The sequence below is a fragment of the Sorex araneus genome, chromosome 1 (genome assembly GCF_027595985.1).
Source record: "Sorex araneus isolate mSorAra2 chromosome 1, mSorAra2.pri, whole genome shotgun sequence".
Classification (NCBI taxonomy): domain Eukaryota; kingdom Metazoa; phylum Chordata; class Mammalia; order Eulipotyphla; family Soricidae; genus Sorex; species Sorex araneus.
In genome coordinates, this window is record NC_073302.1 from 376,003,189 (window position 1) to 376,075,277 (window position 72,089).

The window sequence follows — 72,089 nt, forward strand, 5'->3', positions numbered from 1 at the left end:
CAGGCCACTGTATGCAAGCCGTTCACCCTAATCTCTAAACTATCTCTACAGGCGCTTGAAATAGAATTTTAGAGTTACTTTCAGTAGATATTCTGTGTTTTATTATTTTCAGTTTTGTTTGGGGCCATATCCAATGATGCTTAGGAGTTACTCCTGACTCTGCACTCAGGAATTACTCCCGGTATTGCTTGGTGGAAGTGTATGGGACTCTGGGGACCAAACTCGGGTCAGCAGCAAGCAAGGTGAGTGCGCTACCCCTTATACTATCGCTCCTGCCCCAGGTGTTAGGTTTACACAGCTGGTTTAGCAAGTTTTTCACATATTTTAGAAATATGTGTATTTCTGAATGCCTCTCCATTCCCCTGAAACAAGACTATTCACTGCTAACAGGGATGCTTTGTAACAAGCTTTGAAATTGTTATCACCTGGAATCTGGGGGAGGTGGCAGGGGAGTAAAAAACAAGGAGACAGAGTGTAAAGTGGTTGCTATTCTGCTATTCCTGCAGTGCTAGAAGTGTTACACAAGTCTGACTGCAGTAAATATTAGTAGATATCACTGATGAGTGTGCTTTTGAGTATCTTTTTGTGATGGGCTTTTGATAACGACTTTTGCCTAGCATATGACATTTGAATGTCAAACAACTATTACAAATTTTTAAAGAAGTTTCAGAATTAGATTAGTATTTAAAATTAACAAATGTACCATGAAAAAAATCTATTTTGAAAAATGGATCTAGGTACAATCATATGTGCATATCTAATCCATTTAATCTGCCTAAATTCGTATTATTGATCCTAACTAGAAACTATGTTTAAATCTTATTTCTTTCATCACAAAGTGCAAAACCTTAAAAGGTAAAATATGTTATTTCTCTCTATTCCTTTATGGAAAGAAAGGTAAGTTAAATCACTTTATATATTGATCTTTGGATATTCCTTTATGAAATCCATTATTACTTCCTATAATCTAAAATCAGATACTGGTTTAAAAAGAGAGAAATGGATATTATTTTTCTTCTATTGTGGGTAATGCAATTGTCTAATCAGGCCTGAGAAGCAAAAATTATTTTTTGGCCCGGGGGCCAGCTGTGGATAGATATATGGCTTAGAATTATATCAGGTGTTATTCCTTTTATAGCTACTATGTATATTTGATGGATTAATAATTCCATCTGGCACTAAATTCTCCTTTATAAAGGGAGAGTAATTGTTTTGTCTAATAGAATAATTTTAAAAATTAATAAAATCCTTCATGAATTTTAATGGACTATGCTATTTACGGTTTGCTACTATTTTACTATATGTTTTCATGGTGTACAAGGTAGCTAGTATTTGATATTATGTTTCTTAATATATTTCTGAAATAATCCTTTTGAATTGTGTTATCATTTTCAACCATAGAATACCAATTATGGCAAAAATATTTCATGGTGGTTTGTGAATTCAGAAACTCTGATAGCATGTGATGGTAGCTAGAGCAACTGGACTAGATGATTATTTGCAACTGGAATAAATGATTATTTGCAAGATGAATTCCTTGCTAACAGGGCTGGTTTCTTGACATACCTTGACATTTCTCTCCATCTGGTATCACATCCTCTTTGACCTCTCTGTGTGACTGTGGTATATCTTGCATCATGATGAGTCCAAAGCAGATATTCAAACTACTGGCTTCCAAAAGAGAAGAACTGTCAACCCCAGTTAGGATTGTGCCCTTCTATGGCTCAGCATAATTTTTATATGTCAAAATAATCATAACTACCACACACATTGGAAACCTATCTTTTAGATGTGGTTCTGGACTGCTGGGTATGTGGGAAGGGTACTGGTGTGGTCCCCAAGGGGGAGTAGTCATGGGAGACAGGAGGGAGGCTGTCTATAAGGGAAATGCGGGCAAATGATGCTCTTCCTTTCTAGAGAGTCACCAATATAAGCTAGGGTTTAAATCATTTTTGACCCATTATCTTATTTATTTATTTATATTTTTTTGCTTTTTGGGTCACACCTGGCGATGCACAGGGGTCACTCCTGGCTCTGCACTCAGGAATTACCCCTGGCGGTGCTCAGGGGACCATATGAGAGAGATGCTGGGAATTGAACCCAGATCGGCCGCATGCAAGGCAAACATCCTACCACTGTGCTATCATTCCAGCCCCTATCTTGTTTATTTTTATATGCATTTAAAAATAAAGTTACAGCTTTTTATTTCATTTACCTATTGAAGGTTAGGGTCTCCCACTTGCAAAGTAAGTGATCTTCCACTGAGCTAAATTCCCACCCAGTTATTGTTTTTTTTTTTTTTTTTTGGTGATGTAAAACAACAGGTTGTTTATTGCAATGTAGAAATTGCTGTTCTGTGTTGGGCCAGCCACATCATTTTATATTTTTTTTCTTTTGTTTTATTTTTATTTTTTTTATAATTTATTTATTTTTAATTAGAGAATCACTGTGAGGGTACAGTTACAGATTTATACACTTTTGTGCTTATACTTCCCTCATACAAAGTTTGGGAACCCATCCCTTCACCAGTGCCTATTCTCCACCACCCGTAAACCCAGCATCCCTCCCACCCTCCCCAATCCCATCTCCCCCCCACCCCACCCTGCCACTGTGGCAGGGCATTCCCTTCTGTTCTCTCTCTCTAATTAGCTGCCAGTTAGTGTTTTTTGTTGGGGTTGTTTTTGAAATTACACCTATGTCCTATGTCCTTGTCATCAACTATTTTATCAACTAGAAATATACATTCATTTTACATTTTCATTTGCTTTTGTTGCATTAGCCATTGGAGTTGTCCAATCACCCACAGGTGACTATCAAGGTAGAATATTTATTTAGTTTTCGCTAAGCTACTCAAACTCTAAGGAATAATGGAAGTTTGATGCTTAAGAAAACCTGGATGAAAATATTTTAAGACATGGTGTTATGGAGGCAGCTGCCTCCTCTGCATAAAACCAGTCATGCTTTTCATAAATTGGAATGTGAAATACATTTGGGGAGTATATATGGTATATCAATGTGGGTGATAGAGCTGCTTCATTCCTTAGAATAGTTGACTAACCAGAACACTACATTCCTTTATTATGTGAAAACTGAGAGAATTTCATTTTCTAGAACTGTCATGAACATTTTATTAGAGCTTAGAGCTCTAATAGCATGAACTCTACAATGAGATGACAAAGCTTACTGCAGCTGTGCTTAAGTATACTAAAGTGGAGGGGCTGGAGAAATAGCACAACGGGTAGGGCATTTGCTTTGCACACGGCCAACCCGGGTTTGATTCCTAGCATCCCATATGGTTCCCTGGGCACCACCAGGGCTAATTCCTGAGTGCAGAGCCAGGAGTGACCCCTGTGCATCGTCCAAAAAAGCAAATATATATACATATATATATATATGTGTGTGTGTGTGTGTGTGTATGTATACACACACTAAAGTGGACATGGAGGGGGCCTTCTCTCTCTCCCTCCCCTCTCTCCCCCTCTCTCTCCCTCGTCTCTGTCTCTGTCTCTGTCTCTGTCTCTGTCTCTCTCTCTCTCTCTCTCTCTCTTTCTCCTCTTTCTCTCTTGTGTTCTAATTCTGGAAGAAATCACATTATCGGTTTTCTTCTGCTATCCTTTGCCTTATCTTCCTATTCTCCATGTCTCCATCTTCCTTTTATTTTATGTTTAATACTTCCTAGTAAGGAGGGAATGAACATTTTTACTCACAGTACTAAAATATACCTCAGGAATATTAATATCCTTTGAAAATATGAGACATTAAAGTCTATTATATGACCTTCTTCCATATCTCTACATTCCCATTACTTTCTATGATTTTATATTTAATTTACACAGGGGAATTAAAACCTATAAATATTTCACAAGAAACAGTTAATAAGTTGAAAAATATAATTTGGATACAAGTAAAACTGGGTTTGTAGATAGACTATTTTCTACTTCTTTAATTCAAATATAGATTAACAAATAAATATTCATACTACCACAAGAAAATCATTCATGGCAATTGAGGCTTTGCATCCTATCAAAGACAGATTAGGAGTGGAGAAGAGCAAGATAAATGGATAAAGATAAGTCCCATAGAAGAAGCATAACTTACCTCTGGAAATTGGACTGTCACAGCCCAGAGCCATTATTATCAATATTAATTTTCAAAAATTTATTGTTTATTTTTAAATGTTTATGATGATTTAAAAACATAATTAATGAGATGGAGTGATGGGATGGGAATTATGTTGCTTGCTTCACACATAGGCAGCCCGGCTTTGATCTCCAGCACTACCACATATGGTCACTGAATGCTGGTGGGAGTGACCCCAGAACACAGACCTGAGCACTGAGCAGTGTGGCCAAATAACAAAAATTAAAATTAAAGAAATAATTTCTCTATCAGTCTTTAAAACATATCCATTAGTCAATTTGGTCTATAAGTCATTAGTTTATAATTACTGTGATTATATACTCATCCTCCTACTGAGATCTAGATACAAATCTAAATGCTCCAAATAAGACACCTCCATGAATATATAAAATTAATCATGCTTAATGCATCCAAATTAGAATTGTGATCTTTTATTTTAAGCTTCGTTATCTCAAAAATGACAATGTTCTTAGCTTAGCAATCAGAATTTAATATGTCTCTTCTTGTTCACAATCCCATTCAACAAGCTATGCCAGTCCTAACCTCCAAAATGTAGCTGTAACAATCTACTTCTTCTAGTCTTTGTTAAATCATTCCCATCCTCTTTGCTTCATTTTCACTGTCCTGTATTAGTGAAATAATATTTCTGTTATTTCTCCTTTATAAAAATTCAGATTCTTATGATTTCTCACTGGATTTGCAATGGTAACCATACACTTTTCCCATCCCCAAGGTTTCTGATTCATTGCACAGACTCATTCCTATCAGGACACATTTGTCTTCCCTGTGTCATTAGAGAGGCTGAGTCTAGTTCTTCTCAGAATCAGTGTCTGCTTTCTCTAGGCTCTTTAAATGGGTGGTTCCCCCACTTGGATGTCTAAATTGAAATGTTGCCTCATTGACTGCCCAATTATATAATCAAAAGTAGCTTCTTCTACTGGTGCCCTCTTGAATAAATCAATGAACAACAGGATGACAGTGATTCAGTGAAAGTAAAATAACTAAAATTAAAAAATGCTAAATGCTTTTAGATGGGTAGACTCAAATATTTTTTGTAAGAAATCACTGTCACTTTCATTACTGTCATCCTGTTACTCATCGATTTGCTCGAGCAGGCACCAGTAACATCTCCATTGTGAGACTTATTGTTACTGTTTTTGGCATATTGAATATGCCACGGGTACTTGCCAGGCTCTGCCGTGTGGGAGAGATACTCTCGATAGCTTGCTGGGCTCTCCAAGAGGGATGGAGGAATGGAACCCCGGTCAGCTGCGTGCAGGCAAACACCCTACTCGCTGTGCTATTGCTCCAGTCCATCACACCATCTAATTCATCTAATTCATTATTAGTCTACTTTTTTTTAGTTGTACAAATTTCTTAACTAAATGTGGTTTTCCCTGTCGAAATGTAAGCTCTACTAAGTCAAAAAAGTTATCTGTATTGGTTACTAGGATAATTCTTGCATCTAGTCTGGCATATGATATCCCAGACCACTATAATAACCAAGATAATATATGTTATGTTACTATAATCTATTGTTTCATGAATATGTGTAGCAATCTGTCATTGTACTATTCTCATTTTAGATTTGTAAAATTATAATAATATAATATATTTCATTATGTGAAACCATTTGTATCCATTGAGCACTATAATTGTATCCATTGAGCACTTATGTCCAAAGCAGTTTTGGATATCTGAAGAGATACATCTAGCATCAGGATATCACTATTTTCTATAAATACCTCAAATTTATCTATTTTTCTTATTCTGAGGTGATACTTTTTTGGCCAGGGGAGGCTACATTTGATGGTGTTCTGCGTTCTGTGGGGGCCCAAGATTTAAGGCTGAACCCCTGTTTACATAGCATGCACTATAGTCCCCAGATCAACAAAATTTTTGTTTGATTTTTTGAATTGTAGTTTAGGCAACAAAATTATGATAGTTTTGATTTGGATGGGCTGGGTGTTGGGTCACAGCAGGTTGTGCTCAGAGCTTACACCCAGTTCTGGGCTCAAGGTTCCCTCCTGTCAAAATTAAAGGAATGCTGTGTGGTGCCAGGGATAAAGCCTAAGTCAGCTGCGTGCAAAGCGAGCTACCTACCTGCTGTATCTCAACCAAGACCCTAGTAATGTAACTTTTTTGTTTTGATATACAAAGTTACTGACTAACCACCATCACCAAAGTGACCAAAACTTTCCACCACCACTGTCCTGATGTCACTCCTAATCTACTTCCTTCCCCTGTGACAACTTCTTCCCACTGCTTGGCAATCTCAGTTCCATCGTGGTCAAGGGTTTGTGATCATTGATATCATTCCCATGTTTTGTATTTCTACATAACATAAATGAGTGAGTGGAACTGGTGTTTATTCATGTTCTCAAGATTTATTTCACCTTATCTGGATACTCTCTAGTTCCACTCAAATCGAAGCAAAGAGTCAAAGATTATTTTGTTGTTATTTAGTTGCTTTGTTTCTGAATCACACACAGCAGTGCTTTGGCTGTCTCCTGACTCTTAAATGGGGTCACTTTTGGAGAACCAGACTCAGCTATGTGCAGGACAAGCAGCACCTTAATTTCTGTACTGTCTCTCCAGTTTAAACCTTGGATCTTTGACACAGCCTGTTTTACATCAGACTACCTTCAGTGATCCTGTAGTCATTATCACTGTCTCTTCCTCTCTGTAAATCAGCCACCTGCTCCCTCAGTTAGTATTGTCACAGATGTTTTCTCTTTTGCTCAAAATGATCTTTCAAGTTCATATTCTTTAACTAGCTCTTTTCTGATTGTGCTACCCCACATCACACCTTCTGATACTTGCCTAGGTTCCCTCACAAATAGGTATTTTCTTGTAGATTTCATTTATGTACCTTACTCCAGGACTGGAACAGTAGAATGCACGTGGCCAACCTGGGTTCGAATCCTCCATCCACACCGAGAGTATCCCAACCCCAAGCAGAGCCTGGCAAGCTACCCATGGCGTATTCAATATGCCAAAAATAGTAGCAACAAGTTTCACAGTGGAGATGTTACTGGTGCCCGCTCAAGCAAATGGATGAGCAACGGGATGACAGTGACAGCGACAGTGACCTGACCCCAATTGTAGTTAACCTTGTTTCTTATTAAGTTTGTATTAACCTTGTTTACTACCTGAAAGCCCAATTCTGCCTTGTTTCTATAAGACTACTAGCTTCTTATAAACCTCCTGGGGTGAAACTGAGATTAAGTAAATATGCATTCACAAATACATGTACAGGAGAGGCAAGGAAAAAATGTTGATCTCACCTTTCATGGTATCCCTGTTCCTCCCGGAGTACAAATTTGCCTGAATAGATATTAACTACCGTGTCATGCTAAATGTACTAATACAGGACCATTATTCCTAAGAAAAGGACCCCCTCTATTGTTAGTGGGAAATATTGAGGAATCTGCCGGTATGTGCAGTCACTCCTGCTGCTAGCCAGCATAAAGCCTGCTGCTTCATCTCTGGCCCAGTGCTTCACTAACCTGTGACCTGGAGGCCAGATGAAGAAGCTCTGCACTACTGACCCTCAAAGGATACTTCTCTGTGTTACCTATAAGTAGCACTTCTTCTATCTTCTGCACCACCTCTGCTATGACTGGTCTGGAAGTGTTGAGCACTTCCAGACATTCTGGGGATGGGAGGCTCACCCCAAGGAATAATCATTGTGAAAAGCAAAATGATTCTTGGCTCACTCTCTCTCTTGAATTGCTCTTCATGACTAGACTGACAATATGTATTCCAGGGCCCCGTCGAATTTTCAGAGAAGAGTATCTTTGGTTATTGCTCTTAGCATTTAAAAGTTATGATCCAGGTAGAAAATCCAGGAGGCCCCGAGGCAGGCAGAAAATCAGTGCCTGTTTCCTACTTTTCTCAGAATCACTTTATCCTTCCTGTAACTGAGGCTCCAGCACACCTTTCTCCCAGGAGGGTTAGCTCACATTGTAGTGCACACAGATCGCTGGAAAGAATGACTCATTCACTTCCCAGACTTGCAATACAATTAAGGATCATCATACCCACCCCTCCAAATTTTGTTTCAATAAGAATGCAATTTTATGACAGCTGGGTACATTTGGATCACTGATGAGGTCTAATGGAAAATGTCTTGCAATTCTGGTCTCATGCACCACTTTGTATTGTTATGTATTTTGACACTCTCCAAAAATAAAATAATTAATATGATTTCACACCACATTACTTTTAATGGACCTAGAGGAAATCCACTCTATTCATCAGGGAGCTCAGCCAAAGTCCCTGCTTTCTCCCTTTTTCCATACCACTACTGATGAGTGCAAGGAATTCCATATGCTTATAAAAGGGGTAAATGCGGATGTGAAATCAAAGACTAGGAATGGTGTGGGGCCTGCTCTTTTGCAGGGAATGTTTTTTCAATGATCGTGACTGAGCCTTTCCAGAGGAAAAAATCCCACTCAGATAAATCTGCCACACTTTATGACCAAATGCAAAACAAAATGATAGACACTGAGCAGTCTCCAGACAGCCTGATCTGCCTTTTACTGCCTTCTAGGAGCCAATTTGAGCTGTGAACAGTGACATGTGTCAGTGCTGGGAAGAAACAGAAATACCAGGTGAGAAATCAGAAGAGGTTTTTGTTAAGAGGCAAGAACTAAGCCAAATAAAAATCTTCCTTTCAGAAAATTAGTTGAGATGCAACAACCTGGGAGAATAAAAATCAGGAAGCCAACAAAAGTAGACTGGAATACTTTACGATTTATTAGGCTCTCTTCATTAAATAGATACCAAAGCTTGAATCTAGAAAAAAAATCAGAAATTTAAGCATATTATTTTAGTATAGATTATGTATAGTTGTATAGGTACAGCCTTTGAAGTATTTAAATCTCACATTCTTTATTAATGGATCAGTAGTGTGATTGAAATTGCTTGCTTTATGATATCTTTATTCATTTCTGTACTTATAAAAAAGTATAGAAGCAAATATACCAAGGAAATTATGAATTTTAAGAAAGCAGGATTTAAGAAAGCAGGATTCTGGGGCTGAAGAGATAGTATAGCACTTGGGGGGGCTTGCCTTGCAAGCTGCTGACTTGGGTTCAATTCCCTGGGACCCAATATGATTCCCTGAGCACTACCAGGAGTGATCCCCTGAGCAAAGAGCCAGAATAATCCTGAGCACTGCTACCTGTGGCCAAAAAACACAAGAAAACAAAAGGAGCCTTGGGTTTTCAGTACTCACATATGGAGGCACTCAGGTTTTGTTGTAATAGAAGTAAATAACCACCAGGGGGAGCGAAGGAGTAAAACTCAAAGCCCAAATCCAGGCGCTCTTCTAGCTGAAAGTACACTAGATTCTAGTAGGAACTGCTCAGTGTGTGTGTGTGTGTGTGTGTGTGTGTGTGTGTGTGTGTGTGTGTGTGTGTGTGTGTGTGTGTGTATGTATATATATATATGTATATATATATATTCTGAATCATTTTCAGACTGCCTTTCACTGTGAGAACTCTCAGATTTATTCTCTCTCTCGTTTAGCTACTTTCTTTATTTTAAGCTGTAAATCAATGCTATGGTTGAGCAGCAAAGTGATATTCCAGCAAACTTTGGCAAAGAAATATTTTCCTAGAGGCTTTCTAAAACCTTGCATTGTCAGTTACAACAGGCTTTCCCCAGTGCCATGCTAACTGAGCACTATGGTAACTGAGCCAGTGTACTGAAGAGGGGTCACAATTAGAGGAAGAGAACTCATTGCTTATGGAAGCTTTAGGAAGGGCTGAATGACTCAGAGCAATGAACTTGGGAAGGCAGGCAGGTCAGCACAATAGATGCAATTAGCAAATGCAATTATCATCTGTGTTAAAATCCCTCCCTTCTTCTTCATATTGCCAAGGCAACCCAAACTGCCTCCTCCTTCCCCACCTCCTCATTCCAACCACCCCACCTCCCTCCATTACTGCCTTTGCCCTTGGATGGATTTTTAAAGAAGTTGCACCTCTGTGTGTGTGTGTGTGTGTGTGTGTGTGTGTTTAAGTGTGTGTTTAAAATGAACAGGGAGAGGGAGGTTTTTGCGTAGAATTTTGTAGGATTTGCTCTTTTGCAAAAGAGTTTTGTAGGATTTCTATCTCTTTCCTTCCTTCTTTCTTTCCTTTCTTTCTTTCTTTCTTTCTTTCTTTCTTTCTTTCTTTCTTTCTTTCTTTCTTTCTTTCTTTCTTTCCTCTCCTTTCTTCCTTTCTTTCTTTTGTTCACAGTCTTTTCAAAGTATAACCTGTGCAGATTTGAAAATATTTAATTTTGTTTAGGACCATGACTACATGTGCCTTTCTTTCTATCTCAAGCTGGAAAGCCCCTCACTGTAATGTCTTGAGTGTGCCTTCTACATCTGACCAATAACAGAATATGTCATTAGTGCTACTTTGTTGAGATAAGCAGTGTTTCAAGTTTATTTTCACAGTCTCTGTTTCACAGTCAGAAATTGTAAAGAATAAGGTAGCAATTCAGGGAAAGTAATAGAGACTACAGCTTATACACAGACATACTCTGTATAAGAGACATACATCTTATACATACTCCTGACTTCTGTTTATATACATGTAAATATATAATTTAATTTAATTTATATATACTTATGTAAGTTGTAACAATATGTCTGTGAGATATATAGATATATATTAAACAGCAATGAGGGGTTAAGAAGTAACATTGAAGGAGAAGAATGGGAACTTAAATTTACTGAGTTTTTTGGTTTAAAGTTTTTTTTTATTATTATGCTAAGCAATATATTAAAGTTACAAGACTCACCCCAAGTTAAAATAAATTACAAAAAGACACTCTCACACTTGGGAAACATAGTTAAATTGGAAAGGAAGCAAGTAATGCCAACAATAGAGAAACATTAAATGCTTTTTGCAAGCCAGGCAGCATTTTCTAGAACTTAACTCATTTTCACAACAACCCAAAGATTTTTTTTTCAGATGAGGGGATGAAGAATAATTAAACTTGCCTAAGAGTACTTAGCACTATTATTTAGCACTTTCATGCTTTGTTATTTTTCATATTCAAAATTACCTGTCATTTCTGTTATGACATTATGATCCTTACCAGCAAAATAAGCATAGCTATAAAACAGCACACTTCATTAAAGCTTTTATCAATCTGACATCAGTAAATAATCTTAAAATACTTCAAGTAAACCAGTACTGCAAATGTCTTATACTTATAATATTATATATATATATTTATTTATATTTTTTTATTTGAAAATATTTGTAACTGTTTACTTTGCTGTTGCTTAGGAAGCAATTATCAGTGACAGGTTGTATTTTTATCTTCTAGAAAAGGAAATGAGTTCCACTGTGTCCTGCATCTTTGGAAATTTTTCCATTTCTGAAATGACAGTCACATCTAGCTTCAAATATTATTTAGTTTATACCTAACTTTCAAATGACCATTCTGTGAAATAGGCATGTTAATAATGGGCCAAAGTAGATATTGCATGGTGAGTGGGATTTTTTCTTTGACTTAGTGTTAAACTATACTTAGTCCCCAAAATTACTGTTTTAGAGAAAATTTATTATTGTAGGGGCAAAAAAACCTTGGGGCTGTTTAAGAAAAAGTATTTGCTTTAGGAATTATTAAATAGTTACATAGGCAAATAGTTTCTGGATAGTCTCTGGATCTTGGCCATTGATGGGATTACATGGACTGTAAAACAGATCCAGAGACTATAAAACAAAGCTCCCAGAAGCCTGCAACCTCTTATAGCCTAGTTCTCCCTCTTGGAGAACCTGGCAAGGTACCGAGAGCATCCTGCCCACAGAGCACAGCCTGTCAAGCTTTCTGTGGCGTATTCGGTATGCCAAATACAGTAACAATGATGGGTCTCATTCCCCTTACCCTGAAAGAACCTTCAATTCGGCAACACTGGGAAGAATGAGAGGCTGCTAAAATCTCAGGACTAGGACAGATGGAGACATTACTGGTGTCCCCTTGAGCAAATAGATGATCAATGGGATGACAGTGATACAGTATACATATATATATATATATATATATATATATATATATACATACATACATACACACACACACAAAGAGAAAGAGAGAAGCTTCCCCTCTAAGGAAATTGCCTCAGCATGAACCTAATTATAGTCTATCTATTTTCCTTAAGCAGCACACCCAGATCCTACCATCTTTGTTCCAAATTGTTTTCAGATATACTCTTATTCCTTCCATAAAGAATTAAAGATCTGATAATCTCATTCAGAAATAATCTCATACGACTTTATTTCTGTAGTAACTTTCCTAAGGGTATTGTCATGTTAAATGAAGGATCCAGTTAGAAATGAAGATGTTTGCATTGAGGGCATGGAGTTTAATTATGCAATATTGTGGAGATGAGATGCTAATAGCAACTATACCCTCATTTGAACTCTTCTGTCATGTGTATTTTCTAAGGCTTAATTAATTTTTTTTCACATTAGTTTTAGATATCACACAAACAGAGGAGACCTCACAGTTTCTTCATCTTATGCTGTTTGGTCAATTATGAGTGATACAACCCAAAATTAGTTTTCTTAAATTTTTCAACTGATTTGTTTACCCTCCAGAGATCCTTTTTCTTTTCTTTCCCTGTGTTTTTTTTGTTTGTTTTGTTTTAGGGGTCACAAAAGGCAGTACTCAGGACTTATGCCTAGCTCCGCAGTCAGGTAACATATCTAGTTGAACGTGGGGAACCATAGGGGATATCAGGGATCAAACCCACGTAGTTCACAAGCAAGTCAAGCTTCCTGCTCACTGCACTGTCACTCTGACCCATTTTGTTTGTTTGTTTTCCCAGAGACTCCTTTATGAAAAAATACTGTTCATTTATTTTTCCATATTTACCAGGAGATAGATATGGACAACCCTGGGGATTTTCATATGAGCGAAGTCCCGCAGAACCCAGGTAACGCAAAACTATATGATCTTGGACTCTGGGCTCAATGGGACCCGGAAGCAGAGATCTTCTGCCTGTTTCCCCCAATCTCCGGCGACCCAGAGGTCACACCTATAAGCCACCTCCTACCAGCGCCAGATATTCTCCTCATCAGCCACCCTCCAGAACTCCCGGCTGCTTCTCCCAGAAGAGAACATAAAATGAGGCCCCGTAACCGTGCCACCAGGCTCCGCACCAGGGGCGCCCAAGAGGGGGGTGGGTGAGAGCCCTCCCGCCCCAAGGGACCCAGCCTGAAAGCTGACCTCCACTACCCCACTGCCACCGCACTCCAGGCCACTTTCCACATGCTCAGGCCGAGCCTCACGCATGAGTAAATATATTCCTGGAACCAAAATTGCCGCGTGACAAATCATTATAAATACTATATATATGTGATATATAAATACTATATATATAGTATATATACTGTGCATATACTATATATATAGTATATACCTCTCAGAGAGCCTGGCAAGCTACCGAGACTATCCCGCCCACAGAGAAGAGCCTGGCAAACTCCCTATGGCATATTTGATATGCCAAAAACAGTAACAATAACAGGTTACTGTCTCATTCTGACCCCGAAAAATGCCTCCAATCATTGGGAAAAACAAGTAAGGAGAGGCTGCTAAAATCTCAGTTTTGGGATGAATGGAGACGTTACTGGTGCCCACTCGAGTAAATTGGTGAACAATGAGATGACAGTAATACAGTGATACCAGGAGATAATTAGCATAAGTATGCAAGTTTAAGGTGAACATTTTGATTTAACACATATATTTCCATAATGATTACCACCAAAACTTTAGCTAACACCTGCATCATATAATCTAATTCCCATTTCATTTTTTAACTTTTAATATTCACACAGAGCAGCTTCAGTGTAAACAATATGGTATTATTGTTATAATCACCATGGTGTATGTTAGACCCCTAGAAATTATTCATCATATAACTGGGAAATTGTATTCAAATAATATCTTGTCCACATTCTGGGAACCCTGCTTACTTCCCTTCTAGCTAGTCCATGTATGTGCTAGCATAGAATTCTTATCCCTGCTGGCTTATTTTACTTAGCAGAATACCCTCAAAGACTTTCCTTGATTTTTCTGGGTTTTTCTTTTTTTTTAAAGTTTTTGGGTCACACCCAGGGGTGCTCAGGAGTTACTCCTGGCTCTGCACTCAGGTATTACTCCTGGATTTCTCAGTGGGCCATATGGCATGTTGAGGATTAATCCCAGGTTTGGCATGTGCAAGGCAAGTGCCTAACCGGCTGTATTTTCTCTTCAGCGCATTTTCTGTTTAGTTTTTCTTCCTGTTCTTTTTTTCTTTTTGAGAAATAATTATTTCTATTGTCAGAAACCAAAATAAAATTTTAAAAGTAAACAATTCACTATGTGTAGTGGAAGGCGTTAGATTGGTAGTTATTAGAAGGGGGGAAGAATACCCAACCCAACCCAACAAAGACCTACTCTGTTAATACAAGCAGCAGGGTTTCTCTCCTTCTTATGACTGAATACTATTCTATCACACACATACACACCCCATATCACACACCCAAACACACATGTATTTGGCACATATGATATATAATTGTTATATATGGATACATTTCATGTGATCTGCATTTCTGTATTTGTTGATACATATGACACTTATTTAGATTGTTTCTAAGTCATGTTTACTGGGAACTATAGTGCCATATCTGAAGAACACAAACCTGTCATCAAGGTCCTTTTAATTTCCTTTGTACATATAGCCAGAGGTTGGAATGATGGATTACTAGTTTTACTTTATTTTTAAGTTTTAGAATTTTTCCTAGTGCTTTTCATAGTGTTGCATCAATTTCTATGGTTATACAAAGTGTTTTCCCCATATCATCACAAACATATATATTTTTTTTGTTTTTTGGGTAGTAGATATTTTCCTAGGGTGAAAAAAATAATCTCCCTATGATTTCAATTTGCATTTTCCCGATGAAAGTGATGCTCAGAAAATTTTTATAGGGAATTTGTATTTCTTCTTTGGGGAGCCAGATGTTAAATTCCTCTCCCTAGCTCTTAATCAGAATTTTTCCACTGAGCTCTTCATGTATTTTAAGTATCAATTTTTAATAGATATACAATTTGCAAGTCCACCTCTACAGTTTGACCTCTGGTTAATTTTATAATGCCCTTGAATGTTTACTTAAGTGGTTTACCTTACAAATTATCTGCTACCCACATTGTAGATTATGCCTTTAAAAGGTAAATAAGTATTATTTCGAAAGCTATCTATGACTATTCACTGGCTTTAATGTCTTTTTCAGGTCCCCAACATGCTGAAATTTTCCTTTAATTCTATTAAGGCTAAATTGTAAGCACTAGGGAAAAAAAAAACACTAATGGCGCTTTTCTCATTTGCTCCTACATAATTAAGTTGATCTTATACCCCAACAACTCTGCTATGAGCCTAGGATTAGGCACCTACATAAGTACAATAAGAATCTGAGGACAGAGGTTTGAATTTGGCAGTTTCTCACAACACAGAAGTTGGGGGCTATGGGGATTTTCTATTAGTGCAAGTGATTTTGACATAGCCTAAAATAAATGTCCGACTATCCTACTTCAGAAAGACTGGAACAGTAGTACAGTGATAGGACTCTTATCTTATATGTGGCATACCCACATATCCCATTTGGATACCTGTAAATAATCCCTGAGGACAGAGCCAGAAATATGTCTTGAGAAACGTCCAGTGTGGCCCCCAAAACAACAAACCATACTTCAAACTATTACTAGGGTTATTTTTAAAACTTTTTCAGAGCCAGCCACCCTGACATCCAGGGCATGCTTCTAGCTATGTGCTCAAGAAGAACTTCTGGTGGTGCTTAGGAGCATATGTAGGATGCCAGGGATAGAATCCTGGTTGGCACTGTGCAAGGCAAACACCCTACCCACTGTATTATTGCTCCAGTACCAACACTTTATATCGTTTTTTTTTCTTTTCCTTATCTATTAGCACATCGTTAGGGCCTTTGACTTGCGCGAGGCCAACCCGGGTTCGATTCCTCCGCCCCTCTCAGGGAGCCCAGCAAGCCACCAAGAGTATCTAGGCCACACGGCAGAGCCTGGCAAGCTACCCGTGGCATATTTGATGTGCCAAAAACAGTGACAACAAGTCTCATGATGGAGATGCTACTGGTGCCCGCTGGAGCAAATCGATGAGCAATGGGATGGCAGTGACAATGACAGTGACAGTGACCTGATGAACTGAATAATTCACTCTTCATACAAATTTGAAAAGAATTGTAGGTATATTTCACAAAAGATTTTTCAACTATTTTCTGTCAAAATTAGTTTAGAAAGCATTTTTTTCAAAAATGAAAATAGGATTTGTTTAAAGCATTACTTGCTCGTAACTTAGAGAATCCTAAAGGTCTAAATACTGAACTGCAGAAATAAGTGTTTAAAGGTAAGATAATATCAATATTGTTATTTAAAAGTTCGAATGAATAGCAATTTTTGCTTTCCTCAAAGGAAGATACTCCTTTTGATCTTATTAGCTTAATTGTAATACATCTAGATGAAATCCAATAAAACTCCAAGGTGGTATTTTTTTTCTGTAGGAGTACTATAAAGAAAATACCACACCAAATAGGTCACCAGTTTGCATTATTCATCAAGTTTTTCATCCATAATATTGGTTTGTATTTATTCAAATATTTAAAATTTCTGAAGACAAAGATTTATTGTATGGTCAAAATCTGTTTTTAGTGAGTCATTTCCAAATAGTAACCTGCTTTTATCCCCCAGCTCAAATAATGTAATTATACATGTACTTAGAAAATTGTATTTTGGGGGCTGGAGCGATAGCACAGAGGGTAGGGCTTTTGCTTTGCCTGAGATCAACCCAGGTTCAATTCCCAGCATCCTATATGGTCTCTCGAGCACCACCAAGAGTAATTCCTGAGCACATGAGCCAGGAGGTAACCCCTGTGCATCGCCAGGTGTAACCCAAAAGCAAAGAAAAAAAGAGAGAGAGAATTGTATTTTTTCTGGCAAGGTTTGGGGGTACATTCGTGGTTACTCCTGACTCTGAACTCTAGGACTACTCCTGGCGGGCTAGAGGACTATATGAAGTGATGGGGACTGAACTCAGGTCAGCATCATAAGGCAAGCACTGTACTATAGCTCTCTCCCACGAAATTCTTAAACAACAGTTAATGCCTCGTTTTGACATCTGATTATTTCATTATATGTGCAATTATTCATTCTTTGAGTGTTAGTAGCTTAGTTTAGCAATACTCAGCTGAAGGTTTTAATTATTTTTCAGAGACAAAGGATTTTTCAACCAAATGAATGTGTTCACATGTGTGTTTCATAAAGAGAGGCACTATGTTTTGTAGTGGAAAAAAATGGATTTTGAATCAAAGGCTTAAGCTCTTGTCCTGCTAAATACTCAAGAAATTAGTTAATCTGAATTTAGACCTCATAAGCAGAATAGAGCCTGACAAATATTCCTTCCAAAGGTTTCTTAGGTTTCTATAGAAATGAACTGGTATATGCTATTATTTCAAACTCAGAGGGTCATCCTACTATGTCAACATCTAAGTCACCAATTTCAGTTTGAAAAATAATAACTAGGCCAGAAAAATAGCTAAGACAGTTGCCTTAAGCCAAATTAGATCCCCATCACCATAGCTGGTCCTTTGGGCAATGCTGAAGGGATCCCTGAGTACACAGACAGGCGTAAGCTCTGAGCAGAACCCGTTGTAGCCTCAAACAAAACAAACCGAATTGGTGTTTAAGTTTGTTGCGAACAGTAAAAATAATTCAGTCAGCAGGGAGACTCAGCCAAGGTGATCAGAAGAACATGGTGACCCCACCAGTAATTTGCAACTAACAGACCAGCAGTTTAGTACAAGGGCATAGGGATACCAGAAATTATCTGGACCAGCCAAGCAGTCCGTGGGGGCCTTCAGGGCTACACATAATGATGCTTGGAAGACCATGTGATACTAAGAATCAAACCCAAATCTCTCGATTAGCTCTTGAATAATTTATGATAGTTTTTTTTCCTAAATTTCTAGTCATTTAGCAAATATATGAGGTAAAGCAAATATATAAAGTAAAGAAGGTCTTGAAAAATGTACCATTTCATTGCTATTTTCTATAAATTAGTACTAGCAGATTACACTAGCCCTAGTGAAAAAGAAAACTTGCGTACTTCTGTTTTCCTAAGAAGAGGATGAACAAGAAAAAAATCATTAAAAACAAGAATTTTCTGTACCACTAATAGCACAAATGACTCATGAACACATTTTTTTCCTCATTTTTAGCATCCGTGGTTTTACTAAGGTTGTAAAGGTGATCCACAGATGCTATTGGTTAACTCATAAGACTTTGTTAGGCTCAGTGAGATCATAAAATCAACAACCCAACAAGATATATTAGAATTTTAGTTAAAAATGGAAACAGCATCAAACTAAATTTTAAACCTGCATATAAGTTAAAATGATATTTATACTGTCCACAATTAATATAAAAACTGCAATGGGCTACTATAACTAATAGCAGTGTCTGGTGTGCAAAAAAGTATCAGTTATCTATAAAGTGCATGTTATTCATGAAAAGCAGAACAAGTCACCACTTTTAGCAGAATGCTAGTTTCATGTTTTCCCATCTATGTCTTCTAGAACATTTTAGTGATGGTGCCATAATAAAAAAAATAGTTTTATTTATATAATATACCTAAGTATTTCAAAGGTAGTATATTGTCTTTGCCTTTGCTTTCTTCCTCTTAAATGGCATAAGAAGTCAAGGTCATATCACCAAAATTGGTAGTTGTAAATTAAAAATTAATAGAATTACTGAAACAAACATAACAAGATAGCATTTTTATTACTTTATTTGTAACTTAGTCATGCAATCCACATTAAATACCAAATAATTGTATTTATATGTTTATATAATGAAGTACTAGGTATAGTCTTTAAGTAAAATTAGAAAGTAAATAGACTTACAAAAGTCTTTAGATAAACACAGTAAAGAAATTGAGTTTAAAAATTATATAAATGTCAGAAATGGTTGTTTTACATAGTTATTTAAATAAATTAACCAAGGAATTTAGAATATGGATTAGTGGTAGAGCTCATGCCGTGTATGTGTAAAGTTCTGGGTACAATTCCCAACCCCCACACACAACAATAATGTTAAAAACTCAATCAAGTGGTAATAGTTTTGTGTAGCACTGTTCTAGCACTGTTGTCCCATTGTTCATCAATTTGCTGGAGCGGGCACCAGTAACATCTCCATTGTGAGACTTGCTACTGTTTTTGGCATATTGAATACTCCACCGGTAGCTTGCCAGGCTCTGCTGTGTGGGGTAGATACTTTCGGTAGCTTGCCGGGCTCTTCAAGAGAGACGGAGGAATTGAACCCAGGTTGGCCATGTGCAAGGCAAATGCCCTGCCTGCTGTGCTATCACTCCAGTCCAGCAGTTTTATAGGTAAAGTAAATGCATCTGAGGAAAGCTGCAGCACATATATTGGTATGTATTGTATACCTCACAAAAACACTTTTAAAACAGTTTATTACTTCTATGCAATAGCAATTAAATACTCAATGGAAATACTTTGATAAGTATGCTACAATTGGTGGATCACTTGTCCCATGCCTTTTCGATAAACTTTAGAAAACGGAACAATAGAACCAAAGTGTCATGCCATTGACAAATAATAAGTCGGAACCCAAAAATATGGTGAGAGAACAAACTGAAGATATTCATCCCCACCAACCAAAATCCTAGTTTAATATGTCAAAGACTTTACATAAGCAAGAGAAATGAGATGAAAATGAATCTAAAATCATAGCATGATAGTACAAACTGGGGGATATTTAGTTTAAAGAAAGCATTCATGATAGTTTTAATAATACAGAGTCATTAAAATGTAACTAAATAAATATTGCTGTTAACTGAGTAATTAAACCAATTTCAAATTAATCATACTAAATATTTACTGAAGTTAAACAAAGATCAAAGAGTGGATAATCAAATAGTACGTAGGAAAACACAAAGTAGAAAAGTTGTTCCCAGTAGCATAAACTCAGGAAAAATGTATAAATTCCCATTTTGGAGCAGGGTATAGATATCCCTGACTGTGAGGAAAGTAGAGTAGTTCATAGCTAAGCCTCTCTGCAGTGATTGCTTTCTGCCAAAGGAAGGTATTTCTCCATTGATAGGCAGAGGAGTGAAACACTACAAAGCCTGAGAAACCTGACCTCAGTTTTGGACACCAGTGAAGAGAATACCAACTCCAGCTATGTCTAATTGCAGTTTTTCTTCTCCGTATGGTCTCAATTCTGTGTTAGGTTCAGAAGAGTTCTGTTCCATAGTAGGCCTCCTAGCTAACTTTGGCATTGGCTGCCTTCCTAACAAATTGTATTTGGAAGCTGCAGACGCTATAAACAGGAAGTTGAACATGTTCTGTATCTTCTCATTACTTTAACATTATTTCATTAAAGTGCTTTACTTGTCTCAAAAATTTGTATAATGCTTCCCTACACCAAGTTCTAGATCCAATTTTGATCGCATTAAGAAATGGAACAACGACTGTCTTTTCTAGAAGCAAGATTTAATAAGAACAGAGAAATTTGAAAGGTCATTGCATCCAGCTTTAGTTATGGTTTTGAAAAGGCAGTAGATTATGAACATCCTCTTCATTTCTCCAAATTAGCATTAGTCATCCTTATTCAAGACATCCCTGTCTGACAGTTTATTCAGATTTAAGTTCCCAAACATGGGTGACTCTGAAAATTAAGCTTAAAAGAAATAAACCATGAGTTATGTCAAGAATACTGCCATTGTATTATGTAAAATGTATATTTTTTACAAAACACTTTAAATCTATAAATAAAATAATAGCCAAATATTTACTAATGCTTAATATATATCACAGATTTTTCATTTATATCTCTAAAAACTAACATGTTATAGAATAACTATTATTGGCATTATACAAAGTGTTTTTCAAAATTATTGAGTAACCTAGCCTAAGCTGTATTCAGTTAATGATTATTTTGCAGTCAATGGTCAAAGGCTATCACAAACACACTGAGTAATACAATGTCAAGTTTACTTACTTGGTGTAGTAAGGAAGAATATGTCAAAAACATGCCTTAGGAATTACTCAGTCTAAGAAAGTTATGGTAAGGGTTTTATAAGATATGGGGGATTGGTTTGAGTTGTATTAGAATGCGTAATTTAGAATAGTGTCTGCTAAGATTGGTATCACTTCACTTGTATCACTTGTCATCCCATTATTCATCGATTTGCTCATGCGGGCTCCAGTAACATCTCCATTCGTCCCTGTCCTGTGCTAGTATGGCCCAATGATGTCTGCTCTCTCCAAGAACATAAAAAACCTCAAAATGTTCATTCAGGGTCTTGACGAAAAAGTCTGACCATCTTGTAGGTGGGCGGCCACACGTTCTATTGACATCTTGTGGAATCCAGTCAGTAACAGCTCTAGTCCAGATGTCATCTCTAAATCGTATTTTGTGTCTCGCCCAACTGATTTTCGATGCCTTGCTAAAGAAGACAGCGTCCCTGATTCTTGGTCATCAATGGAGGTTGGAACTCCAGATTCTTTCTCTCACTTGAGTGAAACGTGATATTCCAAGCATAGCTCTCTCGATTCCTCTTTGGGAGACCCGAATCGCGTTCTCATCCTGTTTTCATAGGGCCCAAGTCTCTGACGTGTATGTTAGTGCAAGAAGAATGGTGGAGTCAAAAAGATGTGCCCAGAGCCAGAGGTATTTCGTCCTCTTAACCACTTCTTTGATGCTCTTGAAGGTGTTCCACGATGCTCTCTTCCTCCTGCACAGCTCAGGTGCAAGTCATTTGTCATGTTGAGTTCTCGACCTAGGTACACATAACTGTTGCATTTGGAGATGTTTATTCCACTCTGTGCAAATGGAACATCAGGAACTAGTCCATTTCTCATGAATCTCCCTTAGTGAGATTCAGCTGCAGTCCGACCTTTCTACACTCACAGTCAAAGTCAGCCATCATTCATGCTGCTTGGCTGATATTTGGTGTTATGAGAACGACGTCATCAGCGAAGTGGAGGTGGTGTAGTTGCTGACTGTCTATCTTCACTCCCATTCCTTCTCATTCCAGTCATTGCATGATGTTTTCGAGGGTGGCACTGAAGAGTTTTGGTGAAAGGTATCACCCTGCCGAACGCTTCTCTTTACATCAATGATCACTTCCTTGTAGAATGGTGAGATCCTGGTGGTGAATCTGTAATACAGCTCATGAAGATCCTGATGTACTGAGTTTGAACACCCTGTTTGGCTAGGGCCTCAATGACAGCTTCAGTCTCAACAGAATCGAAGGCCTTCTTTAAATCAATGAACGTTAGACAGAGCGGCATCTTGAACTCTCAGGAAAAATCAATGAGCTTGGTCACTGTGTGGATATGGTCGATCGTGCTGAATTCTTTTCAGAACCCGGCTTGCTGGCATGGTTGTGCTTTGTCTAGTGTTCTGCCAATCCTATTCAGGATGGCTCGAATGAATAACTTGCAGATGACGGACAACAGGCAGATCGGGTGATAGTTGCTGATTTCTAAGATTGGTAGATTATGATCAAAGGAGAATATACAATAGTTGATTAAGGCTCCTAGAGGTATTTTAATCTAGGGGAAATATTTCCTGTCATTTTTCCTGATCCTAAAGTATAATTATGGGATAAATGTTAACTCCCTTAAGAATATTTTTCAAATTGTTTCCAGCTTGGCTTAAATCCATTGTCATGATGCCAATAATGTTGTTACTTATGTTACTTTCAAACTGGGCAAAATGCTAGAGCATGAATGAATTAAAATGACTTTCCATTTAAAAGTTCATTTGTAATAAGTTTAATGTCTCTTAGAAAAAGGCTTACTACCACCATTCTCCTTAGCCAAATAAGAATATATATACATATTTACATATGTATATATATGTGTGTATATATATATAGTATCTCTTTTGAGGATTACATATTATTGTGCATATTTAGATCTACTGGCTAGCATTATGTTTATTTTATTGTTTTTTGTTTGTTACTTTTTGGGCCATGCTCACTGGTTCTTAGGTGTAATCCTGGCTCTATGCCCAGGGATCATTAAAGCAATTTCCAGGAGACTATAAACAGTACTGGGGGGACAGAACCTCTGACGGACTACTGCAGGGCAAGCACCCTGCCCACTGTACCATCTCTCTGAACCCTGGCCAGCACTTTTCTTTACTAAAGCAAATTTGTGAGTTTACTAGAGAAAACCCTACACAATTATGACAGGACTTGAAAACTGGATGGACCTTTAATTCTTCATGTCATATATAATTAGGAATCATTGAAATGTGAAAAATATTATTAGCTTATTAGTGGACTGTATTTGGGAACTATATGAAAGTTAATGAAGATAACAAATCAGAAAAGAAGGGTAGGGCAAAATATTTCAGTGAAAATTTAAATGCCTCTTGCTACAGATCTCTGGTATTCATTTATTCAAGAAATAGTTGAACATGGTTCTTTCTTGAATATAAATGACAGAGCACCTAGCACTTTCCTAAAAGAGGAAAAGAAAATCGATTTTCTTCAGACTAAATGATTTGAAGGACATACTCGCTGACAGATTTGCCCTTCTCGCTTCCTTTCAGACCTTGTAAAGAGAGCATGAGTGATTTTGCATGCTCATTAGAGCATTACATAGTTCTGATTTACTGTTTACCTTTGAGTCTCTGTCTCCATAATTTAGCATTGTGACCACTCAAGAAGGAAGGAGGCAGCAGGTAATATAAAGATATGACATCTTTTAGAACTGAATCCTATGACATGAACTAACAGATTCCTTTGAAACTACTATAATTATACTAAACTCAAGATGAGCTGTTTCATTGACATTTTGGTATCTGTACCCAATAAATATCCTGAAAGTAGGTGACTATAAAACATCCACTACTTACATGGCTCACATGATATGGGTGTCAGAAATTCAAGCAGGCCTCCATTGTGCAATTCTGCACAAGTAGAATTTGCTCACCATAGGAACTAAGACTACCACAAAGGTGTACTTATAAAATATCATTCTGAAGTCTTCAGTCTCTTTCTTGAAAATATATAATTTGATTTTATCATGGAAAAAGATGCTTGTAAATAATTTTGAGTATTGCTATTTATCAATTGTGAAAGCAGGTTGAGTTAAACTTATCTTAGTAAATTATTATTTTCTGTTCAATATTATTTACTTAAACATATTTTTAATCCATAATCCTATTATTGAGCCACATGCACATTCTTGTTGTTCTTGCAATAATTGTTCTTTTGAGACCATACCCTGCAATGCTCAGGCAATATGCCTAGTTCTACATGTAGGAATTACTCCTGGTCATCCTCAGGGCATATATGGGATGCCAGGGATTGAATCCAGGTTGGCTACATGCCACACAAACTTCCTACCACTGTATTATATCTCCATACCATTATGTGCATATTTAAAGAAAACAATGTGTGGAATGCCTAACAAATTAAAATAAAAAATCCTCTAATCTTATTTTCAATTAAAAACTTAGTTATAATGATATAATTCTTAAAAATCATAAAGTAAGAGTCATTGGTATATAAACATGTCAACAGTTTAAATTGCCAATTATAACATGTGTAATTAGAACTAAAATACAGTTGTAATATATTTTTATTTAAATATACTAAAAATATAATTTGATCTTAATATGTGTATGCTTTTAGAAATTATATTAACTAAGCATAAATTAAGTGCCACAAAATAAATTGTTTACTCTGACTGAAATTTAAATGCTCCTCTATTTTTCATAGTTATTAAAGGTCTAATATATATAAAATATATGTGAAATATATATTAAATATATTTATTGAAATATATGCTTTCCATGTTATATTTTCATAATAATATTCTAAAAGATCATTTGACACCTTTAACAAATTATAATATTATGTATGTATCTTTAAATAAAGTATTAACACTATCTTATCACATTTTATATATGAACTAGATTGTTTTCACTTTATTTATCCTTTGGCAAAGATGTAGTTTTAAGAAATGCATGTGGTTGGAGCCATTGCTGATAGGGTGCTTGCCTTGCACTTTATATGGCCCTCTGAAACCTCCTGGATCCTTGAGCAGAGAGTCAGGAGTAATCGCAGAGCATTGTTGCATGTGTTACAACCTACCACCCCAAATAAAATACAAGAAAAATGATTATTTCTAATAGAGTCCACCCTATCATCACTGAGTTTTACCTACAATCTTTGAGTATATGATGTATGTACTAATATTAAACAACTGTGTATCACTGTCTTTTAAAGGGATATAGAAATCTATAACCCCTAGTAAATACAATCAAAATTAATTAAAGTACTTTTAAAAACTTTTTTTTTTTGCTTTTTGAATCACACCCAGCGATGCACAGGGGTTATTCCTGGCTCATGCACTCTGGAATTACTCCTGGTGATGCTCAGGGGACCATATGGGATGCTGGGAATTGAACCCGGATTGCCCGGGTGCAAGGGAAATGGCCTACCTGCTATGCTATCGCTCCAGCCCCCTACATTTAAAAAATTTTGTAGGCATATAATGATAAGGAAAACAGTTCCCATCATGCTGGTGCTTACATTGCATTAGAGAGAGCAAATATTAAAATAATAAGTAGAATGTGAAAAGCAATTAGTGACTTAAAATTTTAAGTTAACGAAAAATAATTATGGGTAGTATGGGAAGGGATCTTTTTCTTTTAATTGTGATCAAATTCTATGTAAAAGATATTTGGCTTGCTAAAATAGAGTGAACTATAAATGCATTATCCTGCCTCCATTGTTTTTTATTCCAGAATAAATTATTTTATGACACTAATTCTAATACTAATATGTATATTCCTGTGTAGGATTACATATGTTAATTTCATGAATGTGTATGTTAGCTACATATGTAAACTCGTTTTCTGCAATCTTCAATGGAATGTAAACTTAAGTACTAATATATGAGGATAAATCAGTTTTGTTGATCATTATATCACTAGAGAAAGTGATTTAAACATATATAATTTTTACAGAAAATGAAGCAAAGTCCCCCTTATAATTCCATATTTTAGCCAAAATCATAGAAGTAGAGAATGTAAATTAGGATGTAGAGAATGTACATTATCTAAATTAATTTTAGATAATTGTTAGGATTAGGTCAAGGCTAGGTTAAGTATTAGGATTAGGGTTAGGGTTACGTATGGCAAAATAATATTAATAACTACTAGTTTAAAAAAAAATTAAAGTTTGCATATGTAATCTAATTTAGGATCTTGAGATGCAACTATCCTTAGTTATCAAGCTTGGGAAAATGAACTATTTTGATAATAAAAGATTAAAGTGAGAGATGGAGAAGTTTGTACCATTAAACAAAAATGTTCTCTAGAAGATAGAATAAAACAAGACATGAATAATCTCTTAGAGAAGAGGTTCCACAATTTTTTGGCGTACCATTGCCATTTCAGGAAAACTACATGTTTTCAGAGCCTCCCTATAAATAATTCTTTGAACAAAGTATCTCTAAGTTATACTCAATGTAACTGCCTTCCACTTGCTTCATCCAGAATCCAGAGGTACAGTATCACCCACTTTGGCAAACAGTGTACTTCCTAGAGTATCTATTTGTAAGAAATCAGTCCTGGTTTAAAACACCTGACTTCCAAAACTCTAAGAGAATAAGTTTGTGCTCTTTCAAGTTCCTATTTCAAGTAATTGTTTTATACATTGTAGAGATCTTTCCCAACCCTCCAAATAAATGTCACACATATCCCTTATGAAAGCAGCTATGTATGATTACTATCATGTAAAGATAACAAAAGCAAGATTATAAAAAGGGAGAAATAATTTCTGTACCCTTTTCTCTAGTTTCGCTTTGTCTCTTCAGTCCAAGAGGAAGCAAGAAAAGGATGTGAAAGATGAAGAAAAGTAGGAGAAAAAAAGGTTCAAGTGCCCTTTCTTACAAGAAGGTTGGGCCATAGGTCAGTCCTGAATCATATAAAGAAGTTTTGACTGGAATTCGAGTTTGGAGTTTTGATTTAGAATAGATTGAATTTTAAGATAAATTGAGTGAGTCATAGTGATTGAAAGGATATAGAAGTGACTCGAATACTGAGATTTGCATAATGTGCTATCAGGAGCTGGAGGGTTGATCCAAAAGTAATCTTAAGAGTTATAGTTCATTGAAAATTAAAGAGTCTTCCAGAACACATTTCCAACAAGGTTAATGAGCTCACTAAACCAACTAACTTTGTAAATGGTAGGATGAAGCAGTTTTATATTAGACTTCCTTAATTACTTCAAACAATTGTTGTACCTAGTCTCAAATATCTTTGGGAATCACCTTAATGTTGAAATTATTCTCATATTTCTTTTATTTCCAGTAACAGTGCCTTTATAATAATGTTGCATAATGTATTGATTTTAGTAGTATTAAATCAATTCTTTTCCTGACTTATAACATCAGACTAATTTTAGACTTCTTTATTGGGATTTCTCAATTTAAAATTTAAGTTCTCTTAATTTGCCACACTATCTTTTTGCTTAGAATTTTGTAAGATGTCATGTCACAGTCACATCAAAAAGATAGGTGAGAGGAGCGAAAAAAAAAAAGATAGGTGAGAAACTTAAAAGATATTTTTCTAGGAGCAAGTATATGTGATCATCTAGACACTTGATGTGAATTTTAGGGTTTGCAATTAGAATCAAAGGAGAAAAGGAAGAAAGTTATAAAATAAAAAAGAGCTAGAAGGAAAGAAGTGAAAATTAAAGATCAAAGGGTAATTGAAAGGATATTTCTAGAATAACCAAAAGGCTTTTCTGAGCAGTCATAAAGACTGCTTTGTACAGATATACATAAAATTAATAGATTATTAATAATGTTCCATATCAATTTTGATGCTCTATTAATTTCAGTGCTAATCAGCCATATAAGGCACATCTATTAGAGGTTTCTTTATTAAGTTTTTAAGTCACATTACTAATCAAAAGTTGGAAAATCTCTTTTTTTTCTTTCTGGTGTGACCTGCTTAATTAATCTATTTGACAATCTCTAGCCAGTAGGTTTATTGCAAATATAGCACTTTGGGAAATTTAGTAAGTCTCTCAAGGATTCAAAATAGCACTCATGTTGAAAATTTTAAAATGTTGACATCATTTCTCTATTGACAATTTTATAGTAATTTTAGAAAATTCTGGAATGAAACTTATTAAATGAACTGATTTATGCTCATAAAAAAGTAACTAAGAAAATTGTGTGCATAATTTAATGCTCATTTTTGTGCTAAGAAATGGGGGTTGGAGGGATTACACCAAGTTCTTTTTAATCATTAAATATGTCATTTTTAATGAAAACTCTAGATACCTATGAATTGCACTGTAACACTATCGTCCTTTTGTTCATCAATTTCCTGGAGCAGGCACCAGTAACATCTCCATTGTGAGACTTGATAATGGTTTTGGCATTTCCAGGCTCCGCTGTGTGGGCAGGATACTCTCAGTAGCTTGTGGGGCTCTCGAGAGGGACAGAGGAATCAACCCTGGGTCGGCTGCATGCAAGGCAACCACCCTCCCCGCTGTGCTATTGCTCCAGTCCGCCTATGAATTCTGAGGTGATATTATTTATTTAGTGCCATTCTTTCACCTCTATAGTCTGGCTGCTGAAGGATCTAAATACAATAGGTACATTGCTAAAATCCACATTTTTTACCCTCCACATCTGACCGAAGCAGCTTCATCTAGCTATGACACAACATGGGGTACAGTTTGCTCTGGTACCCTGTCTCTCTGACTGACATCTTATTTTAGAAGCTCATCATCATCATCATATCATCATCATCATCATCATCATCATCATCATCATCATCATCATCATCATCATCATCCCATTGATTGTAGAATTTCTGAATTTCTCGAGCAGTATCAGTAATGTCTCAATTCTACCTAGCCCTGAGATTTTAGAAGTCTCTCTTTACACATCCTTTCCAATGGAGGCTCTTTCAGTGTCAGGGGATTGAGATCCATCGTTGTTACTGGTTTTGGCATAGAAATACACCATGGGGAGTTTCTGAGGCTCTGCTATGTGGGAAGAAAACTCTCGGTAGCTTGCCAGGTTCTCCCAGAAGGAGAACTAGGCTAAAAGATGTTGCTTTCACTTCCAGAAGCTTGCAAAAAAAAAAATCAACCTTTCATCCAACAAGTTTCATTCAGTGGTGTTCTGCCATCAAAAGAATTCTTAAACCTTCTAAAACATTTGAAACGATAATTTATAATCACTAACTTTTGGATAACTTTTGGGGGACTGTTCTTGGCTTACTGTCTTCAGACTACAGCTAGAGTGGTTTAGGGTGGAATTTAAGCATATTTTTTATCTAGTTTTAACAGTTATTGCTTGGTCTGCGTGGTAGTTGCCATGTGCCTCAGCAAATCCCAAATGGACAGTGTTAATTGGCTAAACTGGAGCGTGACGCTGGCCCAGATTGTTTTCTGCCTTACACAGACAGAAATGGATGAGCCACTTGAGCTCCACTTTTTTTTTACATCAGGTATTCTGGTGTGCTTCCTGTTGATCTGTTTGTCGCAGAGGACCGTTCCAAGGACCTCCCGCTTTGTTGGCATTGCTGTTTGTTAAAATTGGGGTCAGAACTGTAGTTTCTCTGTGAGTTTCACTTGAGAAAAGGAAGATACTGGCTGTACTTTCAAAGATAAAAATGGCTTCCTAGCTGTGTTGGTGCTGAGTTGGGAGTAGAAGTGCTGTGTTATATGTATTGTTCATGCTGCATTACCTAAGCCACATTGCGGTCACAAAAAAAAAATCACTTTTCCTATATCCTCAAGCTTACATTCTCAGAGACTAGTTGCCTAGTATATAAACCAAAGGGATTCTCAGGTATAAGGAAGTGAGTATCTCTCTTTAGTAACACCTAAAGAACGTGCCTGTTATAAGTATTTAAATTAGTAAACTATATGAATTGTGCAAATAACGTAAGTCCTTGAGTGGCTTATCAAATATATCAACATCAGTGCCCCAATGTAGTATGTAAAGAAGGTAACACTTGTGACAACAGGGCTTACTTTGTTATCCCCTAAGAAATGCCACTCAATTATAAACCCCAATCTTCTAAAGGTTGAATGGCAAGTCTCATTAGCTATCCAGATGTTAAACCAAAGGGTCCCTTTCCCTCTTTTCTTGTACGATCAGAACAATAAATTAACAGAGATAGAACCCAAAATAGGGAATGGTAGAATGAGGCTCACCTGTTGTGTACAAGGCATACTCATGACTGCTCAGGAATCACTGCTCATGGAATTCAGGAGTCCATAAGCAGTAATGGGGAATCAGAACAAGGTGAACTGTGCAAGGCCAGCACCATACCCACTCTACTCTCTCTGGTATGAGGAAATATTGTTTTAAGTCTGTAACACTTACCAATACTTATATACGTATATGCCTATTCAAAACAACTACTTACATGAATATACAGTGTGACCCAATTTAAAAATTCAAAATTTACATTGTAAATTTTATTAGAGAAAGACAGAGTACTGATTGCCCTCTGTGCTACTACAACTTAAGTTTTATGTTAATTTTAAACAGCTAAAATATAGCAATTCACATAGATTCATGGACTTAATCAAAATGAGCTTAAATGACAGCTTGACTAGAGAATTTCACTGAATTAAAATCAAGTCATGTACATCGCATGTACTGTGGGAAAGAAAATGTGACTCTAAAGAGCTTTCTCTTAGCCTTTCAATGGGAAAAACTTCAAGTATTGTTGCAATTGTTATGCTCTGTGCTACACTTGAGAAAATATGTTTTATTTGTACAGCTAATTGCTGGGATTAAGAGTAAATTTCAACACAAAAATCTCAAGAAATATTTTGCAGACAAATATGAACATAAGTGGAGACTATTTTTTAATTTTGAAAGCTATAAAAAAAGAGAGAAATACTAGTACCTGAAAATCTATTACCATCATCAGTTGAAGGGAAACCATGAAAGATGTGGGAATCAATCTATAAGGACAAGAGATAATCCATGATCATCTCACATGTCAAAGTAGATGTCCTTTGGCGGCAATAACATGTCAGAAAGATTCATTAAAAGGAAATATGTAAAAAAAAAAAAAAAAGGAAATATGTGAAGGATACCATGAACATACAAAGCCAAAGATGAAAGTAAGCAGTATTCAAAAAAGAGCACCCAGTGAATGATGTGTAGTAATAGATGTTCAAGCAAAGACTGTCACAGAAGCCATCCAATTGAATTTAGTCTCCAGAGACATAAGTCTCTCCTCAAAAGAGTTTTCTTCTGAGATGTCACTCATTTATCATGTGAACATCTTGACCAGGCCAAAGGCTTGTATTGCAAAATGTCTCACAAGGCCTGGGTCATGTGTGATCCTGACAGAAAGAGAATGAAGATCAAAGTAAAAGCATCTTGTGAAAAAAAATAATGTTGGTCTTTTATCACAATAAAAGCATGCATCTGAAAGGAAACACAAAAAAGCTTCTCCTTGCTTCAAAAGAGTCACTGGAAAGTATGCTATCAACTGTCACAGTGGGTATTTTCATCTAAATATCAGATTGTATTATTTAAAGAACCACAAACTAACAAACAACATTCTCTCAGAAACATGTTCTTCTTCATTAAAACCAATTTAAAAAAAATGATATTGATACTCTAGTTAGTGCTCTCAGGATTGTTCACTATGACACTTTTTCATACCTTTAGCATTCTATATATACTCTGATGTCCCCCTGTCACCCTTTGGGCTTCTGATTCATGGAAGTGACCTTAATTCTGGAGACTACATCAATACAGCAAAATTTTCTGGCCATTTACTGACTGGTCTTTCTGAGGTATAGTGACTCGCACAAATCCTGAGCCTGTGAACCTCTGAACCAAGTATCTTACTTAAGGACTATGAAAGCAGTATCTCTTAAATGCAGAAGCTCTGCTGAAACTTTCATGACATAGAATGAAGCCAATACTTTTCTGAATATTATGTCTAGGGCAGGAGGAGTCTTCCTTACACTCAGTTACTTCTCAGATGTCCAGATGCTGCATTATGAGGTCACCCTTCTTCCAGATGCCTTTGTTGGTCTGTGAGTTCTGTGTGATCAGTCAAGTGAACAGTAGGGGAGAGTTCCTTAGCTGTTAGAAACTTAGGAGTATGGTGCCTCAGAAAAAGAGTGATTCCCTTTTTTCCTGATATCCCCAATAAAGACTGATAAAGGACTAGGTTAAGCTAATTTGCCAAACATGAGGTATTATAACATTGGAAGCCTTAGAAAAATGTTCCCTCCTAAAGTCACATCTTTATCTATAGATATCTAAACAAATTTTTAGGTCATTGTCTAATAATTATTGCTTTATGGGGGGTGGTAAGGCATCTCGCTGAGTCCCTTACATCCCTGATACCCAAAATAAAAATTAAGGTCACATTTCTCTAGATCACAATCATCTCTTCCACTTAGTTACAAGTAAATATATTTGCCTAACTACCATTACCATTACTTCTTTTTTTTTTTTTTTTTTTTGCTTTTTGGGTCACACCCGGCGATGCACAGGGGTTTCTCCTGGTTCTACACTCAGGAATTACTCCTGGCAGTGCTCCGGGGACCATATGGGATGCTGGGATTCGAACCCGGGTCGGCCGCGTGCAAGGCAAACGCCCTACCCGCTGTGCTATCGCTCCAGCCCCACCATTACTTCTTATCAATAGTAGATCTATTGCACCTACCATCATGATTCAAGGAATACATTCAGGTATTTGCGATATGAGCAGAAAGTTCATATCATTAATGGTTTAACACACTTTACAAGTTTTCTTCCACATTATCAATGATCTTAACATCTCAGTTACTTTTTGTTTGTATGTTTGGAACTCATATACAGTGATGATCAAGGGCTACTCCTGGTTCTGTACTCAGTAATTATTCTTAGCTGTGCTTAGGGGACCATATGATATGCTGAAGATGGTCAGCCAAGGCAAATTACTCTACTTACTGTAATATGGCCCCCATCTCAGTTACTTTCACCATGTGTGATCCTGGTTATAAGTTAAAATTTACATTTCTACTAATTATTTCCATTGACTACTCTAATAGAATGTTTTTCTACGCAGTCTAGGGGAAGTTATTCAACTTGCAAAAGATATTTTACAATATTTAGGCCACCGAACTCTCCCAAACAACTGAGTTCAAAACTGATATCAAGACAGAAGATCAATTGTAAGAAGGGCTAGAGTGATAGTACAATGGGTAGGGTGCTTGCCTTGCAAATGGCTGAACCAGGTTCAATCCCTGACAGCCCATAAGGTCCCACAGCTCCTTAGGAGTAATTCCTGAACACGGAGCCAAGAGTAACCTCTGAACATCACTTGGTATGCCCCCCACCAATTAACAAAGAAATAATTATAAGAGAGTTCTGATTTGCTTTGGTGCAGTCTTGACCAAAGTTTTAGTATATGACTGAAGGCTGATGAGTTCTCCTTTAAGAATGATTAAGTCCATTCCAGGGTTCCTGTGGCTATCAACTGGAAGCAGTGAAAATCATTCAAATTCATCATCCTATGGAAAGTACTACACACACAGCTAGCCTTACTTCCTCTTATAGCTGCAACTTTGTTTATGCTTAGGTAGTTGTGGATAAGAAAAATTATTTGTGCAATGCTCATTGGCCCATTATTTTTTGCAACACTAAAATGAGTCATGCCTTTCATCTATTGTGTTTTCATCTATCTCTATGTCAGTATGGTCAGTCCTACCATAAAAAATATATAGATATATGAAAATATCTATAAATAAATGTTATGAATCATGTGGTTTCTTTTCTTTTTCACTTTAAAGTAATCAGAAGTTGACCTGCTCAAATCTGACGTGTTCTTAGTTCCTGTATTTGCCATGAACTAAGAGTCATACTGATTTAGAACACAATTTAGGTAACACAATATCCCTACCTTCAATAAAGCTTACAACCTAAATGTCAAAAGAAGATTAGACTCTGATAAGAATTGATTCCTCTTAATTTTTTTCTTCTCTTCGTATTTCTTCTGACCTTCTGTTAAAATCAATTTTCCTTCCGTGCTTATCTCAATTTCTTTGAGTCATCACTATTCCAGAATTGAACTTTCAATTGAGTAACTACTGCTCAAAATTAAATGAAAACTTTTCCCAATTTAAAATAATTTTTTAAATTAATACCAAATTGTGTCTCCTAAGTCATACTGGTTATACATCAAGAATCAGCAAGTAAATATAAGTAGACACTACTCTGGTAAATGTAGGAAAACTTTAATTTTATTGGGGAAAATTCTATGGGTTAGCTTTCTTCTAGAATGCATGTGTCTACTAATTTCTTCCTCTCATTCCACTAGTATTTGCTAAGAATAATTTTACTATAGGCAATCATTTATTAACCAATCAATAAGATAAACTGAGGAAGTAAAGTGATGAAAAGTAAGAAAGAAAATATGTGTTTAAAAACACTGAGCAAAAAGCAATTGGAAATGTATACTGATTACAATAAAATATTTTGAGTCATCATGGCATTTTTAATCCTGCTATTTTTTTATTTAAATCACAGATACTGTGTTATCTTGGATTTTTTATCTGTGACATTTTGGGTGCTAAATATTTTTCTTAACACATGTTTAGAAACAAAAACAAAACAAAGCAAGCATATGATCTCCCACAGCATCAGTAACGCTTCCCTGGGCTGCTCTGAAAATAACTCCTGACAAGGCAGTCTTCTGGATACAGAGTACTCTGTGTTCTTTAGAACTGGACTTTCTAACAAGCCTTCCCAAATGGAAGCATGTTCACTTTATGAAGTATATGTGACTTTCAGCAAAGCACAAAAGTTGTTAAGTAACTCACGTTATATTTTAAGAATGCTTTTTAAAAGTGGAAATGTATCAAGCTTATGAATAGGCTATGTTAAATTCACATTCTTACCAGATGCAAATTATTTTATCTATTCTTCATAACTGTATTATAAGGATATGATTATTTGTTGGTTTTGTACATTGGGATGCTTGCAGCAGTGTTTTTCAATCTTGACTTCTTATGAATTTGGATATTTGAGATTGTCTTATTGAGTTTATATCTTTGATGGAAAGGGCTATCTGGTGCATTAACGGATCCATCATCTCCCCACTGCATCAAGAGCATCCCCTCGAACCAACTTGTGATATAACTGTAAGTATCTCCAACTTTCAAATGTCTCTTATGGGAAAAGTAAGCTCTTTGGAGAGTATTGGTATATGACAATCTTTTCAACAGAATAAAAGAAAAAATAAATAATAGTGACTAGGTCTACTAGAGCCAATTGATGTCATAAATTCAAATTTTATTGCATTGTATACATATGTTCATTTATATTAGAGTTTCTGGACACTGGTGAGAAAGTACAGTGGGTAGGACACTTGCCTGTATGTGGCCTATCTGGATTCAATTCCCAGCATCCCAGATATTCCCCTGAATACTGTCAAGAGTCATTCCTGAGTACAGAGTCAGGCCTAACCTCTGAGCATTGCTGGGTGTGCCCCCCCAAAAAAAAAAACATAAAAAGTGTTTCCTAAACTCATTTGAATAGCTTCCTGCTTTTCAGGAAAGAAGGCAGGAAGGCAGAAAGGCAGGAAGGCAGGAAGACAGGCAGGAAGGAAAAGAAAGCAGCACTCCCCCAGAAAGCTGCCTTCTTTAAGTGAAGAAACCTAAAGTGTCTACCACTTGCCCCAAAGCTGCTACCTTCTGTCCTGGATCTTTCCAGTCCTCCCTCTATCCACCCCCACCTCCTTGGGATGTTATCACCATTTGGGGAAGCTGATTTATATGTTTCTACAGAACTGGAATATAGTATCAACATGCTACTAATAACATACATTTCATACTTATTCCTGGGTCTACTCCCTCTGTATTAAACCAATCTGAAATTGTATGGCAGAATAAATATTTAAAACTTCAAATATCAGATTGTGACTTGCAAAAATAAATTATATATAAAAACAATTTTTATTTTAGTTTTTGAGCCACAGCCAGCAGTGCTCAGGGTTTACTTTTGATTCTGCACTGCACCTGGCAAGGCCTATAGGGGACCACAGGGTACAGAGGATTGACCACAGGGTGACCAAGTATAAGGCAAACATAACTACCCACTATACACTCTCTCCAGCCCCTGGATAGAAAAAAAATATTAACATCACTGAAAAAAAAGAGTTCTATGAAAACATTCTTTTCATTAATAAATCCCCAAGCAAAACTTTTAATTGAGGTATAGGTGACATTGAGCATTATTTATTGTAAAATGCTAACTAGTCACTGTCACTGTCATCCCATTGCTCATCGATTTGCTCGAGCGGGCACCAGTAAGGTCTCTATTGTGAGACTTGTTGTTACTGTTTTGGCATATAGAATACACCACAGGTAGCTTGCCAGGCTCTGCCGTGTGGGCAAGGTATTCTCGGTAGCTTGCTAGGCTCTCCAAGAGGGACGGAGGAATCGAACCCTGGTCAGCAGTGTACAAGGCAAATGCCCTACCCACTGTGCTATGGCTCCAGCCCAAAATGCTAACTAGTATTTTAACTATTTTAAAATGCTAACTGTCCCCATTCATAGTTATAATAATTTCACTAGTAACTTTTAATATCTACTCAGTAACTTTCTAATATACAATGCAGATTTATGGGTTAAAGTCATAATACTGAACAAAACTTTACCTTTATTTTGTAACTAGAAACAGATGGTAAGAATTGGATTCTCCTCATTTTTGTTGGTGGGAGACGCATACTGGGTAGTGGATGTTGGACCAAACCCAAAGCTCCCATAATAAAGCATGGTCTCCAACCTCTTGAGCTATCTCCCTGGCCCTTCTCCACTTTTTCAACCAACTAAAAGACAGTCCTCTTGGTGCTAACAGATTGTCTGAGAATATTCAAGTCACAGTTTTTGAAGTCAAATCACAGGAGTCACAAAGGTAGAATGTTCCTTTTCAGATGCCAGCCAATGAAAATAATAAACAAGCAAACAGGTCACTGAACGGTTATGCAATTGTGATTTTTAGTCCATCCTCAAGAAACTGAGCTCACACAAATCAGGAAATATAAAATATAACACTAAGTGCCTGCCATTACAGGTTTAAAATTTAGCTATGGAAATGTCTACCTTGCCCAAAGAGCTACATATTCCTTAATTTTAATTACCATTTTTATTCTCTGCAGATAAATTCAGGAATAGAAAATTTACATATCCGTAAGGGCCTGAAAATATTTAGATAATGAAATTTTTAGTCATTTCTAGAGACAAGCTTTCTGCACCAAAAGAGGGAGTAGTTTTCTTTACATTTCAGTGTGGGATCCCTTGTTAGTCACCACCCAAGCTTTATCATGCATTATTACGTATAAATATATCTTACCATTTTTGATATGAAAAGCTCAATTTGTTGTGTCAGAATTTTCTAGAAAAATAGCACTGTAGTACTGTAGCACTGTCGTCCCATTGTTCATCGATTTGCTCGAGTGGACACCAGTAACGTTTGCATTGTGAGACTTGTTGCTACTATTTTTGGCATATCAAATACGCCACGAGTAGCTTGCCAGGCTCTGTCTGTGCAGGAAGAATACTCTCAGTAGCTTGCCAGGCTCTCTGAGAGGGATGGAGGAATCAATCCCCGGTCGGCCACATGCAAGGCAAACGCCCTACCCGCTGTGGCATCGTTTCAGTCCAAAAATAGAAAAATAAGCAGCTTATAAAAACAAGATATTTTCCAGATGGAAAGGAATTACTGCTGGCTTTTGTTTTATTTTTAATATTCATTGAGCATTTTAAAAACTGAGGAGATTCTCTCTCCATCCCTGAGAAGCTTTGTCAATTGTTTTCTATTGTTCATTGTGATGGAAATGTGTGGAGCACTGGAGTAAGAAGTAATTGTATCACTAAGTGTAACATCTGAAGTTTCAATAACAATTCTTTGGCATGGAAGGTGATGACTGGAAGTGTATTGCCAAGATTGTGAGGGATGGAATCCAGCAATCAAGACTGTCACCACCATATCACTCTTGGAGTCCAAAAAGTATTAAAAAGGATTTAACAAAATAATTAAACTGAGCCCATGACTTGAGGAGCTTTTTATTTGGCAAGGGCACTTGAGAGCAGAGTTTTCCTTAGCAACCAGTTAATTATGATTCCTTTGCTATTATTTCCAATTTTCCTACCATCCATGTAGACACCAAGGTTCCAAATCTACACTTCACAGGTACATAGATCTACTAGTCTGCAATATTGGGAGCATTATTTAAGGAAAGTTCATGAAATCATCGTATATTAAATCAAACCATGTACAATATTTTCAAATGTAGAATGCACTAGGAGTCAGCCCTGATATTTTTTTTCTCCGATAAATTTCTGCGCTGATTACCATGAAGTACATTGATGTCACTATCACTATGACAACATTATGACAAGAACTAGTCACTCTAAAGTACCTAGTAAAAGAAACTGTCATCTGTATTTCTGAATAAAATGTAACACACATTAAGACCTATGATTTCTTACATAAATTATTACATTTAATGGTTAGGGAATTTTGAATCACAATTGGACGAAGAAACAATACACATTAATGTTTCTTGAAGGTAAGCTTTGAGTATTTGAAGAATATATACTTTTACTTTTCAGTCAGAAAGACTGTTTCATCATTATAATATAATTGGCTGTTTGCTAGAATAAGTGATCTTCTTAATACTTTCTTATATATATTTTGTGTTTAAAATATAAATAACATTGCTTCTCAGCCTTTTGGCTAAGATCAAGTGTAGTAATATATAAATAATAATATATATATTGTTGTGGACAATATATATTGTCCACTGCAATAATAGCAACTAGTAGTCTAAATAAGTGAGCTTTGCTATTTGAAAAGTTGTTTGTTGTTTTTTTCAAATGTGAAACAACAATCAAATCAGTCTTTATACTTTTAGGATATTGTATGTTTTTCATTTTCAGTTTTTATCATCGGAGTGAGTCACCCTCCTGCACTGTTCCATTCTTAATTAATCAAGCAGTAGAAGTAATTTTTTCTTTGTTAACCTTAAATTTGCTGGACTCTCATGCACTCTCTGCTTCCCTCCATCCCCGAGAGTGTCCTATAGAAACGAGAAGGCATGTTAGAAACTTAGGAAGCAAATATTAGTCACAACGAAGATCATTCATCTAGAGACATGCTGCTGCCAATATTTCTGGACAGTTTATGCTCAATTTTGTACTTGTTTTAGTTTGTACAGTAGAGTGTCAGCATTCTGACATTTGCTATGTAGAGAACTGTATCACCACATGATATGACATAAAACGGTTGACAAATGGCAATTTTCCCAGTAATGTTTCCTTTTTTATTTTATCTGAGCCAAATCTGAATCTCCGTTAGAGGAATTCCTTCTTTATAACACTTGGTAATTTGTTAAATGGAAAATTAAAAGGTATAACCTATTATGATATTTAAAAGTCTTTGTTTTAAGCAAGATAATGTTACTTCTGAAAGTCCTGTACAATAAGGCAAAGAGTATGCTGGGTTTGCCCTTGGTTATTTTACTATTCAGACAAGCCTACATTCTAAATGTACTATACTTTGAAAAATATAATAAATTATTTTTAAAAGACGTGCATGAATAAAATATGGGTAATAATAATAGAATTGGACAATGTTGTCATATCTTCTTGGATAATGACTTCCAATAAGCAGGATCAGAATGTTATTTCTTTTTCTCATTTGTTTTCTTTATTTTTGGCAATGCATCATTTGGTTTTAGAAGCATTGAAAGGAAAGCAGAAAAATACCAGTAAAGGTGGACTATTCTAATTATAGTATCTAATGTAAAAATTCAAGAATATTTTTATGTTCTTCACAGTACTACTTAGAACAACTGAGAAAAATTAACAGTCCAAAAATATCATGCTGCAATAGTACTTACCCATAAGCAGCCTGCAATTTTTTCTGAAAGATACTCTTAATTTCATATTCAGTTCATATATTGTATATGTTCTTAGTGGACAAATATATACATTATAATTAAGTATGTTAAGCAACTCTTGCTTTTAAATTATATTGGCTATAGATATCATATATCATGTATAGAAAGTTGATTGAATTTTAATTAAAGAATATTTTTATGTGACTTAATATCATTTTAAATAAAAAACATAGAAAAGCACTAGTGTAAAGAAAAATGATTAAAAGTTATTGGAGATGTGAATTATTGGAAATGTAAATCTCACTTAGAAAGTCTATTGGAAATGTAGAAAATTAGAGGAGAGACAATTTAGGTTTGTATTTTTAACAGAAAAATTCAAAATGTATTGCTTTAAGAGATTTTTCATGAGGCATAGCTGTCTTGCAATATATAGTTTCTATTTTAAAGTATGCTTTAGCAGAACATATTGTATGTCACTGAATATGTGCTCAAATCATCTAACCTAGATTTCTCATATAATCATGTGAGTTGGATTTTACGTATCCCATATAAAATTAACCCCTCTACAACCTTCCTCATACATACACACATACACATACATAAATTCAAGTGCTTTTGTGTTGCTTCTCTAAGTCAACGATACATTTTACAGAAGTAAATTAAAATATCCAATATCTTAATAACAATATTTTATTTCAACCTTTTGACAGCGATATATTTGTAGTGATATTTAAAGACAGATTATAATTACATATTCCTTTAAATGGAATTCAAATCTTACAGTTAAAATAAAATGAATATTAGTCAAATATTTATTTAATCATCATAATGTGATGGCTACTTTCTTATTTAGTGCTTTAATTATATTTAGATGAAGTAATTTTATAGAAAGTAAGAAATTAAAGACACACAGTGATCTTTAATTTTTCTTTTAAATATATTTAAAAAGTAAATGCTTTTAATAATTGGTTATAAAATAATTGCTGGTTATAAATTTAGGACTGCATATCCTCTGTTATACAGACTGATTATTCCAGTTGGCAGGTGAAATTGTGTGAAAGAGCATTTGTACTACATAATTAATTCTAACATTTAGAAAATATTAAATAAAAATGAAATTTTTTTCTAGTATGTACAAAAGAGCATAGATTAAAGTTTGGTTTATTTCAATAAATGGTGACTATTGCATTATGAATAGAATAGCAGAGATTCCAAATGAGCTTTGTCACACAAAGATTCTGAGGCTAAGTAGTATTATCTTGAGTTACCTTAAATTTGAATTCAAAGCCAGAGAATAATGCAAAGTGTTGGAGTACACGAAATGCCCATGGGTTCATCCCCAGCATCACTGAGTTCATCTTCAGTATCACACATTCCCAAGGATGTAGGATGCAACTGCAAGATGCAACTCCCAGAGCACCTAGACAAGAGTAATCCCTAAATACTATCATCGTGACAAAAAGCCAAGGAACAATGTTCAGTGTTGTTTCATAAGTAATTTTTTGTATTATTGTTTCTATAAAAATAAATTAAAATATTCATTAACTTATTTTTCCAGTTTGCTTTGAATGAGCTTAATTTTTATACACTTATTACTGTTTTTCCTTTACTTTATCTGCTTAAACTAATTGGCCTACAAATGTTTCATTTAAGTTCAGTTGATTTAGTTGTCAAGTTAGGATATGGAAAATAGGCTAGATATTTTTACTCACAAATCTGAAACATTTAAAAATGACTATACTTAGTGTCCATAGTGGCCAGAGATTTTTTTTTTTTACTAAAAATATACCACAAAAAAAGAGCAGGTAAAAACACAATCTTTCATCTGGCAGTAGTGGGGGAAGGGCATAATAAACAGAATCATCCAACTTTGGGAGGTGGACAGACAGGGAAAGATAAAGGGCAATTAATTTTATCTACTTTATCTTTGTATTTGATGAAATGGTGGTGAATTTGAGGATAAATACTGTTTTTTCAGCTAAATTATTCACTCACTACCTTTCATTATGTATGTACCTCGTCTTTGCATTTACTTCACTAACATATTCTGTGTCATTCTTTTATCCCTGCACCTGGCTATCTTCACTGGGGCCCCTTGGAGGGGGGCAGGTTGAATTTCCCTCCCTGCCCTGAGCAGAACCCTGGCAGCTGAAGACCTCCAGAACGCAGCCACAGCCATGTTTAAGGCCACTCTCCACATGCTCGGACAAGCCTCACGCATGAAGGAACTGGCAGAGGAACCCAGGTGTGCAGGACCCAGGGCTGAGATTAGCAAGCCACATCAGATCCGGACGGGGCCTCCACCACCCAGTCCCCCCATTTTTCAGTAGCTTGGCAGCCACACCCGAAAACTGCCCCCCACCCCCAAGCTCGTGTAAATCCCGTCAACGCCCATGATCCAGAGACTATAAAACAAAGCTCCTGGAAGGGCAGGGCTGCATTTCTGCCTCACTACCTCTTATTGGTTCTCTCGGAGAACCCGGCAAGGTACTGAGGGTATCCTGCCCACACTGCAGAGCCTGGCAAGCTCCCCATGCCATATTCAATGTGCCAAAAACAGTAACAATTAAGGGTCTCATCCCCCTGACCCTGAAGGAGCCTCCAATGTGGCATTCTTGTGAAGGACGAGTAAAGAGAGGCTGCTAAAATCTCAGGGCTAGGACGAATGGAGACTTTACTGGTGCTCACTCAAGCAAATCTATGAAAAATGGGATGACAGTGATGCAGTGACAGTGAACATATTCTGAGCAATGTAACATAATGCAAGTTATATTCTTTTCACATTATTTGTTAAACATGTTCCTATCTCAGGAATCACAATTTTCTATTAACCTATTTTATTCCTTCACATTTTTCAGTTCTTAGAACAATCTTGCTTGATTTCCATTTTCTGCTTTTCAGAGAGTGTAAGATTTGTGAGGGAAAGAGCATATTTTTTGTTTGTTGTTCAAAACTGAATTTTTCAGAACCAAGTGTTTGCTTGTCACCTACTATTGTGGTATTGTTAATAATAATAATAATAATAATAATAATAATAATAATTAGCAGAAAACCTTTACTAAAATGTCAAAAATAGATGCTTAATAGAATATAGAATGGCTGATTAAAGTCATGCCATAAGATTCACTTTTTGATTACCCCAAATCAAGGTATAGCACATAATGCCATTGAGTCCATAAACTTCTTCAAAAAAACCTTATTTGGGGGGCCAGAAGGATAGTACAGTGGGTAAGGCTCTTGTCTTCCTCTACAGCTTTGACCCTTGGCATTCCACATGATCTTCTGTGCTCTCAAGGAGTGATTTCTGAGTGCAGAGGCAGGAGTGAATGCTAAGCACCACCAAGTATAGCCCAAAAAATCAAAAAACAGCAAATAAAATGAAAAGCAAAACACCCAATGTTTCATAAACTGCAGTGGATCTTAACATGCTCCTGTCTTATTTGGACATATTTATTCTGGACTGGAATTAGGTTTGTGTTTCCTGTGAGGTGCTGACAAAGTAGTCAGTGAGTATTCTCTTAAAGTGTTTCCTCATTTGTTTATGATACAAAAATCCTTTAGAGAATTTTTTGATAATACCAAAAGGCTACCCTCAGTTTTTCTAATATTCTACTGCAGGTCCAGCAATTGGTACTGCCATTTAGGCTAATGCTTATAAAAAATCAAATAACATTGGATAGGAAAGTAAAACTTAATTTTTTCAGTCCATTGAAAAATTATTATTATCCACTAATTTGCTCTTGTATTGCTAACAGATCTTGGCTATTTTAAATAGGGCTCTTGTGAACATAAGTGTGTTTAATTTTTTTGGAATTAATGTTTTTGTGTTATTTATATAAATTTCTGGGAGGGGAGTTCCTGGATCATCACTTGTATCACTTGTCATCCTGTTGATCTTCAATTTGCTTGAGTGGGCGCCAATAACATTTCCATTCATCCCTGTCGCCTGCTAGTGTAGCTCAATGGTATCTGCTCGCTCCAGGAACACAGAAAGCCTCAAACTATTCACACAGGGTTTTTTTCGAAGTCTGACTATCTCATAGGTGGGTGGCCACGCAGTCTTTTGACATCCTGGTGAATCCAATCTGTTACAGCTCTAATCCAGTGGTCGTCTCTGAATTGCATTACATGTCTGGACTATCTGATTTTTGATGCCTTGGCAAATGAGACAGCGTCCCTGATTCTTGATCATCAATGGACGTCAGAAGTCCAGATTCCTCCTCTCACTTGAGTGAAACGTGATACTCCAAGCATAGCTCTTTCCAATCCTCTTTGGGATATCTGAATAGCGATCTCATCCTGTTTACATGGGCCCAGGTTACAGAGATGTATGTTAGTGCAGGAAGAACAATAGAGTCCAAAAGATGTGCCTGGAGCCGGAGGTTTTTTGTCCTCTTAACCACACTTTCAATACTCTAGAAGGTGTTCCATGCTGATCTTTTCCTCATGCACAGTTCTGGTGCCAAGTCATTCCTCATGTTGAGTTCTCGATCCAGGCACACATAGCTGCTGCATTCAGAGATGTTCATTCCATTGAGAGCAAATGGAACCTCAAGGACTAGTTCATTTTTCATGAACATTGTTTTGCTTAGATTCAGCCGCAGTCTGACCTTTCCACACTCGTGGTGAAAATCAGCCAGCATTTGTGCCGCTTGGCTAATATTTGGCACTATGAGAATGCTGTCATCAGTGAAACGGAGGTGGTGCAGTTGCTGACCGTCTATCTACACTCCCATTCCTTCCATTCCAATCATCGAATGACGTTCTCGAAGGCGGCACTGTAGAGTTTCGGTGAAATGGTATCACCCTGCTGAACCCCTCTCTTTACGTCAATGATCACTTCCTTGTAGAATGGTGAGATCCTGGTGGTGAATGCGTAATACAGCTAGAGGAGGGTCTTGATGTACTGAGTTTGAACGCCCTGTTTGGCTAGGGCTTTGATGAGCCCTTCAATCTCAACAGAATTGAAGGCCTTCTTTAAGTCAATGAACGTTAGCCAGAGCAGCATCTTGAACTCTCACAAAACTTCAATGAGTTTGGTCACTGTGAGGATATGGTCGATCATGCTGATTCCTTTTCAGAACCTGGCTTGCTCACATGGTTGTCCTTTTTGTAGTGTTCTGCCTATTCTACTCAGGATAACTCGAGTGAACAACTTGTAGACGATGGGAAACAGGCAGATTGGAAAATAGTTGCTGATGTTGTGGATGTCTCCCTTCTTGTATAATAGAATGGTCCTGCTGGTTTTCCATTGGGATGGAACCTTGCATTCAGACAGGTAGGATGTGAAGAGCTGAGCCAGTGTATAGATGAGAACTGGCGGTAGATTCTTCAGGATCATATACTATATTTATTTATATTATTTCTATAAATCTCCATTCAGTTTTCCATGGAGCTTTAACTAAGTTATATGCCCACTGAATTGTATGAGGGTTCCCATTTTTCTATACCATAGCCAACATTTATTGCTTCAGGGATTTTTGAGGTAGGTCATCCTCACAAGTATAGGTAATTATTATGTTTTGATTTGTATTTCATGGTAATAAATTATAATGAGCATTTTTTTCTTTTTAGGTCATAACCAGCGATGCTCTGGGGTTACACCTGGACCTCCACTCAAGAATTACTCCTGGCAGTGCTTGGGGGACCATATGGGATGCTGGGAATCGAACCTGGTTCGGCCATTGGCAAGGCAAATACCCTACCTGCTGTTCTAAATCACTCTAGCCCCGAAAGCATTTTATTCTGTGCCTCTGTATTATCTTTTATAAGAAAAAGTTTGTTTAAGTCTTCTCTGCATTTCTGACTGTGAGGTGTGTTTTCTTGATATTGAGATTTTAAGTGTGTTATTTGTACACGATTTCATTAGTCTTTTCTCAGATACATGCTATGCAAATATATTCTCCTATTTATCAGGAAGTCTTTTTCATTTAATTGTTTGTTTTTACCACATATGAATGTGCTCAGAACTAGCTCTGTACTTAGGGACCTTTCCTGGTGGGGCTCAGGGAACCATATGTGGTTCCTGGGATCAAGCCCAGGTCCACTATGTACTTCACCTACTAAACTGCCTCTCCAGGATGTAGTATATTATACTAGGGGTATTTTATTTCTCTGCACAGATTTTTTTCTGTGCTGCAAACACAGTTTGAACTTTTGTGCCGTTTTCCTAGCTATTGTGCTGTTTTCCTAGCTATTGATGTGAGTTAAAGCTGTGAGCAAATCAATAAAGCCAATATCAGGGACTGTTTTCTTCAGTGTATTTTGCTATTTGAGGTTCAAGACCCAAGTCATAATTTAACTTAGGTGTTTGTGTGAGGTAACTGTCCTCTTCATTTTTCTTCTTTTTTCTTTTTCTTTTTCTTTTTGCAAGTGGGAGGGAGTTTCTTAGCAGTCAGTACATCTGGTGACCATTCCTATTAATACTCAGTGAAATTGTGGCACATAGTGCTAGGGCTCTAGGATGTTTACACTTGAAATAAACAGCATCACCCCAGCAGTACTTTGGAGTCTTCAGGATCATATCAGCAGTGCTCAAGATGCCATGTGATGGTGAAAAATGCTATTATTATCCTGCTTTCAGTATCTCGAGTTTTATATCAACACTTGAAGTGTGTACTATAGTTTAGAAGCTTAATGCTTCCAAGTTCTATCTCAGAATTAAAATTGTGAGTCTTTTGAAGTTTGTTGTATTTCCTTGAAGGCTGTTGTTGAAATTTTTATAAGATTTGTAGTGAATCTATATATTTCCTTGGGTCGAATCACCAATTTAACAATTTTTTTTCAATTCATGATCACAGAATATACTTCCATCTTTTTTGCCTTATTTTTTTAACAGGGACTTGGAATTTTTGATGTGCAAGGCTTACACTTCTTTCTTAAATTGCATTATATTTATTTAATTACATTTGAAGCAGCTACAAATTGGTTTTTAAATGCTTTTGCTCATGTAGTTTATTTCTTGCATATAGAAATGCAAATCATTTTATGTAGTGATTTTGTAGTTTGACACTTGAATATATTGGTTTATTTCTAATAGATTCTAGTGGAAGTTTTAGAATTTTTTATCTCCATGTTAAATAATGAAAATATTGTTTCTTATTTTCAAATTTAGAGTACTTTCCCCCTTCTTTTTATCTTGTCGACATGAATAGAATTTTCAACGCTATATTGAGTAATGATAACAGTGAGAATGGTCATACTTCTGCCGAATAACAGAGAGAAAAGAAAGATTAAAGATTTTCACAACAGAGCATGATGTTAATTGTAAATTTGTCTTGTTCCTTCTAAACCCTCCTTTTTGAGAGTTTGTATCATGCATTCATGTTTAGTCATGTCATTAGGATGGTAAAACTTACTCTGCATCTATTAATATGGTCGGATTATTTTTACTTTACCTTTTGTTGCTGTGCGAGGTCCTCTGAGCACCACCAGGAGTGATTGCTGAGCACAGAGCCAGGATTAGCCCCGAACACCACTGGATATGGTCCCTCACATAAAACTTATATGATTTCAAATTTAAAAAGAAAGTGAACATCAAGGCCGAGGAAGAGGGTACCTGGTTAAGGTCTCTTCTTGATCCCATTCAACTGTGCTCCCGATTTTACCCTGATATTACCATAAGCTGTGGAGGTCCGTCAAAATCTCTGTGATTACCTAGAGATCCCATCCTCACATTAAACCAGACCATAAATCATTGAAAGTGGCTCTCAGGATCATGGAGCACTAGTCGTGAGCCATCTGCAATTTAATACCAAGTGAGTAGTTTAGCTGAACCAATAATGGTCATGAATAAAATATTTCAAAACATATTATTAAGGGAGAGAAAAATGTGTGTTACCCTTTGAGATGAAACATTTAAGTTTTATTGAGATCTATAAAATTCTCTCATTTAGCTAATATTTAATGGGTAATATAGATATTATATGGTATATTTTAATAAAATTCTGTTGATAGTAAAATATCAGGGGTTTTGATGTTTTTTGTTTGGTTGGTTGTTTTCTTTTACTGACTCTGCTATTTGTCCTTGCAGCATCTCTGTATTTGAACTGACAAAAAAATAAAAAAGAAGAAGAAGAAGAAGAAGAAGAAGAAGAAGAAGAAGGAGGAGGAGGAGGAGGAGGAGGAGGAGGAGGAGGAGGAGGAGGAGGAGGAGGAGGAGGAGGAGGAGGAGGAGGAGGAGGAGGAGGAGGAGGAGGAGGAGGAGGAGGAGGAGGAGGAGGAGGAGGAGGAGGAGGAGGAGGAGGAGGAGGAGGAGGAGGAGGAGGAGGAGGAGGAGGAGGAGGAGGAGGAGGAGGAGGAGGAGGAGGAGGAGGAGGAGGAGGAGGAGGAGGAGGAGGAGGAGGAGGAGGAGGAGGAGGAGGAGGAGGAGGAGGAGGAGGAGGAGGAGGAGGAGGAGGAGGAGGAGGAGGAGGAGGAGAAGAAGAAGAAGAAGAAGAAGAAGAAGAAGAAGAAGAAAGAAAGAAATTAATTTGATTGAAGAAGAAGAAGAAAGAGAAATTAATTTGATTGCCGAAGGTTATTATGGAATAGGGCCAAGGAAAATCTCCAGTAGCTCTCTCATCTGGCCAGCCTGTACTCCTAGGAACAGCATAAGATTGAGCAGTAAACAACACTGATTAAATACCCCCTTAAAATCTTCTCTCACTTCTACATAATCAAAATTTTTCTTTGAATTAGGAAAATTACCCCAATCTATTCTGATATTGCTAGCATGAATCACTAAGAAATTAGTTAGCAAACTCTTATGCCTTCAGTACAGTGCTTTGTAAGATCCTGAAAGAAAAAAAAAGTTAAAGACTCTATCCTTCAATCAAGACTCTATGTGCCTAATTAGAGAGAGAAATTTAAAAGCTAAATTATGTCTTTCCGATTCACTCCTGAAAGTAAGTGAAGGTAATTACTAGCGTGGTCTCCTACAGTAAAATTACCAGTTATCAAAAAGACTCTGGTCAAGCCTTAAGAAATCGAAAGTAAACAGTTTTGATGACATAAGAATAAAGGCATATCATAGAAGAAAAGATTAGAAAATAGATATTAAAGGTAAAGAGAATGTATTTTAGAGTGTATTGCTATCTGTGAGTTTGAAATGGTTTTCAATTTGTCAGAGTGTTGCCAGATCATGGAACACACTGAAAAATCAATGTATTATTTTGGAATTGTAAGAACCTTTTTCTATAATGTTTTAGGTTTTTATTTTGATGTAGGCCTATATGGACTGGAGTGTTAGCACAGTGAGTAGGGTGTTTGCCTTGCATGCAGCCAACCCAGGTTCGATTCCTCTGCCCCTCTCAGAGAGCCTAGCAAGCTACTGAGAGTATCCCACCCCCACTACAGAGCCTGGCAAGCTACCCGTGGCCTATTCGATATGCCAAAAACAGTAACAAGAAGTCTCACAATGGAGACATTACTGGTGCCCACTCGAGCAAATTGATGAACAAAGGGATGATAGAGCTACAGTGCAGGGCCTATATAAATTTAAAGTTGCATAGATCATGGTGAGATTATATGCTATTATCACTTAATTCTAATATATCATTTTATGTGCTCAGCAAAATAAGTTTTCTAACAAATGTATATAACTTGCATAATCTTCAATTGATAGCTATGTGATATATCTACATGATGAATATAAACCTGTACTAATCCATGATCAAGAGCCTAGTGTTTAGACTTAATTTCTGTTGAAAATTTTGAACGTATTTTCTTAGAAATCATGTTAGAAGCTCAGGTTTCTACCATAGAACTTTACCTTTGAGTATAACTGATTTGAAACAAGAAGGCATACCTCTTTCTATTCCATTTAATCACCAGTTGATTCCTTCTCCATATTATTGCCAGCAAGATCTCTTAAAATGAAAATTTCATCTTGCCATTTCCCCGGCATATCCAACTCCTATGTAAAAGCATGTGTTGCAATAAATTCTGAAGTCCTTTTTGTTTTGCTAATATTAGTTTTTCACTAAAGGATAAGCCACCCTATGGATTTCAGATAGATCTTTATAAATGTCACTCTAAACCTGTGGGTTATTTGAGCTGAGGCTTACTAAGACCCTGGAGACTCAAAAAAGTTGCCACTTTACAGAGAAAAATAAGAATTAAATCTCTTGTTGTTGTTGATTTGCTTTTTCTATTTACCAAACATAACATGTTTATCAGTGACACCTATCTACATAGTAGAAAAATGATTTAATTACAAACAAAGGTTATTTTTTTATGATTAACCCTCTTCTTGCTATGTGAATCTTCCTCATCTTGAAGCTCCTATCTCATTCTTTATTTCAGAAATGTACCATCATATTTTCTCATTGTTGTTATAACCTATGTCTAATTGGGTTAGATTCCTCATATTTATGTAATTTAATGTTATTTTTCCCTCCTACTAATAAGTCTGATGTCAGTTGCTTGATCAATACAAGAACAACTTAGAGGTGTTGGAGGAAATATACTATGCCCCACTAAAACCATCCAACTCCTTATAAAACTTACTCGTATATTTAACGTCTTCATTTAACTGAGATATTAATAAGTCTTTAAGTATTAAGTCACTTTATATTCATTTTAATGCTTTCTATATTTATTCATATTTTTACTATTAAACATAAATTTTCTAAATGTTCATTAGGTATTATCTTCAAAGTAAAAATCATTCTCCATTTTTGAACTCTCAAATTTCTTCCCTGTTTCCCTAAATAAACATGCTAATGTAAAAATCTATCTGTCCACATATTTACTTTTTTTGTTTTAGTAAGTTTTGTGTATTTTTACACATATAGATATAATTTTATTTTTACTCCTTAGTCTTAAAAGTTGTGTAGTGTGCAACTGTGGAGAAAATACTATGTCCATCTGTTGCCAATTTTTAACACATCTGTAACATGGTAGGTCTCAGTAATGTTCACTGAATTGATATAAATTTCCCTTTTTCTAGCGAGAGAGTCACCCTGCCCCCACAAATCAGTGAATGTTATCTCTGAAATTTACTTACGTTTGAACCCAGGAGGCCTAGAGAAAGCCTGTCAGACAAGTATGGATTTGTTGCTAATTTAGCAAACAATGGTTAACCTATTGAGAAACTGTTTTTTGAGTTTTCATAAGGCAATTGATTCTTAAGGGGAAGACATGATAGATTGCTGTCTCCACTCATATACAATTTCATAAAGCATGCAAGTAAACAAAAGATAAAATTATGATGAGAGAGAGAAGGGGTCAGAGAAAACCACAACTGGCTTTAAAGTTTTTAATACCTGCTGTTTCTTGAAATTTATGGTTATATTAATGAGTTAATATAAGTTTATTATCTACATCATGCCTGAGCCCTCTTGAATCCATTAGAATCTTCCATGATATAATGCCTTAGACATTAGCTAATGTACAGTTTTGTATGTTTGATAGCACGATAAAGTGGAAAATTTAATAAATTAATATTACTTGAAATAATTGTAGCGAAGTTTTTGGTTTTATTGGTGCTATCAAATTGTGTCTGCACACCCCTACATTCTCTGCCAAGTAATTCTATAACCATTAAAGTATTCTGAGAAAGTATTATAGATGCTTTATTATATATTTTGAGTTAATAATAAAGAAAAAAATTGATTTTTAAGTACTAAAGGACTGTTTATAGTATAACCAATACTATCTACTGCAGAATGAATCTTTTTCCAAACATAAAATGTAAATGTGATTTCATCTTTGAAAAGGCAATATGATGCTTTTGTTGTTCTTGGGCTACTGATGTTATTTAAAGATAAAAATGAATGTCCTCTAAAATTCTTCAGGTAAAGAATGTCACTGGTGTCAGTTATTCTCTAGTTGAAATGTGCCGTGCTCTGAAGTAGTCGGATGTAGAATATAAATGCATAATTATTTTCTCAAACATGAGGGTCAGAAAAATGCCTTATAAAAACATGCAAACCATAAAACTCAGCAGTAAATTAAATTAGTAATTATGAAAACTATAGAAACATGTCATATATTTCTTCTGTACTGTAGAATACTTTTTCACAGTTCTAGATGAAGCATTATAGGTTGGAGAGATAGTGATTATGAAGAACTCATAAATGCATCACCTTATGTGATATAAAGGCTAAGAGGATAAGTGTTTTTATGCAGTTGGGGGATAATATAATTAAAGAGTCTGTAATAATTTTACCTAATATGAGTTTGATTTTTGTATAGGACAGGTGAATTCTCTGAGAGGCAGATACTGAAAAAGAATATTAGGTCTACAGTGGTGTGTTACGGATAAAAGTCTTTTCATTTTGTTGTTGTTTTCACAGAATGGAGAGAGAAGCATGATTGCATAGAAGTATCTTTTATATTGTGTTTTAAATTTAATAAGTAACCATACTAACTGGGTTATATTAAAGATTTACAGGCAACAGAGTCTTGTTATAATGGAGATGACTCAACTATATACCAGTTATTTGCTGTTACCCAAGAATGGTCTCAGTTTGAAAGTTACCAAGTAGAATTGAAACTGTTTTTCTAATCACGCTCTTCTGAGCTGGGAAGTTTGTTCTTGTGTCTTCATGGCACATGTCCATTGATCAGGGTGTACTTTGATCAACTTGTTAAACACAATGCATTGAGAGACAGAACCATAACTAAACCTCTGAATTGTCTGTTTTCAAATGGGAAGTATTTTGCTTACTAAAGGATGTGTGGTTACACATGGAGTGCTTGCATGGAAAATGAAAGGGGAAATGTTAAAATGAAAATGGAAATTTGCTAAAAATAATTCTATATATGCATATGAACTAATCTGCATAAATGCATCTCCAAAGTAAAGTGAGCCAAACATGCCATTTTCAAAATTTGGTAAATATTCAGATTGGAAGTAGAAAGAAAACAACTAGATAAATGCCAGAGAAAAACAGAATAAAGAATCTAGGAAATTATGTAGAATGATAGCACAGCTGGTAGGGCGTTTGCCTTGCATACCGGTTACTCAGGTTCGATTCCTCCATCCCTCTCGGAGAGCCTGGCAAGCTACCGAGAGTATCTTGCCAGCATACTGGCAAGCTACCTATGGCATATCCGATACGCCAAAAACAGCAACAACAAGTTTCGCAATGGAGACCTTACTGGTGCCCGCTCAAGCAAATCGATGAGCAACGGGCTGACAGTGATAACAGTGATACAGGAAATTAGCACTAAACTAAATAAAAAATAAGCTGTGAAATATTTAGAGACTTTAATGTCTGTCTCTGGAAAGTGGTCATGATTTGTCCAATTCCCAAAAGCTATCACTTCCAAAATTGAGATTGCCAGAATATCCAGGAGTTTGTAGAATTAGAACAGCTAATAAATCCTTAAAGTGGTATGTCATGATCCTGGTATTTGTGCAAACACCTTCAGCTTAAGATACTGAATCAGAAAAAAATTATAAAAATAATATTTTATGTTAAAATATATTGGTAGCTTAAATTTGACTGGATTTAGCAGCAAAAACATATTTGGAATTATTGCTTAGAAAATATGGGAGAAGGAGAAGATGAATAGGTTCACTGTCCCAGGTATACAGTATCCACATCACTTTAGAATGAGCAAAAATCATAATTTTTTATAATTTATTGAAAACACAATATTACAATTTTGACAAAACAGATCACAAGTGACAAGCAATACTAGAATAATACTACTCTGAATTAAATGCAGCTTGTTGGGAAAATCAGCATTTTCTTTGTCATTTTCACTCCTCAGATGAATCAGATATAACTTCACAGTACAAGACTGTACCTCTGGAGCACAAAAGTCAGATCAAAATGGATTAAAGACCTCAACATCAGACGACAAACCATAAGGTACATTGAGACAAGGTCAGCAAAACCCTCCACAATATTGAAGATAAATGTATCTTCAAAGATGACATGGAACTAAGCAATCTAGTAGAAACAGAGATCAACAAATGGGACTACATTAAACTAAAAAGCTTCTGCACCGCAAAAGATACAGTGACCAGAATACAAAGACTATCTCCAGAATGGGAAAGGATATTTACACAATACCCAGCAGATAAGGGGTTGATATCAATGGTATATAAAGCACTGGTTGAACTCTACAAGAAGAAAACATCCAACCCCATCAAAAAATGGGGCAAAGAAATGAACAGAAACTTTCCCAAGGAAGAGATACGAATGGCCAAAAGGCACATGAAAAAGTGCTCTACATCACTAATCATCAGAGAGATGCAGATCAAAACAACGATGAGATACCACCTCACACCACAGAGGCTAGCACACATCCAAAAGAACAAAAGCAACCGCTGTTGGAGAGGATGTGAGGAGAAAGGGACCCTTCTACACTGCTGGTGGGAATGCCGACTAGTTCAGCCCTTTTGGAAAACAATATGGACAATTCTCAAGAAATTAGAGGTTGAGCTCCCATTTGACCCAGAAATACCACTGCTGGGAATATATCCCAGAGAAGCAAAAAAGTATAGTCGAAATGACATCTGCACTTATATGTTCATTGCAGCACTGTTTACAATAGCCAGAATCTGGAAAAATACCCGAGTGCCCTAGAACAGATGACTGGTTGAAGAAACTTTGGTACATCTATACAATGGAGTACTATGCAGCTGTTAGAAAAAAGAAGGTCATGAATTTTGCATATAATTGGATCGGCATGGAAAGTATCATGCTAAGTGAAATGAGTCAGAAAGAGAAAGACAACATAGAAAGATTGCACTCATCTGTGGAATATAGAATAACAGAGTAGGAGACTAACACTCAAGAATAGAAGAATAGTAGAAATAAGTACCAGGAGGTTGACTCCATGGTTTGGAAGTTGGCCTCACATTCTGGGGAGAGGGCAACTCAGAGAAGGGATCACCAAGTATAATGCAGTGGGAGGCCATTCGGGGAAAGGGTGATGCGGGCTGAATGTAGACTAGAGACTGAACACAGTGGCCACTCAACACCTCTATTGTGAACCACAACACCTAATTAGAGAGAGAGAACAAAAGGGAATACCCTGCCACAGTGGCAGGGTGGGGTGGGGGGAGATGGGATTGGGGAGGGTGGGAGGGATGCTGGGTTTACCGGTGGTAGAGAATGGGCACTGGTGAAGAGATGGGTTCTCGAACTTTGTATGAGGGAAACATGAGCACAAAAATGTATAAATCTGTAACTGTACTCTCACGGTGATTCACTAATTAAAAATAAATTTAAAAAAAAAAGATTATACCTATGGAATAACTTTTCTCAAATTATAATATAAATAAGCCATATTTTCTTTTATTGTTTATATTTATCTTTGCCATAGTAATTTTCATTTATTAATAATACTGTTGAACGGATAGAGAAATAGTACAATGGTATTACACTTTAATTGTATGCAGTGAACTCCTATTTGATCCCCCAGACTGCATATAGTTTCCTACTCACTGCCAGAAGTTATCCTTGAGCACAAAGCCCAAAAGAATCCCTAAAAGCCTGAGCACCACCAGGTGTGGCCTGATGATCAAAACAAAAACAAAAACAAAAACCTTCTAAAATAGATTTAATTGAAATATATTTCTCATATCAATGTTATTTAGATCAATATTATAATACACAGGTAGAAATAAATTTTTAAATGGATTTTAATTTTTCTCTCTAAATATAAGTACTACAGATATTTTTAATTTTTTTTCTATATGCTTTGTTTCGATGTCAAACCAGTGATCTCCAGGACTTACTCCTGGCTCTGTGCTTGTTATTACTCCTGGAGGTCTCAGTAGATCATATTGGGTGCCTGGAATCGAACCCAGGTCCCTCACCAGTAAGACAAGTGCCTCGCCCACTGTTGTATCCTTCTGCTCTATTTTTAGTTGCTCTTCAAGGACAAGTGTTACCCTTTTTTTAATCAAGTAGCTCTTAAAGCCCTAGATATATATTTTTGGTTTGTAAAATCCCGAGGTTTTTATATATTATTTTTGGTACTGTTATGAGTAGTAACAGGTATCTACCCAACATTTGTTCTCAATATTTTATTTGTTTCATATATATATTATATATATACATATTGATAGATATTTAACCCAGGACTCATGCATGCAAGTCATGCAGTCACACTGAGCCACATTTCCAGCCACACCAAATTTTCTAAATCTAATTATTTCATATATTGATCTTCAAACTCCATCTGAAAAACAAAGTCAAATTAAAAGACTAATATGTATAGCTGGATAGAAAATATGTGTATTAAGGTGCTTGTCTTGCATGCAGCAGACTCCAATTCAATCCCAGCACTTTGAATGTTCTCCTGAAAACTTCCCAGAATCACCCAGGGCAAAGAACAAAGAGTAGGCCCTAAACACTTCCAGGTGTGTCCAAACTATCCTCACAAGGACTGATCTCTACCACATGTTTGCACTCTAGGAAATAAATTAAAATGCAGACACAGTGAATTATTTTTAACTTATAATTCATGCTCATGAGAGCGAATGACTGTTGAAATTTGTCTTCGCTTTATAAAACAGGAAGAGCTCTGGGGTATTAGTACAAAGGGATGGGGCACATGCCTACATTTGTAAGATTATGAGTTTGATCCTACTCTGCTAGACAAACACTCAGTTCTCAGATCTATACCACCAATAGTTGTATCAATGTGAAATAGTCTTTAGAAAAATGAATAAATGCATGAAGACTTTCTAACTTTGTTCTGGTCACTGCACAAAGTGGCATTATAATTTGTACAGCACATTAGGAAATGGAAAATGTCAGTTATAGTCAGAGCAGATGTGCTCTGAAAACAGTAGCATAGTGGTTTTTGGATGAGCGTCCATTTTCTGGATTACAGATGGCTGCCCTCTTTTTATTCTGGTGTAGAGAGAGCAAACTCTCATTAATTTATCTAATCTTAGTTACCTGCCAAAGATTCCACCTCAAAGTACTATTATATTGGCAATTAGGTAATAAATATATGAATTTGAAAGGGATATAAACATCTAATTCATGGCAGTCATACTATAAATCAAATACCTTCTAAACTGATAAGGTCACATGGCTTGTTCTAGAAGATAAGTGTAAATAAACTCTAGAAGAGAAGTTACAGAGTTGGTTTGGAATAAAAGTAATTTGATTCCAGTTAAGATTTTGTAAACCGTTCCGCCCAGAGATGAACCAGGAGCCGCGCCACGAGAAGCAAACCCTCCGCACCTATTGACTGTGATCCTGAGGTCTCCTAACCCATTTTGGCACCAGAGCGGATGCTTGAGCCATGCATTTTGACTGTGAACTGAGCTACAACCTCGTGCAGCCCAGGGAGGGATTTTTTCCCTCTCCACCCCATTTTTCTGAGCGAAAATGGCGACAGAGGCAGCAGCCACGCGGTGAGAGCCACCCTCTAAGACCCCTCCACCAGGAGGTAGGACTTTTTTTACTGACGTAGCCTGTAGGTGGTCCTGGGAGGGGGGGGCGTTCCCGGTGCGCCTTCCGCCCAGAGATGAACCGGGAGCCGCGCCACGAGAAGCAGAGCCTCCCGCCTACTGACTGTGATCCTGAGGTCTCCTAACCCATTTTGGCACCAGAGCGGATGCTTGCAGCCATCCATTTTGACTGTGAACTGAGCTAAAATATTAGAAACCCAAAACCGCACGGACTCAAAGTCTTCACTCTTAGCAATAAAGAGAAATGATTAGATGATGCCTATTCAGCAGGCCTGATTGTTGGGGAAAATTTCCAATCAATAATAGTGAGTTCTGTATGGAAATATGGAATGTACTCAATATATAGAGAGAATAATGGGAATATCATTAGCTACTTAGATGGGGGGTGGGGTGGGAGAGGGTGTATTGGGGTTCTTTGTGGTGGAACGGGTGCACTGGTGAAGGGATGGTGGTTTAATCAGTATTTGACTGTGACTTAAACCTGAAAGCTTTGTATTTTTTTTTCTTGTTTTCACGGTGGTTCAATAAAATATTTCTTTAAAAAAAAAGATTTTGTAAACCTTGATTTCTTAGTAATTTCACCCCACTTTTTAAACAAAGTACTTTTTACACAATTTTAAAGTCTCTACAATTCTCTAAATACATAAATACTGTTTTTGACTTGATAACAATAGCAATGTAACGTCTTTTGTCAAATGTTTGATTATATTATTTACTTCACAAGCATTAATAGAATTATATGAGAGATTCTGAACCTAAAGAGGAGAGTTTAAAATTTGGTTAAGGAAAAAAAAAACAATTTCTACTTATTGTATCATGGAAAAGGTGCTATAATAAAAGTAATGTCTTCATTAGAAACTAGGGAGGAGAGAAGAGATGGTCCTATAGCTCAGTTAATATGGTATTTTTTTTCTTTTTGGGTCACACCTGGCGATGCAGAAGGGTAACTCCTGGCTCTGCACTCAGGAATCACCCCTGGCGGTGCTCAGGGGGCCATATGGGATGCTGGGAATCGAACTCAGTGAAAGCCGCTGTGCTATCACTCCAGCCCCCAGTATGGGGAATTTTGACTTAACAATTTTAAAAATTAAATAGGAGTGAGCCTAGAGTCCAAGGTCTCAAAGTTCTGCTTACCTGGTTTTGTGGGGCTTCACTTATGCATGAGGTTTGGCCGAAGTGTCTGGAGAGTGGCCTGGAGTGTGGCGGTGGCTGGGTAGTGGAGCTATCCTAGGAGTATCACGTCTCACCCAAGTGAGAGAAGGAATCCGGAGTTCCGACTTCCAGGGACACTGTCTCGCTTGCCAAGACATAAAAAATCAGATGGGCCAGACATGTAATGCGATTCAGAGATGACCACTGGACTGTTACTGACTGGATTCCACAGGATGTCAAAAGGCCGAGTGGCCACTCACCAACAAGATGGTCAGACTTCTTCGTCAAAACCCTGAATGAACGGTTTGAGGCTTTTCCTGTTCCTGGAACGAGCAGATATCATTGGGCTACACTAGCACGTGACAGAGACAAATGGAGACGTTACTGGCGCCTTCTTGAGCAAATCGAAGATCAAAGGGAAGACAAGTGATACAAGTGAATTAGGAGTGAGTTTACTCTTGATGGTTTGGCAAGAATGTAGAATTGTTTTAAAATAAAAATATAGAAAAAACCCAAGAACAATTCATGAAAAAGTTCTAAAACAACACTGTGCTTTGGAAAACTTGAAGTTTTATGGAATTAGCACGGCAGTAGAAATGTTAGTATATTTACTGAGGAATTGTGGAGTTCTTCCTGATTGCAATGAGAAAACCCCAAAATTGTTCAAGGATGGAATATGAAATAATCAAATTTGATTCCGGAATTACATGTAATGTTGAGAATCATTGTAAGAAAAAAGAGAAATATTAAATAAAAAAGAAAAAGAAGAAACTAATTATATAAATTAAATATTAAAATTGACTTTAATATAATACTTGCTAGAGTATTCAGAGACAAAAATTATCAGGGTACATGAAAAATTTGACTTAGTTTTGGCAAAAATTAAAAAGTCAAAGATAACTTCCAAGTTTTTTACTCCAACAAATTTGTTGATGTTCAGATCATTAAACAAAAAGCAAGGAAAATAGACACAGAAAGTATATAGAGTAAGAAATTGGTGTTGAGGTACCTCAGAACAGAAAAATAATCACAAAAAAATTTAGATAAATATGAACAACTAACTCTGGGATCAAAGTTTTTTACTTAAAGAAAAGAATATACTTCAGACAAATTATAAAAAGTATAATAGGATGAGGCAAAGAGATGAATCTCCTAACCATCTTAAGAAATGAAAAGAAATATGATACTTAAAACTTTTTTACATGTTTCAGAATTGTTTTATTTAAAGTTATTACTATTATTCAGGTAGCATAGCTTATAATAGAGTAAATATAATTAGATGCACACTATAACTGAATCATACCACCAAAGTGCCAGTATCAGTTACTATTTTTCCTAGGGTCTTCTTATACATCTCAAACTCTCCCTCTAAGCACTAACTTAGGAAATGAATTATTGATTCGTAGCCACCCTCTTCTTTTTATTTACTTTGATAACTGTAAAATAATATAGGGTGCTTGAATTTTCTACTACAGTATTTCTTAGAATTGAGATGTATTGTTAACTCAAATATGCACTTACAAACTTTCATTTTATATAACTTGCCAGCAGTATTCTGCAGTGTTGTCCCAATTTTATTCCCAAGCTTTCTGTGATTATAGCTTTCCATAACCCTACATTCTTCTGGGAATTATTCCTGAGTCTCTATCTCCTTTCCTCATGTAACTTCAGGCTCTATTTTATACCAACCAGCTTTTTCACATACTAATTCCACAACTTTCTAGAGACTCAGAAAAATATCTATACAACAATACTTCTCAGATTTGAACTTCAACCTAAACTTCAGAGACAAAACAAGACTGACTCATTGGGAGACTCTTAAATTTCTATGCCTTACTTTGAAAGGCATAACTTGCCTTACAATGTGTGAGATCTGGGTTAGATCCGTAGCATAATCAAATGAACAAATAAAACAGAGGTCCAAACCAGCTACAGAGCTATTTATAACTGTTTGTTATACTCACTTGGCTTTTCAGCAAGACTTTAAAATTTTATCTGTAGGAATAGCCATACACACATACAATGCACATGTATTTCCAATCCCCACAAAATTAAAGAATCGGTATTCTTACATGTCTGATTGTAGTATTCTTCCATTAATTTTCTAAATTTATGTTTTCACCCTCACTGTTTATTGTTAATTCTGTGGCTAGGGTAATTCTTTAAAATTTAAACCTAATAACACAACCCTATCATCTGCATATATAATGGCTTGCTTCAATTTGTGACAAAACTAAAGCCTTCATTTTTTTGTGCAGGGTACAACTTTACCAAGTATTTTTCAGTTTCATTCCATCTCTATTTGACATTTAATGTATTTTCCAAACTCGTCCTCCGTGTGCATCTGCCTGAAGTGCTCTCCACCCACTCACTCACTGTTAATAAACTGTTTTCATGGTCAGCGCCATGGACATCATTTGCCAGCTTGTTGGAAACACAAACTGTCTGTGCAAGAGTGTACAATTCACCATGGAGAACTGGAAACACAGGGTCAACTACTATGCTTCTGACTTGAACAAGCAAACCTTATCATCCTTCTCCACAACTAGTTAAATTTTAAGACTCTAAAACATTAAATTTCTACATGATAAAACATTGTTGACCCCTAGTAAACTAATTCTCAACTGAATGAAGCATCAAAATCATCTGCGGGTTCAAAATACCACTTTTGGGGCTTCAGCCCCAGGACTGGTATACTGGGTGAATTTGCAACTTTGTACAAGTGCTCAGATGATGCTTACTTTGTTGGTCCCAGGTTTAAACTTGGAGGACCACTGTTCTAATAAGCAATTCTCAAGTTTAGGTAAAAATGATTACCAGAAAGTTTGGGATGGTATATTAAAATCTCTCCTACTAATGAGGTTAAATAAACTTGTCTGGAAGTAAAATTAAGGCATGATTAGTACATAGATATCATGATGGAATTATCATCAGCATCCATAGTGGAAATATATTCTAATATAAATCAGGGTAACCCGGTGTAATGACATCACCATGAAATCTTCCTTAAATGACAATAGAGGGGTTGGGGCAATAGCACAGTGGGTAGGGCGTTTGCCTTGCACGTGGCCAACCTGGGTTTGATTCCCAGCATCCCATATGGTCCCTTGAGCACCACCAGGAGTAATTCCTGTGTGCAGAGCCAAGAGTAACTCCTGTGTATCACCAGGTATGACCCAAAAAGAAAAAAAAATAAAGGACAATACATTTTGACAAGTGAATCTACACTTTTTTGTATATTTGATGTGTTTTTCCAGTTATTTTATCCATCTAATTTCATTATATGCATAGCTCTAAAAAGTATATTGCTGCTTTTTTTTTGCTGGGCTTTGACCTTTATACAACATTATATAATCATTTGATGATACTTTTGCTACATTGTGTGTTTCCCATTCAGTTGCTTTTTTGGCTTTATTTGCTTAGTTATTAATTTTTATACCAGTTCTATTAAGATATAATTCACTAACTAGAATTCACCTAAAGTATATAACTTAATTGTTTTAGTATATTCAGCATATTTTAAGTTTTTAGTATGTTTCTTGTACAGCCATCAATTCTAAATTGTACTTTCACGCACCCGCAACCCCCACCACGCAAAAGTATTTAACCTTTAGCATCTACTTTTTATTTGTCCTCTAGTACTCTTCAGTACTCCAATGTTAATGAACTTTCTGTGTCTATGAATCTTCCATTTCTGGGAGGAACAGCTGAAAGGCAGGAGTATATGCCTGAAATTCACTAGCCTCCGCCTGGAACCATGAGTAGATCTCAGCACCATGGCATGAGCCCAAAACAAACAGAACATAGGCTGACAATTTTATAAAAATATAGTTGTATAACATTTCATTTCTGTGTATGTGACTGGCTTCTCTCATTCAGAATGATTTTGCAGTTACCTACATGTGTGCTCACGGGTGGCTGTTCTGCTCCTTGAGAGGTGCTGGGAAGATCATAGTACAGTGTCGAGCTGGCAGCTAGTAAGGTAGGAGTGAGACAGGGGCTTCCTTTTTGTTCACTTAAAGTAGATTTCTAGTGGGGTGCTGAGTGATTTTTTTTATAAAAAGGGGGCAGTAATGTTAGGAGCCTCTGATAGACACCATGTCACCAATATGTCATTTTTAAGCGTTGTGTTATATAAATCTTACACATTTTAATTTTGTTGAGTTGATAAACATTTGGATTGTTTCCAGCTTTGGTCTAATTTGGATAATGTTGCTGTGAGTATTTACAGCAAGTTTTTACATGAGCATATGTTTTCATTTCTCTTGAGCTTATGTCTAAGTTGTTGTTTTGCCAGGTCAACACAACTCTTTTTAATGTTTTGAGGATCTGTTTGGGGGTCACACCTAGATGTGCTCAGGGATTACCCTTGGCTTTATACTCAGTGATTATTCCTGGTTATGTTTGGGGATCATATGTAGTACCAGAAGTCAAACTGGGGTTGGTCATGTGCAAAGCAAGTGCCCTATCTACTGTACTATCTTTCTGGCCCGAGGATTTGAAAAACTATAGGCAACTATATTTCCTAATATAGTTGCATTATTTGATATTCATACTAATAATATCTGAGTTTTCCCTTTTGTCCAGATTCTTGTCAATGCCTCTTATCATTATTCTATTATAGCCATCTCAGACTAGATCATGTAATGTCATATTATAGATACTTATTGTAGATTTTATTTTCCTAATAATCAGTAACTTTAAATAGTAATATATACATATATATGTCTATACATGTATAGAAATGCCTGTTCCATTATTCTTTATTCCATTGTTTATATTCTATATATAATTTCCTTATTAAAATAAACATAAATATTGTTCCTATTTATAATATAATCTTAGAAGGTATCCTTTAAAGCACAAAATATTTTTAAATAGGACTGGGGAGATAGTACAGAGTTAGAGCACATGCCATGTATGTGCCTGGTCCTGGTTAAGCTCCTGGCACCACACTCTCCTCTGCGCATTTTTGAGTATCCTGGAGGTCCCTAAGCATTGATTGTGACTGTGGTGGTCTCCAGAACTCCACTGTCTAAACTACAGTGCATTTTGGCTCCTAGTATTCAGCTATTGGAACTTGTTGGTCAAGGGTCATAGTTAGTAACCCTCAGGACCACTGAGCACCAAAGAGGGGAGGAAAGGAGGAAGGGAGGGAAGAAGGAGGGGGGAGAGAGGAAGGAAGGAAGGAAGGAAGAAAGGAATGAAGGAAGGAAGGAAGGAAGGAAGGAAGGAAGGAAGGAAGGAAGGAAGGAAGGAAGGAAGGAAGGAAGGAAGGAAGGAAGGAAGGAAGGAAGGAAGGAAGGAAGGAAGGAAGGTTGATTCTTGAAAAATTGGTATTTAGGTTATTTTTTTTGTTTCTTAATTTTTAAGACCACACTGGCTGTGCTCAGGGCTTACTTCGGACAGAGCTCAGGGATCACTACTAGTAACATTCAGGGTACCAGGGATTGAACCTCAGTCAGTCATGGTTGCCTTGCCTGCTCTGTTATCTCTATGGCCCATAATGCTTCTTTTACATTTTTTTATACCACCTCCCTTCATCTTAGATAACCTTTATTAGTGCCCACTGGTTTATCTTATATAGTATTCAGTATGCTATTGACTTGAGATTATTACAGACACTGTTTATCAAATTGAAGAAATAGCCACTAATATCTAAATCTTTGTTCCTTTTTCTTACTGTCTTTTTCCTTTGTTTGTTATTATATTTGTATGTGACTAATATGTTATGTAAGCTTTGGTGCACATCATCAAATCAACATGTTCATCTCTTTTGTCTCAACTTGCCATGTTTGCATGACCAATTCCTTCTGGTAAACCATTTGGTCATGTAGTCTGTTAGTCATTTTGTTCAGTTTATAGGTTTTTCTTCTGTATATACAATGTGTGAGTGAAACAATGTACTAGTCTTTCCCAATCTTTTATCTCTTAGTTAAATTTAAGCTCCAAGGATATATGGATATATCACTGTATATATTTACTTATGTATAATGTATGCATATATAGCAAACCTATAAGTGTATATAGTTTCTTGGAAATTTTTATTTTGATACAGTGAACTAAGTAGTGCATTAAACTTTTTGTATGTTATAATTTGTTTCACAAGATAGAGGAAACCAGTGGAATTGTTTTGTTAATCAATTATTTTAAATGCAATTTTGCTAAATTTTAATACTGCAAAATAAAATTTACTTAAAGTATGAGAGGAGTGCTCATAAGAATTTTCTAGATTAAAATAAATCATCTTCTAATCTATATTACATAAGATGATAGTGGGTACAAATAATGGGTAATATTATTTGTAGTTTTATTTTCTGTTTCAGAGATTTGCATACATTCTTGCTACTGACTCTCATTTTATAAGTCTTTAAAAATAATTTTCTTTCCTGACCAAAGAGACAGAGCAGAAGGAAATGCACATACCTTATATGTGGCATAATGATGACCCTGGTTCAAATCCCTGGTCCCACAGATAGAGAGTCTCCAAATGAGAGCCAGAAGTTGTCCCTGAGCACTTCCAGATTTGAACAAGAACCAAAAGAATATTTTTCTTTTGTTGACGTGCTTTTTCTAGATAATGAAATTATAATGATCACATATTATGTTTAGTATTTGCTCTTACATAGTTATTCCCTCTAAGTTAAGAATTGCATTTAAGGATTGCTTTTTCTGATGTGTTTGTTCAGTGGATGGCATTTTCCGTTTTTCTATTGACTTGTTTGGGGAAGTTATTTTAATTTTATTTTCTAAATCCTCACAATATACTAATTTTATGTGGTAGACAGTGAATAGGAGTGTAAATTAATAAGAATGAAATTCTGCAAAGAAATCAGTGAATGAATAGTGAATTAATGTTGCTGTCTTGTTAGTGTTGTTGTTGTTCTGCAGAACAGAGATCATATTTTGGACTTTATACATGCAGGAAAATTGATCTAACTCAGAACTACATCCCAGGCAAAGGGGACCTGCAGCACGAGGTCCCCTGAACACTGAGGAGTGTGGTTCCCCCATCAATATTTTTAAAAATCAGTGCAGTAATTATACTTGAGAGGGCTTGTGGAACCTTTTGATAAAGGGGGGAAATGACATTTGGGACAAAAAATAGACACTATGAAATTAAATATATACCTTTATACAGTATAGATCTTTCCATATTTCATATAATATAAATTGAGACACACAGATACACAAACTACTCTCAAGCTGATTCTTTTTTTTTTTTTTTTTTTTTGCTTTTTGGGTCACACCCAGCGATGCTCAGGGGTGGGGTTACTCCTGGCTTTGCACTCAGGAATTGCTCCTGGCAGTGCTTGGGGGACCATATGGGATGCCGGGGATCGAACCCGGGTCGGCCACATGCAAGGCAAACGCCCTACCCGCTGTGCTATCGCTCCGGCCCCGCTAATTCATTTTTTAAACTGCTTTCTAAGAATAAAAAGGTAGCTCAAAAGGACATGCACATTATTTGCATGAAGGTTATCTGGGTTGTTTCCCAATACTGTCTGTTCCCATAGCCCTACTAGGAACATCACCCACAAATAGAGCTAAGACTATTCCCCAATAGTCAACAGCAGAGGACAGAAGTACAATAGTAGTCACTGTCACTGTCATCCCATTGCTCATCGATTTACTTGAGCAGGCACCAGTAACCTGTCCATTGTGAGACTTGTTTGTTACTGTTTTTGGCATGTCGAATACGCCATGGGTAGCTTGCCAGGCTCTGCTGTGAGGGTTAGATAGATACTCTCGGTAGCTAGCCGGGGTCTCCGAGAGAGGCCGAGGAATTGAACTTGGGTTGTCCCAGTGCAAGGCAAATGCCCTACCACTGTGCTATCGCTCCAGCCTGCAGAATAGCACAAGAACTGTAAATATAAACTACCAAACTCAGTGAATTAATTCAATGAATAAACTTAAACTATATTCTGATACGTCTCATCCCCAAACTCTTCAGAGTGTATTCCCCAAACACACAAAAAAGTTGATTAATTAAAAAATTAGAAAAACATAATTATAAAGCTTTAAAAACTAAAATGTTGTTTTTCTTCTATATGTAAGGTTTAGTACATTCTATTGCATTCAGAACATCCTATTACATTAAGTTTATTTCAGGGTGGTTGGTATAATCTAATTACATAAGAATCGCAGATCAATATAAACATGATTTCTGTATGTATGTTTTAAAAAAAAAACAAAGAATGCAAGAACAAATTTTATTAAGCAAAATTTACATTTTAACAATAATTCATCCAGAAACAGTGGAATGCCAGAAACATAAATTAAGAGTTTCATAACAGAACAGTTTTGTTTTTCCATTTCTATATAAAGGAGTTTGTTTTACAAGCAAAGTAATAAATGGCTTAAAACATCTTCTTGTTGCTAGGCTCTTAGATACCTAAACAGACCTTATACTTTTTAGGTTTAAACATAACAGACGGAAATATTATAAAGATGTTTAGTAAAATAAGAAGGTGACTCAGCACAAAAATCAGAATTTAGTTTTCCTACTAGAAGTTCTTTCATTGTACAGGGAGTTTGAATGTAACTCCTAAGTTTGTCTGCTATTTTGTTAATTCTTAACAATAACCTTGTGAATCAGCCTATTTTAAAAAATTATAATGCCTTTAAAAATATTTCCTTAAATTATATTTTGGGTGGGGTGGGGTTTGGCCTATACCTGGCAGTGCTCAGTTCTTCTTCCTGACTCAGCAATCAGGAAACCCTCCTGGGGTGCTCAAGGGCCAACCAAAATCTCACCTGGTTAGGCTGCATACAAGGTAAGCACTCAAACAGTGGTATTATATCTCAGGTGCCTAGATTATAAATGCATTAATTCTACTTCTTTGTTTCAAAATATTGTGAAATATTTTTCTCTGATAACCAATAAAAAGTGATGATTTTTTTGAATATACAATCTGTCAATATAACTGCAATTAGTTACTTGTAAGAAACAATGCAAATGCTACCAAGGACTATTGCCACAATGGGAAACAGGAAGAAAATGGTTCTTTAACTGGACTGAGAAGGCACACCTGAGCTATGTGATGTTCCTTTGTCATCTCAATGGCAGTAACTGTGGGCAATAAGACCTCCCATTGAGATATCTCAGTTTCCTCACTTATGTAATGATATAAATTCTTTTGTAAGTAAAGACATGCTAATCCCTGAGGGTCTTCTACTTATGATTGTATGTGTAAGTATAAATTTGAAGGAAAAGGGTGCATTTTTGTGGTTACATACAAGAATAAGATCTACAGGCCTATAAACTCCACCTTGAGAATGTACATTTTACTTTTTATAAAGTATGTTTATGTGTATTGGGGTGAAAGGGAGATGGTGGAAAGAATCAATGATTGACATGATCTAAATGGAGAGAAATATATATAAATGCCTAAAAATAATGCTAAACTAAGTTGGAGGTTTGCTGAAATAAAGGTGATAGTTAAAGCATAAAGCATTCACCAATTCTCTTTAGATGCATTGGTAAAGAGATCTTTTTCACATCTTTTTCTTGTAAGTTTGTGTCAAGAATCAGAGAAATAGCTAAACTGGAACAAACACTTTGTATGCAAGAGGCCCAGTTTCAATCCCAAGAACCACATGGACCCTAATCACTGACAGGAATGATCTCTGAACACCACTGGGTATGACCCAAAAATAAACAAGCAAAAGTCTGTGTCAAAACTCAAGCTCAAAACTCGGAATGCAGTTCAGTGGTCGAGTACATGCCTATAGAAAGGTTCAGCTCCTCGCAGCACAAAAACAAAAATTTTAAAAAGTCAACTTTAAATTCTACTGGTTTTATGCAGATTATAAAATAATCATAGCACAAGAGCTAGAGAATATGTATGGAAGAAGTAAACGAAATACCAACTATGAAAGCCTATGGAAGTTAGCAAAATAATACTGTACAGCTTTGCATACTCAGTAAATTCAATTACAACAGAATATCCTATGTTGATACTTTATGCATCAATAATGCCATTTTACATTTATATTTAATAAACTTTCATGCTGATAAACAGCTCAAAGAGAATATTAAATTATTCAGTTCCATAGCTAGATTGATAATTTTTTCCATTGAAATTTAAGAGTTTTCTTTTTTTGTGGAGGGGGGTGGTGATGGGGCACACCTGGTAGTGCTCAGGGCTTGCTCCCGGCTCAGGGATTACTCCTGCCAGGCTTAGGAAAGCATACAGAGTGCTGGGAATCAAAATCAAGAAGGGTTGGCTCTGTGCAAGGAAAATGCCATACATGTTACACTATCTCCCTAGCCTGAAATTCAAGATATTTCAGACATGTAATACTTCATCGAAAAGTAGTAACTGTGATTCTGTGTTAGAATCATGGGGATGAAATTTCCAGAGCAAATAATAAATAATATTGATTATGTGTGTTAAAGTAAATAAATATTTTATTCTATTTTCTACTCAAAAATGCTTTTAAAAACGTCCTTTTCAAAACATATTTGTAAATAAATCATTCTTCTAAAAATTTTCAGATGCATAAAAATGATGTTCAGATTTTTACTCCTAGTTTCCCAAACATTTTTATCATCACTGATTATTGCCTACTGTAATTACAAAAACATCACCTCCCCCCTTTTTATTGGGGGCATACCTACGGTGTTTAGGAGCTATTCTTGGTTTGTGGTCAGGAGTGACCACTGTGATGCTGGGGGACCATATGTGGTACCCAGTATTTGAACAGGCATCAGCCTCATGCAAAGAAAATGCATTAATCCCTGGCTCTATTTCACTAGACTTGTAAATTCCTCTTTTATTAGGTATTTGTGACATAGAAAAATTTAACGTATGCTATTATACTTAAATGGGACTAAAGGTTCCAGAATCCATAATTCACTAATTTGATTAAAGCAAATAAAACAGCTATTTTGTGTATATCTCAATCCTGAATTTCATAGAATGTTGCCTTAAGCATTTAGAATTTAGGTGCATATGATACTGCATGGTAAGCATTGGGGTAAAGTAAACATATTACATTTAAACCTTTTTTTAAGGTAATGCACTTAAGACTCATTTTTAGACTGATTTTTAGACTGATTTTCTGATTTTTAGACTTTCAGTTTGAATTCACTTATCAACTCATAGAAAACTGATCTTACAATAACAAGCTGACCTTTGAAGAATACGGGATAATGAAGGATTGCCTTGAAGAGTGTCAGAATAAGAAATTTCTACTGCTAAAATGAAGCCACTTCTCACTTAATAAAAAAATGAAAAAGAAGTAAAGAGGTATTGGGCCAAGAAGAGTAAGTCTGATTTAATTATAATGAAATGCAATCAAATTAGTATTGATAAATTTAGAATATTCCTTTTTATTCCCCTTCATTTATACATTTAACTGAAGTTCAATTTTAACAATAACTTTTTAACAACTAGGTTACAAGATTCGAAAATGTAAGAATGAATTTTTATTTGTTAATATAATCTGTCATTAGCAAACTACTGACAAACATTGTGAAACTACATAAAGAATTAAGTAAAATATGCTTTGTATCTCAAAATTAGGCATTATGGATCAGGTTTCACAAACAAACATCTTACCAAAATGTCACTATATTGGAAAATTCTCTATAAATATGAATCATGGACTTATTTTCATAATTCCATAGAAGCAAAAATAATATAATTTGTTCTAGTTGTGTATTCAGCACAAAATATACTATACAATAGCTGGACTAATAATTGTTCTCTATTTTGATTACATTTGATTTATTAGATTAATATAATTTCAATGACTGGGAATATTTTTCTTTTAATATATAATGTCATAATATAGTAAGAAAATTAGTTGTCATATATAGAAATCATTTTTAATTATAAAATTGCTCTTCACTAACTGATAATATCTAAGATTTTTATCATTCTTAGAAAAATGTCACAACTTAAAAATGAATTTGAAATATCTCAAGTGAAAGAATTCAATTCTATAAATTTCAAACACTAATCTATTATTAAATGTCAAAACAAAGTAAATCACTTTTATCAGTAAACCAATTGGTGTTTTAATGCAAATTAATAGGGCAATTACAATTTGCTTGGGAATTTAAGTATGAATAAGAGAGTTCATATCTTCATCCCTGGGATTTTTTTCATTTACATCATTTTATTTACAGTTTTTTCATTGTAAAAAACAGAAATCAATAAGGAAATATTATGTTTCTAATAAAGGAAGAACTTTTGACTAGGTGACAGTTAAGACCTAAATACAGTAAGAAACTAAGTCAAATAACTCTGGGGAAATATAAAATGGAAAATGCAAAAATTCTTGGCACAGAAACAGTTTAAGAGAGTTCAAGGAACCACAAAAGTGGAAAAAATTCTAAGATAAACTAAGTTAGAGAAGAATGAGAAATTGTAGAGTTTTCCGGAGTCAAAATTGTAGACTAAAGGTGTAATTGTTGAGTCTCTTAATTAAGATATATCCCCAGTAGAAAATACAAAGGAAATTCTGATACCAAACATTGTTTCATAAAATATATAAACTTGAAAGAGCCTTCAAATAATTAGCATTGTTATCTAAATGAAGAGAATTGGAATTTTGGTGTGTGTGTTTAAGTTGTATTTCAACTTTCTAGGCCTTTTTTTTTTATTATAGTAAACTTTATTTGGAGAAACTGATTTATTTATTTACTGTGTATTCATGTGCATTATTTTCTCCAGGATCTTTTGTTCCACTTTTTGGCTTTTGGCTTTCTCCAGGTAGAAATCAGGGGCTACTCTCAGCTTAGTGTACTAGGATGATGCTCTTGGCAGAGCTCAGGTACCAGATACCAGGATTTTTTGTGAAGTAAAAGACAAAAGAGCAACTAAAATTATTTTCTCTTTTCAAGAGATTCCATAATCATATATTTAACTTCATAATTCAAGGTATTATGGAGACTATTTACTTGATAGCCTAATCAAGTTTTTAATTTATGATCTAATACCACATATTTTAAGTATTTAGATTTTCAGAACTTGCATATAGTAGATGCTTTCTGTACTTGACAACAATTCACTATTATTTTTAGCATATTCCTAGTAGGTGTTAAAAATATTATTAAGGCAAACAGAACTTTGTGGTATAAACATTTCTATGTAAGACAGACTGGAGATGGTATAACATGTCATTCCGCAGTGCTTTTAGCTAAAATTGACAAAGTAATCTACCTAAGTATACTAAACTTTTATAAATTTCCCCACAAACCATTATATAAGTGGTTGAGAGTTTTGTTCTGTCAGAATAGCACACACTAGTCAATAGAGAATTTTCAATTCTCCTGTTTTGGTTTGCTAGCCCAAGAATGATGTACTTCTGTTGCTACCTGTGTGATGTCTTTGACCATAACAGTTGAGAAATAATTCTCTCAGTTGATGCTTCATTTCCTCATTCGCCA

General features: G+C 36.0%; 1 pseudogene; it reads left to right on the forward strand.

The window, feature by feature from the left end:
- The first annotated feature begins 38,976 nt into the window (after positions 1 to 38,976).
- LOC129401128 (U2 spliceosomal RNA) lies at positions 38,977 to 39,069 on the forward strand (annotated as a pseudogene).
- The last annotated feature ends 33,020 nt before the right edge of the window (positions 39,070 to 72,089 follow it).